At 38.3% G+C, this 72,089-nt stretch overlaps 1 protein-coding gene across 1 annotated transcript; it reads left to right on the forward strand.

Moving 5' to 3' along the window:
• The first annotated feature begins 3,758 nt into the window (after window positions 1-3,758).
• On the forward strand, window positions 3,759-43,491 carry LOC147526444 (uncharacterized). Its single transcript, XM_086629958.1, has 12 exons — window positions 3,759-3,816; window positions 4,832-7,312; window positions 11,130-11,312; window positions 14,699-14,866; window positions 16,600-16,701; window positions 20,318-20,428; window positions 22,651-22,829; window positions 33,564-33,721; window positions 35,005-35,047; window positions 40,405-40,591; window positions 42,507-42,642; window positions 43,392-43,491. Exons 1-12 carry the CDS (start codon window positions 3,759-3,761, stop codon window positions 43,489-43,491), a joined length of 3,906 nt encoding a protein of 1,301 aa, XP_086486084.1.
• Window positions 43,492-72,089: the final 28,598 nt, after the last annotated feature.

Consider the following 72,089-nt stretch of genomic DNA (forward strand, 5'->3'; position numbering starts at 1 on the left):
AAGGTGCAGCTCCATGCACTCTAGCTGATCCTTGACATAGAGGGCAACTCCTCCTCCTCTTCTTCCTTGCCTATCCTTCCTAAAGAGCCTCTACCCTTCTATTCTGACACTCCAGTCATAGGACACATCCCACCACGTCTCCGTGGTGCCAATAAGATCATATCCCAACAGGCACGCACACACTTCTAACTCCTCTTGCTTATTCCCCATGCTGGGCGCATTGGCATAAAGGCATTTAAGTTGGGCCCCAGATGAACCTGACTTCCTGGCTGGAGCGGCTGGAATTCCCTTCTTCTGTTCTACAGGTACTTCCAGCATATCTTTATCATTCTTGATATTCCCCCCTTCCCCCTTCAAATCTAGTTTAAAACCCTGTCAATGAGCCCTGCTAGCTTTTGTGCTAAGACCCTGGTTCCCCTCTGAGAAAGGCAAGTCCCATCTGTTGCCATCAGACCTGGTTCAGCGAAAGCCTTCCCATGATCAAAGAAACCAAATTTCCGTCGGTGGCACCAGCCATTGAGCCATCTGTTAATAGAGTCTGTCTTTTTTCTGTTCCTTTCTATATTCTTTCCTGCCACTAAAGGGATTGAAGAAAACACTACCTGGGCTCCTGACCCTTCAACCAATCGCCCCAATGCCCTAAAGTCCCTTTTGATGGCCTTTGGACTTCTCTCTGTTAGCTCATCAGTACCGACCTGCATTACCAGTTATGGATAATAATCAGAGGGCCGTACCAGACCAGGGAGTTTCCTAGTGACGTCCCTGACCCGGGCCCCAGGGAGGCAGCAGACTTCCCTGTGGGTTGGGTCCAGTCGACATATTGGCCCCTCTGTTCCCTTCAGAAGGGAATCGCCTATGAGAATTACCCTCCTTTTTCTTTTAACAGGGGCAGTCATAAATCATGGGGCAGGCTGACTCACTTTAGGCAACCCTCTGCGTGGGCCCTCGTCTATATTTTCCTCTTGGAGACACCTCCAAGCAGAGACAACCATCACCCTGCCTGTCATCCAGTTCCCCTTGCAGAGCACTGTACCTGTTACATAAGGACACCTGGAGGGGCGAGGGAATTGCCAGGCAATTGCGCTTGCCACGCCGAGCAGGGCAACACAGCCATACAATTAGCCATCAAATGCAAAGAGAGAGTAGAGTAAAACAGGCAGCTGTTCTTCATCCGCAAACAATTTTTAACATCATTTTAGCAATGAAGCTCAGCAATTGCATTTCCTATATTGAAATTAACCACTTCATTTTTGACCATAGGATAGGGAAAAAAAAAAAAAAGCACATAAGTGGAATTCCTGGGGAAAGGCAAAAAACAGTATATCAAAAAAAAGTACCTTGGAAAGACAACCATGAAGGTCAAGATGGGAAAGGGGAAGGGGAATGAATGTGTGGCATCTTCCTTAGGTTGAATTGAGATAATTCCTAGAAGTAAAAATAATTTCTTAATTACAAGTTAATGAAATACAACATCAAGTATCACAATCAGAATATGGAGCTCTGTTACACTGTTGTTCTTACTGTCGTAAATATATGCACCAATCTGCAGATCTTACAAAAGACACCTCCAGATATGAGTTTGACGCTCTTAGTATAATTAGTATACTCTTTAAGGCAATATTGATTATTATCTGGAACTTATAGGCACTGCCTCATATTCAAATCTACAGATAAATAATGGTCTCAAGTCTTGTCTCTGTGTCCTCTAAAGCCTTGTGTTTTGCTTTAAGATCATTCTTCCCACTGAGAACAGATCTGAGCTGGCAGGTTTAGCTGTCAAACTTTGGCCAAAGACACATGGAAAAAACAGACAGGTATAGTTTCATCCTGAAAAATGACAATGTAAACATTCCAAAGTGTCTGCTGTGAAATAACTACAAAACTTTCTCAGTCTCCCCATAGTGTTTTCCAGAAAGACAGGGAAGAAGGCGTGCATTTTTGCAGCCAACTAATGGGTGTGTTAGTGCACTGGTATATTCAGTCATTTAGCCTCACACAAAATTAAAAAGTTTGCAGAAACAGAAGTCAGTGTCTGTGCTTTGAAAGAAGAATCTCTTCCTAGTTTTTTTGATAGCTATTTATCACTGCATACAGTGACATACAAAATGAGTCTTATAATGTCAGTGCAATGATATAAAAAACTTTATCCTAATCCTCATTTTTGTAACAAAATCCGTACATCCCATTACACCAGGTAAGTTTGCAACCTGAAGCATTCACTCACGCTCTTTCCACAATGACATATTTAATGTAATGATGAACAATCATCTAAAGATTATTATGACTTACAACACTTGCAGTCAGTTGATTTTTCCCAATATAACTCTACTGATTTTCAAGACTATCCCAATAAAGTATTAGTAGTTCGAACACTTCTAATTTTAAACAATATGAATCATCTATATAAAGATCATTTAAAATACAATAGAAAATCTTTGAATTAAATAAACAGAAGCAACTCCTAACACATTGACTTATTTTGGAAAGTTAACTATTTTCATTATATTTCACTGCTGAAACAAAAATTTTAAAAAAAATCCCTAACCGTTGAAAGTTTTAATAAATCTTCTAAGGAAACATCAATTCCAGAAAATGCTACCAATTCTGGTTTTTTTGAATACATACACGGTAACTCTGCTGCATGGAAAACAGACCTCTTCTATCCCTACCATGCCTTCAGTCAGCACTCAGCTCCCCTGCACGAGAGGAGTGATCCATGCCTTCTGGATTTTAGCTATTCTGCTCAGTTCAATATCAATTTAAGATCTCACTTCAGTGATCAGCTGCAAAAAAATGACTGACTATCATGGATGTAAAGCTCAGCTCCTAGTTGAGAGTTTAGGGATTCTTCATTTGTCTCAAATTATTAAAGGACACAGATAGTAACATCCATAACGTTTCCCTTGGGCTGAGGCTTTTTTGAAACCATGTTTCATAAGACCTGTTAAATTCGGTTGGTGAAATTTCCCACAGGCCTGTGGAGAAACACAAATAAACTATATTATTTTCTTGATTTTGTAAAAAGAAAGAAATTTAAAACTTAATTATTAGAAGTTTTCTACTCCATTTAATTTTAAATCGAGTATGTCTTCAATACTAAGCCAGCATTAACAGTTAATTGTACATTTAACAAGTTCATCTATGAAATAAAAAAACTTGAGTCTAAGACAATTTTCTTCTTCCTACAAACAAACATAAGGGACAAACCAAACTGTGAGATATACATTGGTCTTGGTCTGCTCTGCATGCAGTTCAATTATGCACTTGGTCCCAGCTTAAGCCTTTTATTCTTTTATATTAAGTCTAAATTTTTCTTGAGAGAAAAAACAACAATTGTTAAGTATTTCATTAGACATATAAATAGGATTGAATTTAAATTGAATGTTTAAAACAAAATATTAATCTCTAAAAATCTGAATCAGATAAAATCATAGGCTGGAAAAAGTCAGCCACAGCCCGAATCTCCCACAGACTTGTATTGGTTCAGCTCTCATAGGTAAAAGATCATCAGACCTTGATTTTAAGCTATTATTTAGAAACCTTTGAAAAGTTGGTTCTGAATAGAAAATAAGTTAATTAGTACCTGCTTTAGCAATTTTCTGGTTTTTATTGTAACCAGTCAATTCTTCACAGGAGAAAAGCCAAGTTAGAGAGCCTGAGAGTTAGAGAGCAAAACTATTCCAGAGAAACTTTCTTATTATTCAATTTTTTCCCTCCCACACAGAAGAGTGGAACTCAGATGCCCTCAGTTCTTAGAAATGAGTAGAAAAAGAAGAAAAAGCTGCAAGGGCAGAAAGAGCTCTGATTCCAGAGAATGTAAGTTTACAGAAATGTTTAATTTGAAGTAAAAATATCAGAATCATAGGTGGTTATTCACCATTTACTCATCGAGACAGAAATCCATCTTTGTGCCCAAAGCTCTTTGTCAAATTGGAAATACTTACACTCAAGGGTGGGTACATATGGGTAATGTCTTGATGAGACTAATTGTTTTATTTTAGTTGAGCTGCTGTCCTATTTCTGGCAAAGTCTTTCCAAAGATGGTGATGCTTAATTGCCTCAAATTTTCAGCATTCTTGCTATATATATCTCAATGTTGTCTAATTTTAAGAGCTTGTTCTAATTTTGCTTAGATAGATGTCACTGTAAACTGCTATTCTCTAATGCACATAAACTATTCTAAAAAAAACCCAAGCAAGGCAGAATTTTATGTAATTGTGTGAATGCCATGAAATCTTGCCTAGTACGGCTCCTGCCTGGAAACAGTATTTTCTTCTGCTTCAAACAGGGAGCTGTGGCTCACACCTCCTGGCAATGTACCACTGATCTGCTGTGTGATTGTGACAATATTCATTAATCCCTTTGTTTGCTCATCTGTAAAAGGATTAGAAAAGTCAAGTTCCATGTAATTTACCCCAAACTGCAAACATGCAATGGGATATTGATTGTCCCAGTATGTTCACAGGAATGAAGTAAATGCTGAGAGGAGTAATGGAAGTAAAAAGGGTAGATCTTTCTAAATGCAAATAGACTACCTTATTACCTAGCAACTGTAAAACTTTCTGAGAAAAAAAAGAAGTGTTAATATATGAATTTTCTCCAATCAGAGTGAGTTAACATGGCCCACCCTATTTATCTGACTTCACATTACTTATCAGATAACTAAGACAGAAGAATGTAATATCGAAATGAAAAAAACAATATGGTGGAAAATACACTACACTTTAAAACAACATTTTCTATGAAAAGTGTCTCAAAGTTAGTCCTACGTTTGTGATACTGCTTACCAAATCATGGGAAAAATGTTTTTTCTTTTTTCGCCTTAAATTAGATGAACAGTTGTCACCCCTTTGTAAATGCCAGCAAAATGTAGGAAGCCTTGAAAATAAAGCAGATGAGGAACTGGCTCACTTCACTGAGCCACTGGATGTACAGGGTACTGAAGAAAATGGAAAAAATCATGAAAACAAGAAACAGAGTAGCTCAGATGCGTCTGAAGATAGAGACCTTGATAATGTATCAGGCAGCGAGAAAGAAGGAAAGAAAGAAAAGAAGTACCCTCCTCAAATGTTCTCTCCTCAGCAAGATGAAATTCTAGCTGCAGTAACTTTTGGTGAATCAGAGGGCTCCTCCACAGGAAAAATTACACTGTGGGGCAAGCCAGACTCTGCAGAGTCCGTTAGCTTGGCTACTGGAAAAATTACTGCCGAAGTAAAATATGGTTCTTTTAATGTAAAAGTAGAAATTAAGAATGTTTCTTTGTTTGATTCTGGAACAAACATTGTAGCTGAAAAAAGGAAAAGTTCAAAGAATGCTAAACGTTGTCATAAAAGACAATACCAGAAAAGCCAGTGTTCAAAATGTTCAGAGTACCAGTGTCCTTCAACTGACCTTTCAGCAGAACACAATGGGAAATATAGGGGATACTCTAAACATAAAATTCAAACTGCCATCAACAGAAATGCCTCCCTGAAAATCAACATTGAAGCAAAGGAAATTAAAGTTGAATATACTAGCAGAAAGGAAAATCTAAAGGTTAACATTAAACCTGGTGAACAGGCGCAGAGCAAAACCTGCAACAAGGAACATGAGGATATGTATTGGAGTGAAACAGATTATTCTGTAACAGAAGCACCTTGCAATACAGATTGTAAGTCTTCTTTTAGCTTTCATGAAAAAGTAGACTACACATTCCCAGATGGATGTACACTTCTTCCTCCACCTAAAGAATTTGCTGACTGTGACAAAATGCATCTGGATACAATTGCAGAGGGGGCATCTTTGCATCCTGTTAAAGACAGAAAGGAATCTGACAGCCTCTCTACAGCCTTGAGAATTTGGGAGGAAGAAAATTATTTCTGTAAACATAATAAAAAGGACTACGAAGAACACAGAAATGAAAAGGAAGATTTTTCAAAATATAAAATACTTTTCTCAAAAATAAATAATACAAATTGTCTTGTAGCTAGTAATACTCTGAATAACCCAAACACTGGGAAGGAGTATATCAGTAAGAACAATGTATTAGGTCAAGAAAGAAATAACTGTGAAAAATGCAGAGACACAGGGCAAAAACCAGCAAGAAGAAAGTCTTTCCCAGATATCACCCTTGTTGTACCATCACCAGTTCACCCTAGAAGGGATTCTGGCTTTTATTCATTGCCATCCTTGAAAGTATTGCCTAAGGAGATGAAAGTGGGAGATGTCTATAACAGGAACTCACATGTTCATACCAGCTATACAGAACTTCGTAAGTGTCCTGATTTAACTTCCTCACTGACAAGTTTGAGAAGTCTTAAGTCTTCGTATCAGTATGCTTTCACATCATTTGATCATAATATTATCATTTATCCATCCGAGCCTGAAGAAAGTCTGGATGACATTTGTTTACTGAATGACTATACAGGCTATGTGGGGCAAGATGAAGAAACAGAAGAAACATTAATGGAGAGCCTTCATTCCAGTAGTACTATAAATGAGAAAAAAGAAAACAGGCATGCAGAGCCGCTGAGAAACCTAGCCATATGTGAGGATGACTCTGAACCTACTGAAGATGCTTTAGATGAAGAGACACCAAAGTACAACCATCTAGAAAAGCACATTGAATTGCAGAGTAAAGATCAGTTGGTACAGCTCTCTCCACATTGTAGAAGCTCTTCAAGTGAACTTATTAATGACAAGGAAAGTACTAATTATGGATCTACAGAAAGTGCCCCAAACCAGCTTTCAGCTTTAGAGCAAAATGTTCACCCATCCTCTGCAGAGCATGACATAACAAAGAAAAGGAGAGGGTCGGTAATGACTGTGATAACTAGAGAACGACAAAGACTCATCCCAGGTGACATTAAATTGATACCTGATTCTTTCCGCTCTGCAGTAAGAAAAGAGCCTAAAATTCCTGATAGTATACAAGAAAAACCCTTGCTGTCACCCTTGCTATTATATCCTGAGGAGCATGACATAAATAATGAATCAGAAAGCTTTTCTGAGCTACAAGACATACCTGGGAATATCCTTGTTGAATCTGATTGCCACAATGATTCAGCACAGACTGTCATCTTATCTACCTCTTCAGCATATAAAGAAAAGAAAGAAAATTTTACAGGACATTCAAATGTCAAGAAAAGACTGGAGAACTTTTGCAGTAAACAGTCAACGGATGATAGCTTAAGGAGAGAGCCTGAAGCACATCAACCACCTCAGTTAGCCAAATCCAATTCTCATGAAGTTGGGAAAAAGATTGAAATGAAAGAAGATTTTCATCAAAATGTGGATATCCCTCCATCATCAGTAAGAGAGATTAGTCAGAAAGGTACGTGTTATAAGACTTTTGGAGTTAATATCACTTACACACCTTTGGCATAGGTGGTTTTTAGTACATTGGTGACATCTTTTTTGGGAAAATGAAAATGTATTATAACTGTAAAAAGAAATGATACCGGTATGCTTGGCCATTTGGTTATAATATGCAGCTATTGTGTTTAGGATTCTAGAAGCCATCTTGTAAAGCCAAGTAAAGTAAACTTAAAAAAAAAAAAATTGAAAAGGCAAATTGTAAGGCAACTTTCCTCCAGAAGTGAGTTTTCTACATTAAACAGTCAACCCATCCTATACATCTAGTGAGACAAGAAAACACCAAAACAGGAAGGTCTAACATAGAATCATAGAATGGCATAGGCTGGAAGGGACCTCAGAGATCATCTAATCCAACCTCCCTGTTATGGGCAGGGACGCCTCTCGACTAGATCAGGTTACTCAAGGCTCTGTCCAACTTGGCCTTGAACACCTCCAGAGAGGGATCATCCACAACTTCTCTGGGCAATCTATTCCAAAGTCTCAACTCCCTCATACTGAAGAATTTCTTCCTAAGATCTAATCTAAATCTGTTCTCCTTCAACGTAAACCCATTTTCCCTTGTCCTATCAGTGGACACTCTTGTAAAAAGCCCCTCCCCAGCCTTCCTGTAAGTTCCCTTCAGGTATTGGAAGGCAGCTATTAGGCCCCCGTGAAGTCTTCTCTTTTCAAGGCTGAACAATCCCAGCTCCCGCAACCTGTCCTCGTAGCAGAGGTGCTCCAGCCCCTGGATCATCTCTGTGGCCCTCCTCTGAACACGCTCCAACAAATCTATGTCTCTCTTATGGTGGGGACACCACAACTGGACGCAGTATTCAAGGTGGGGTCTCACAAGAGCAGAGTAAAGGGAGAGAATTACCTCTCTTGACCTGCTGACCACGCTTCTCTTGATACATCCCAGGATGTGGTTGGCCTTCTGGGCCGCATGAGTGCACTGCCAGCTCATGTTGAGCTTCTCATCTATAAACACCCCCAAATCCTTCTCTTCAGGGCTACTCTCAACCCACTTTGTGCCCAGTTTGTATTTGTGCCTAGGATTAGCCCAATCCAGGTGAAGGACCTTGCATTTTGACTTGTTGAAGCTCATGCAGTTGGCACTGGCCCGTTTCTCAAGCCTATCAAGGTCCCTCTGGATGGCAGAGGGACCTTTTTCTGCAGTTGCTATGTGGCTTGAACTCAGATCTCTAGTCAGTGTTTAAAACCACATAAATCTGTTTCTGGAATCCATGTGATCTAAGCAAATACTGAATTCCAAGTACATTCTAATATAGCCTAATTCTGGCTAAGCCTTTATGTGTCATGGAACGAACATAGTGGATCATTTAACTTTATTTTCTCCTCTCTTTACGTAATTAAGAAAACTGCATATGAAAAAGAATTATTTTTAATAGCTAATATTTTGCAAACTTTCTTATCTCCCCTTCTGTAATCCATCTACCCGTATCCATAACCAGTTTTTTGAAAGGAGTGTTTTGAATCACAAAAATTAATCATAAAATCATACTGGGTAAAATTACTGAGTAAAATCATACTGGTACACTGCACACTGCAATTAGATGTAAGCTTTTTAGATTGTGAAAATGTACACACACATATGTGTGTGTGTATTTAAAATATCACTCCAAACACTTTAATTTTAATTTTAAATTTTAAATAAGTGAATTATATGCATATGTAACTGAGATTGTTCTTTCCAGAAGAGAATATTTCCAGCAAGTTTGGACGTTAGGAGTTTTATACTGTTGTAAAATACATACTTTCTTATCATGGGAAAATGTCTAAGTAAAAAGCATCAGAAAGTTTTTAATAGTCTTTCTAGTTCATAATATCTACAGAAAACAATGGTATGTCTGTCTTAGGGCTGGGTGTCTTATAAGGAGCAGCTAAGGACTTTGGACTTGTTTAGTTAGGAGAAAAGCAGGCTGAGGGGCAACCTCATTGGTCTTCACAGCTTCCTGAAGAGGGAAGGGAGAGGGAGGTGCTGATCTCTTTTCCCTGGGATCCGGTGACAAGATGCCTAGGAATGGTTCAAAGCTGTACCAGGGGGAGTTTAGACTGGACATTAGGAACCATTTCTTTACTGAGAGAGTGGGCAAACACTGGAACAGGCTTCCTAGAGAGGTGGTCAATGCCTCAAGCCTGTCAGTGTGTAAGAGGCGTTCAGACAATGCCCTTCATAATACGCTTGAACTTTTGGCCCTGAAGCAGTCAGGCAGTTGGACTAGATGATCATTGTAGATCCCTTCCAACTAAACTTGTCTATTCAAGGTTGTCGAAGGTTATCTTGTTTGGCACTGGTAATGGAAATTTCAAAAATACCTGAAGTTGATATAAGCTGTATAGATATACTATATAGGTAGATATTGCTATATAGATCAATATCTAAAATACTAAAAGAAAGCAAGAATTAACTGCATGGAAATCTCTTTAGAACAAGGTATAGAAACACACTGAAGGAAGCCTACATGCTTGACTTCTCATACGTTAGACCACAGTGGTTAAACACACTGCACCGAAGTGCAGTTTTTCTGGCATTTTTATTTTATTCTCTGCTCTTCTGTTTTGCCCCTTACTAAGAATTATCTATGTATGTTCTTTCTCTTACCTCAGCTGGTCTGTAACTTTAGCCCTGTTTTGGTCTATGGTCATATTCTGATTTTCCATCTGTGTTTTTCTTAGCAATGCTGCGGAGGTCCTACTTTAAATGAGTAAATATGTACCTCCAGAAAGAAGTAAAGCATTTAAAGTTTTAAAACTCATTAATATGAATCAAAGTCCAGTTGTAATGTGGAAATACCAACCTACCAACCTATTTATTCAAGACATTGAGCACAAGGGGCAATGTGGGACTTCCTGTGCTCAGTAATTCAACGACACTTGAAAGGAAACGTGGCATTTTTCAACAAAGAATGAGAGCATCTAGAATACAGGAGAAAAACAGATGCAAATGTTGTAAACAGGATGGAGGAGAGTAGTCCAGGTGATCTAGAAGTCTGCTGGTGTTGTGGGAACTGATAAATCATTATCAGAGGGGCAAGGACTGATGCAAAGGGCACTACAAAGGCACTTCAAGAAATCGAGTTCCTGACTCATGGCAGTAGCCAGCTGCCCTGGAAAGGGGGTTCAGTGAGGCAGGTCTGTGACGGAGATTTGACTGAAGCCAGAAAGAGGCTATTGAGCCAAAAGAGCACTTATACAACCCTCTAGGGAGCCTGCTGAGGCTGAACTCACTTTCTCCCTATCTCCCTTTGCCAGTGGGTACAGTTGCATTTTTAGAACAGAATCTAACACAAAGTTTGTTTTCCAATTTTTGTTTTATCTGAAATAGTAATGCAACAAATTAATTTATACTGCCCTACCCAGAAGGAAACCTAAAGCAGAAAGGTATATTCTTCTTTTATCTGCAGGTGTGTCTTACAAGATTTTTCATGTTTAGATAGCACTTTATATATCTATATACTGACCACTTCAAAAATGTATGAGCACTAGTAAATAAAATCCATGAACAATTTACATGTTTCTGCATAAAAATAGTGCAATACAAATGGTTATATAGGTATTTAACTACAGATACAACTACCACATGGACTTTTCTCTGCATGAAGACCTCAATCAGTCTAAATATATACTTTATGAATATTTTCAGTATTATTTGGTATTTTCATTTCTCTATTTTGATAGGTTATTCTTGTATGTGGAATGTGGAAATTTTAAACAGTATAATTGATTAAGTTGTCTTACGCATTTCTCACAAACAATGTCCGGTTATAATTTAGACTTGACATCAGAAATGATTAAGACCAGAAAACTACCTTTAATGAAAGACACCAGAGCAAGCGATAGTTCCCAGGAAGAAGCAATAGACCAGTGGGCCAGGAGAAGGAAACAGTTCAAAGACAGTAAAAAATGCAGTTCAACTGGAGGAAGCTCCATAAACAGCACAATCACCGAAGGATCAAGTGAGTACATTAGTTTTACGATTCTATTCTTTCTCCTTTGTGTGACTGACACTCTGGCAGCTAAGATTTTCAGCTAAGGAAATTGATCTTCAGTTCATAACCTGTGTCTGTCTTAGTCATTATAAAGAGCAAGCATATTATATTCAATTGAACTATTCCTCACTCTGGGAATTAATATCCTCTCTCCTTCATATAACCAAGCAAACAATCTGACTGAAAAAAAGTTGACTGTGCCATCCTTGTCCATGTGCAATTAACACTAAGACAAGCCTTAGGCACAAACAGGTAATCACTATGGCAGCAGCACTGAGGTTGTAAGAAAAATCTTAATCCTGATGGCTACTAGTCCTTCTCACTCAGATAACCACTTGCTTCACCTTTTATCTTCAGGCTTGTTGCCTAGCTTGTCCTTCACTGTCCCTCCAGATACTGGAACAGTTAGTCCTGTAACTGTCTCATTAAGAAATCTGTCACTTAGCCATATTCTTGAACCTGTATCAAACTCATCAGCTTAAATCACATAGGAAGGAATTTTAAAGATGAACTAAAGATGAATTTACATTTCACGCAGATGGAGTCCCCATGCAAAGATTGCACAGTCTAGGAGAGAATATATGTGCTAGTCCTTACTTCACACTGGCTTTGACTCCTGTTTTGCTTTTTTAGTAATATAAAAAGTACTTTGTACAGATGAAGAAATACATGGAATTTCCCTGTGGAAATATTTTGTGATATAATGTTTACTTTTGGTGAGGGAAGTTTTATTTGTAGATGTATAACCTCCATTTTGAAGAGAGTTAAATGCAAACCTATTGGAGACTGACAGCTGTAAGACTTGAGTGCAGGTCTAATATGAAGTAAACTAGAAATATGTTCTATCCCCGTACTGAAGAGGTAAGTCCTACATCAGTTGAGCTTCAGTTCACTACCGAAACGTGTCGGTTGCCAGCTGAGATGTCAATAGGGTTCTGAGATATGACACCTACAGGGAACTCATGCCTTTTTGAAGCAGTAAACAGACAGCAAGCGAGATCCCTAAGTCATCTAAAATGGTAATAACCACCTATGTTCAAATAACTGAGTCCATTCCTAGGTTTTTAATGCCTGTTAACAAAACAGCAGGGATGACTTACTTATTTCACATGTAAATGAAAAATCCGTTTATTGATAGCAGTTTCCATTCTTTGCTCCTAAAACAGATGCAAGTCCTCAGCAAGGAGATTAGTTTAGAAAGAATATCAAACAACCAGAGCTCAAAAAAACCATCAGAAGATACATACACCAAGATAAACTGTTCATTGGTTTCAACAGTAATGTCTCTTGAATATAAAGCTGGACCATAAATTTTACAAAATCAGGCATACGCTGGTTTCATAGAGAAAATATATTAAAAAGAAAAAAACAAACCCACCAAAAAAAACCAAAAAAGACCAAGTTGCAGGAACTAGCATTGCTTTCTTTGAGACAAAGCTTTTGGTAGCACACAGCATGAACCTGAAGTGGCCTTCAGAGGAGGTGAGTGAGCAGATAATTCTGTCACAAATCCTAGTATCTAATAATTCTGGATAGTATGCTACAGGCCTGAGACTTCTGTCCCTTTTGCTTTGGTAGCTAGGCCGTTTCCTGGTGTTTGCAGAGTTGAGACAACTCTAATCAATATTTGGAAGCAGCAGCTCCTTGCATGCTTACTTCCAGCAGCTGAGAAGAACCTAAGTGCAGTTTGTTCCTGATATTCATAAACTGCCCAGTTTGACTTCTGTGCCGAAAGCTCAAGGGGGAAAGAAGTGAAAAGATATTCAAGAAATGTCTTGTCATAACTCCATAATGCCAACATGGCAGCAGTCATTTCTGTGGTTTTACCTATTTGTCACATTTTAAGCTCTACTACAATCAAAAAAATTCAGTATTAAATTGGCAAAATACTGTGCTGTACTGAATTGTCTGGTGTTAGTCTAGGTTTTCTTAATTTATAAATTTATGGTAATGAGCTAAGATGTGTTTTAAACGTATCAGCCTAGTAGTATTTATTTAATTTTGTGTATTTACTAGTAGCTTTTCATACAATTAATCATGCTATCATTTTATACAGTTAATCATGCCCTCTCATACTTTCTGCATAATAAGGGAGAAGGCAGTGGATGTGGAATATTGATCTACCTGGATACAGTTAAACTATCAAAGTGAAAAAAGACTGCCAGTTAGATGTATTCAGAAAGTAAATTGCAGAGCAAAATCAAATAAAGGTTCATTTTTACCTTTCTGTGATGAAACTTGAAATCATTCTACATAATTGCCACATCAAACACAGGCTAGACAAAGCAAACAAATCCTTCCTCCAGCTGCATTAAATCTAGACATATTATACTAGGCATTTTGTACTGAAAGGAGCATGATTTTTCTTTCCTCTCAGACAATTTATACTGAAGAACTTTTTCAGTCTATCTGTTAGCACAGTCTCTGATGGTTTATACTTTTAAATACCTTCCACCATCCAGTTTTAGCTTTGAAATTCCAGCTCCTGCTCTGCTTAGGAAGTTGTCATACTATTGTATAGCCTTTTTCTTGACAGTCAAACTGCTGTTTATAACCTGCCTGCCACACAGCCAGCTGCCTGCTGTCCTATGTCCTTGTGAGGCTGAACATTACTGTTTTTTTCCTGTAGCAGAGAATTAGAGCTCTTCTCCATCTCCATGTTAATCTGGGTGACATGGTTTGAATTGGTGGACTCACTGCAAGTCATTGTGAATGTGAATTTATATAAACTATGAATGTGAAAATCCTCATGATAACATGTGTAACATCACACAAATATTCAACAGCTTAGGACAAGACAGAAGTCCTATATTAAACAAAACAAAACAAAACAAAACAGAGCAAAACTATTAATACCTTACCTCCTTTTGAATAGAACTAAATATACACATCTGGAAGAGCAAAGATTAAACAAACAACAAATACGGTCATCATCATCTGAGTCATACCAGTTACTTTTCAGTTTCTCATTTGTCTTCCCATATGCACTGAACTCATACTAAATTTCTAGAAAACTTGTTTGGTTTCTGAATCAAAAGGGCTGCATAAGAAGGCTTAACAATTGGCTAAAGCCAGACTTTTCTTAAAGAGATGCAGCTTCTTTTTTGACTATTTGCATTAAGACTTCACTTGGCATTCAAGTTCAATGTGCACGCAATATTATGATCTTATATTTGGACATCTTTGTAGACTACTGCTTTAACAGCAGCAAAATTGCAGAACTAAGTACAGACATTACAAACAGTTCATTAAGAAGCGTGTGAGACTAATTCCATGATGACTGGCTGAGATCTGTTATTTTTCATGCATTTTCTCTACTGACATTACTTTTACTTGTTTTATTCTCATGACAGTAAATTCAGAGGATGCTCCGTCAGTGGATCTGGGACTACATTCTGAAAATGAAGACAGAGGTTTTTATACAGAAAACTTTCATTCTGCTTCCTGGGTTTTCAGAGGAGACGATGTGTCTCCGGATAATAGTCCTAGGTGTCTCAGCAAAAGGCCTAGACCAGTGGCAAGTAAGTTGTCTAAAGCTACAGGTAATAAATGTCATAAAATTGTATTTATTTTGGACACTCTGAGGATTCCACGGGATCAATGTTTTGGAGAAGATGCTGGACACTTATGCTGAAGATAGAAAAAAAAACAACCCAAGAAGAAAAAATGTTATTAAAACAATGCAAATAAGTAGTTCTTATTTAGCTACTATCTTTCAAAATATCATAATTACTTGACAAAATTGATACTAGGAAGAGGTCATAATTGAACCTTATCTCTTGCTACATGATAGGGATAAGAGCAATGTCATTTCATAGCTTCTTCAGGCATGGTAAGGAAAGCTCTTTGTGGACATAAAGTGTTATAGTGATCATAAAATCTCTTCTCCATCAAACTTTCAAACGTAGTAGATCCAGAAAGAAAAAAATCAAATTTGTTATAAGTAAAAAGGGTTGTTCTCTTTGTATTTTAAACTATGTCATGAAAACAGATATAGTAAATAGCTTTTGCAGGGGAATGCAAGATTTTCCTTCACTTTTCAAATCTTAAGTTACTGAAAAGTAACACAGCTCAAAGAATGAAGACAAACAAAAATGCCCCTGTAGCTTTCCAGGAGATAGTTCTTTGCTGGAGCTCACAAATCATTCATAATATGAGAGAAAACAAATGTCCTCTATAAATCTCTTGATATGAAAAATCTCACTTAAAATATGTGAGAATATTCTGGAGAGTCATTTTGATTCCCTCTTCTCTCAGGGGAGAGCTCTGAAGTTCAGCAAGAAGTAGGTACTAAAGTATCTGTGCTCTTTTAGACAGGTAACATCAACTGTCCTGCTAGTAAAGAAACCTTTACAGCAATTCCTCTTTCAAGTAGTATACAATTTGAAGACAAAAGAGCTGTCATAAATTATTATTAAATTGGCCTCCATTAAACAAACACAGTAAAACAATAAAATGATCAAAAGCAGACAGTCTGAGAATTCGAATTTGCACTGATGTCCTTCATGAGCATAAGATTTACTAAGGAGCCAGATCATTTGAGACACAATAATAATACTAGACCCTGAGAAAAAAATTGGAAGTAACCAATTAGACTCTGATCTTCCTTTTAACTGAGAGTGATCCCTTTACATTTTAAATTCTGCTGTCTTGAAAGACATTTCACATGAGTACAGCCACTTGTGGCAGGAGATGCCAGTGCGGGGGCTGGGGTGGGGACTAGAGGACTGGAAGGCAGTGGGAGAAGGGAGTGGATGGGAAAACGTAGATAAAAGGAAAAGAAACAATTGATATCCAAAAGATAGAGACCTTCTAAAACATAAAAAGAATGAAACTACAAGAAAGGTTTAAACTCATTTGAGAATTTACAGTGTATTTTGTATTTGCAGCTTAGAGGTCGTCTGACAGCAAGAGTGGGAGCACTTTTCTCTCCCAAAACACCATCAGAGTGGAATACCTGAATGCTTCTTCATCACTTCATTACAAAGTCCAGGCACTTAACTTAAACTGCTGAAAACACAGTCTGTCTTTGCACTAACATGAATGACATTCCATCAGTCTTGGCGTGAGGGGGGTACCACTGGCAGAGAAGCAGTAACAAACAACTAACGAGTGATACTGAAAGCATCCCAGCCATTTGCAGAATCAGTAACTGTTAATGCCTATAGATAAAAAGTTTTAAAACTAGGCTGCTTCTTGATAAATTGAACTTGACTTGCAGAGAAAAAAGAATGTCTTTTTTCCTCTTTTGCAGTTCGTGAAAGAACAGTGAAGATCGCTAAAGGAACTGGCAATTACCCCTGGGGTTTCAGGATCCAGTTCTCAAAGCCTATCCTTGTGACAGAAGTTGACACAAGTAAGTTGTGTTTGTACTAGTTAACTTCTCATATGAAAATATGTGAAAATAAACATATAATATTTAGTAATATACTGTACTATAATATGTAGTTATAATATAATGTAACATGATTAATACAATATAATATAATAAATGGCATCCTTTTCATAGTAATATAATATAGCTGTACATAAATAATATCCATAATTAGTGGTTTAAGGTGTTTAATAACATGTTCTTGAACTGCTCATGACAGACTATCTGAGGGCCCCAGTATGCCTATAGATAAACTGGACTCCACTGTTCCATGTCCTTCCATGTCAGTTGATAACTCATGCAATTATCTACTTCCAGCCTCTCTCCAGATGTAAAGTCTAGAAGTTTTGGGTACTGACATTGTTAATGCCAACAGGCCTTTAAGAATTAAATGGAGGACACAGTAACCCTCATAACATTACCAAAAGTCTTATTTGCTGGGGACATTCTGTTTGGATAGTTTTCCATCAAGCCACCTTTAAATCTTAACAGCTGTGCTGTTAACTTCTTCAGGAGAGTCTGATGATTGTGAGGAACTCTAGAAGAAACTCACGAAACTGAGTGAGCAAAAAAGCAGTAGACGAGTTTCAACAAAGATGAAGTGTAAGATAATACCTTTAGAGAGGAATGATCTATACCGTGTGTACTTGATGGAGAACATGCCATTGGCAGTTACTCTCAAGAATGAGATCTTGGGAGTCAACGCTGAAAGGTGTCTGAAATCATTGGTTCTGTGTGCAAGGACAGCTTAAAAATTTGGCTAAAGGCTGACTCCATCAACAACAGCAGTAAGAATGAGACACAGGGAGTCAGACTCACTTTTCTGCTACCTAAAACCTTGGTTCACCCAAATCTAGGGTATTGCTTGTTGTACTGCTCTCTGCATCTCAGGATGGACACAGTAGAATTAAAAAAGGAGCAGAAAATACAGGAGACTTTGATAAATTTTTACTACCAAGGTCAGATATAACAAAAAATATCCTAAACCAAGAATGCTAGTGAGTGCCCTCTAGCAAGGCATCCAAGAATAGTTCTGTCACTTTGCCAGCCTTATGTATTATGTTGTCCAGCTTCCTGACACCACTGGGAAAGCCTGTGAATTCAGAGGCCTGTGAATCCGTTAGCTGAACATCGTTCTAAAAACTGCCTGCTGAGCTACTAGATAGGGTTGTCATTAAACTCCACTAAGGAAGATCAGAACAGTCAGAAATTTGAGGAAAGGAGCAACATAAAGAAGAAAAAAAAATACATATCTGAAAAGGTCCACAATTTACAACTCTAAGACTTACATCAGATACTTATGTATCCTCTTAAAATGTGAACATAGTTAGATTTATACCTCAGTTATGCTCTTTGCATGACGCTGCTCTAAAAGTCACTGTAACTTGTTGCCTCAGAGGAAATGTCCTACTTATTAAATACTAAAAATAAAGCCTTCTCTTCAGAAGAGGAACTCAGGCAAAGGACAGACCTATTCAAAAGAAATAAGGGAAAATATTGGAAGTGGTTGTCTTACTTTCTATACGGCTACACCTATTGTTTATTAAAAGATGTCCTAGTCTTTTACTGTAAACTACATTAAAATAAACATGATTTTGACACTCGGTCCTAGAGATCATGCTGTATTTATACACATCTGAATACAATCAGAGATTTCCATTGAAGCTTTGACAAGAATACAAATTTTAAAAACCTTTGCCTACAGAATACTATATAAAGGACTTAGTAAGATTAAACTATGGCTAAAGTGGCTGTGTAATGTTCTTTATCCTGAAACAGCTACATAATTTTAGCCCAGAATATTTTTTTATAGTCCTTGAGACTAGATAATCTTCACGGTATAACTTCTGTGAAAAGTGATTTACTGTGAATCTGAGAAAGTAATTTTTGAATTAAAAAAACTGTTCTGATCATCCTATTAGAATGTTACTTTTGACTACAGTTAAAGATCAGTATCTTTCATTGCTGATTGTTTTAAGAAAACAAAATTACTGGGCTCAGCCGTCATTTGTCTAAACAGTACAACTGTGGGTATGCATGTGTCCTTGGACAACTAGCTTTTATGATCAGATTGCTGGGAATTTCAGTACCTATTGATACAAAGTTGCAAAGAAATGTTTCTTCTCTCTGGCATTAAAAATTTTAAATGATTTCCCACATGTAAACATCCAAATTCCCTTAGCATTCTTAAATCAAAGAGTACAACCTCAGAAGCAGGCTTCAAATTAGAATGTGGGAAAGCTTTTTACCTGAATATAAATAAATCATAGATAATGCATGCAACATTAGCCCAAATACCTACCAATTTAACCCTGTAACCTAATTAAAATTAAGTATAACAAAACAGATACTCACATTGTACACTCCTCTTAAGTTTATTTGCATGTTTTGTTTTCAAATGCAGTTGCTTTAAAGCAGCAACAATGACAGAAGTGTGTTCTTTCTTACAGACAAACTTCTAGTAGAATTCTGTTTTTTCAAAATATGACTCATTAAAACAGACATAAATATTTGTTTCCCTTTTTGCTGACACACTGACACATTATTTCAATAATATTTTAAAAATCACTTGTGATCATGGAGTCTTGTATGAGATCCTCAAGGCCAGAAAATTTTGCAAGTTTTCAAATGATTTGTAATACATATGAAGGTGAACCATGACTTTTTAATGTCTGTTTATTATTAAACTTTTACTTATTAAACTTTTACTTATTACATTTTTACTTTTACAACTTCTAAACATCCTCCAAAATACCCAGAATGATAGCATTTACTGCATGGTGGGGTACAAATCTAGAAAAATATGCAACAAATAGTATGGACATGGAAAAATATTTTCCAAGAACAATTTTTTTCACAGTACATTAGGAATGCTTAATTATAAATGAGAAGGAAAGAGCTGTTTCCAAGAAATTTGTAACTGGGATTTGAGTACCTGTGTAATGATGCCTGTGAATGAAGTGTATTTAACATTTCCCTAACACCTGGCTTGCATGTGTCTGAGCCCTGTTTTATTAGGATTGCATATGCTTTGCAATAGTTAACAAATAAACAAAACGTTGACACATTAACAAATCCAGTTAAGTCCCTCCCTCACTGACCGTTTCTTAACTTGTTATTTCTTCCTAAAGACAAAACCCACAAAATACTATAGCCGAACACTTTTAATGAGCAAGAGAAACATCAGCACAGAAAGTAGTCTTTTCATCTCAAATCCAAACCTCACCATAATAATAGATGTTTCTTCTTCTGACTTTACTGTGCCAGATCTTTGTTTGCAATTTAGGCCAAAACCATCAGGTACTAAAATGAGTATTTGCATCTTAAAACATTTAAGTCCTAATGGCATTTTAAAATAAATTTCTCCACTGCCAGTGATTATCTAATGTTGAACGAGTACCTAAATCTTCAAGTTTCATCTCCAGATGACTAACGGGTTTCTCAGGAAAATTTGTTCCACCTTCAAGTTGATGTCACTAAGGCCCCAAAGCTTAATCTTGGACTGGTTGGACAGGTATCTGTTCCGCTAGAAAAGCTTGATCACATAGACATGCTTGATGTCTTAACTCTAAATAAAAATGGATTTTTTTTATTCCAGACAGTGCAGCTGAAGAAGCAGGGCTTCAAGTGGGGGATACTCTGATAGCAGTCAATGGAACCGATGTCACAAGCATGCCACATTCAGAAGCTGCCAATCTGGCAAGGAAAGGTAAGTTTGAGATCACAATAAATTACATGGATGGGTCAGGATTGCTGTACAATGCTCCAAATACATCCAGACAAGTTGGGACATGGATGCAACAAAAATCTTAATTAACAGCTTAATGCGTTAGTATTTAATACAGTAGTATTGCCTAAGTCACTTTTTTATCTAGACCTTGCTAGGAACACAGAAGAAAATGGACGTACAAAATATTCCCTAAAGAGCACATGTGACAGTAATACTTTTGTCTCTTCTGCCTCAAAGAAAGTGACTGAGAAAGTCCCAAAAGTGACTGCAGAGACACCAATGCCTTATTTATGCTTTATGCTTCCTAGGGAATAGACTTCACAGCTTGGTTCAGTGCACCCAGTGTCTTTTTCTGTGTCACCAAGATCTGAAGTCTAGTCAGGAGGGCAGAGAGGTTATTTCATGAGGCATGCTTTTGCAGCATTACAGAAACAAGTCAGTGATATTAATCATACATATTCTTCCTACAATTGTGATGATTAAAACCCAAAGATACCAATGTTTGTGTGCTGAAAGTTAATCTACTGCAGTCCTTTTATTTATCTCAAATATGGTTTTGACAAGGGCTCACAGGAAATTTAATAAATTAAAATGCTTTTACAAGACAGTGACAAATTTAACCTGACACATACCAAGTTCTCTATTTGTAGAGGTGCCATTCACACTGTTATATTTAAGAGTATGTCAAGTCTTTTAGTAGATAAATCTCTGAATACTGGATATTTTTAACTCCTCACAGAACACCCCTTTGGCCTAAATCTTGGCACACAGACAGTATTTTCAAAGCCAAATGTCCCCAGAAGAGAAATCCAGCAAAGGTTTCACAAATGAAAATATGTCATAGTCACATTTCTCAAACTTCTTTAAGATGTTGCCATCTACTCTGAAGTAGTATCTAATATAATCAGAATTTCAGGCCTTTAGGATCAAAGCCTTAGATATATTGATATCATGAGCAAATATTATGAAATTGTGCCTCATTGTTGATAACAATAACACATTTTCAGAGAATCTTGCAACCTAACATCTCATTTGACCACTTACCTTTTGCAAATGATACGTAGATACTTTTGCACAAGTTAGTCTGCAACAGCAAACCCCTCTCAGTGAGGGGCACAGATAACAAAAAAGGTTAGTAGACTCCAAGACATGGAAAAGAAAGAATTCTTAAGATTATATGTAAGATAACAGAGACTGAAGGCGCCCCCCAAGAGCATTTTCAGCAATTTTTGTATAAACCCCAATTTATGTACACCCATTTGAGCAGTGAAATCCACCTACTTCTCTAAACTGGTGAAATATGTGAGCACCTAAGCTGCCACTTGCAAAGACAAGTCACAAAAAACGTTGTAAGAGGTGTCTTTAGATAGCTAGCTCCGTTATTAGTTCTCAACACAAAATTAGTCTCATTTCTGCTAAAAGAAAGTCAAATATGGCTTGATTTAATTCACTGTTTCCTAGGCTTTGCTCCTTGATGCTTCTAGAAGCTACATTGGGAGGAGAAGGGCTCGGGATAGAATACTGCCTTCCTGCTCCATACCCTACAAGGATATTCAAATATATTGACAGACTTGTTACCGAAAATCCGGACAAAAACTCTCTAACACAGTTTGCAGTGTTAGAAAGCAGGCATTACTATATTGCGGTGCTGGGTGCATGGGGGGGGGAGGATTTCTCCTCCTAGCATGCACACCTGGGCCCTGGACAGAAACTTAGTTAAATCATGCATATTCATAAAATGTTTACATATTCATCATTATTCTCTTAAACAATTGGTTAATTTTCTCTCGCTTTACATGTAAATTACTTTGCATGTTCAGTTCTCTTCCTCCACCCCTTTTTTTTGGGTCTGGGGTATGTTTAGGGGAGGTGGTCCACGAGTCAATGGTCGCAATCTCCCCCTACCAAAATTACCTTTTCCCGAAGTCACTGCTGCGCATGTTCATAATTCAGAAAAACATGAGAACAAAGTTTATACATTTTCTGGGATGTTACTTTCGAGGGCAGACAGTTCTTGGTAAAGAGTCTCCCTTATAATCACGTCTAGCAGTTTCAAGGATGGTCATCTTGTTATGTTCCTTAGATATGTGTAAACTGTCTACTAAACCCTTGATGAAATTCTTACACAAAAATTTTTGCCCCTTCATTGTTGGATAACAGATTGGATTATAGTTTTGACCATTCTTCATGTAATATTTTAGGTCCTGATATCCTGACTATGGTGGTGGGATCAGATATCAGCCGTTACCCAAACACGCCCAGACCTACCTGCCGAGGATATTTGCACAAACGAACGCAGTCAGCAATTTTGAAGGGCTGGAGAAAGAGGTGGTTTGTGCTGAAACATAATGGCTACCTACACTATTACAAACACAAGAAGGTAAGGAGAGAGGCTGGTGAGGAAGCAAGCTGTGTCTTGAACTATGAACTCTAGCAGTATTGTACTCAAATTTGCAGATAACTATCTTGTAGTATTTACAGAATAAGACCAGCACTAAAAATTGTTTTGTGTGTGGTATACAGAGGAGCATTGTTGAGTAGTTCTGCCTTCCTATATCATAGTCATAAACATAGACACTGCCGGGCTCTAATGGATTCACATTTAACCTCTTATTTCTGATCATCAAGAAGTCTATGAATTGAACAGGCTCTGGAAGGCCTTGGATGAGATGAAGTACTTTCAGATGTGTAGGAGCTCTGTATTCCATATACCACTATACACATTTTCTTAAACAGGCATGACCATGAGGTTTCTTTGTGTATGTGAATAAGCTATAGACCTGCACAGAGCCATATTGGGAAGACTCAGTTTCTTCAGAGTAGCATTGCCCAGCACTTCAATCTCTGTCATGTGAGTAGGGACCTGCATAGTACTTAGTACTCCTAAGTAGTATTCAAGACTTTAACTTCATGTAACAGTAGATAGCAAAAAAAAAAAACAAGAAAGAGTAAAACAGGTGCTTCATAAAGAGAAATATTTTATTTGGCTTTATCCTGAGGCTCTACTTCAATATGACATTATTTACAATCCTGTAGTTGTATAGTGAGTTTTAATGGCCCTAAATCAGTAGCTTCACAGTTATCTCAGCTACAAACATTCTACACAGTTATTAACCACTAAATAAATACATACAGACATCAAAATTAAAAAGGAGGAAAAACATAAAAAATAGAACAAAAAGGGAGTGTTCCTTTAGTTAGCTCCAGGGGTGGGAAACGCAGGCAGCAGGCACAGCTCACAGCCCTGGCTGCAGAGGAGGCAGTGAACTCACTTGCTCTACAGTGGTGTTTTACTGTAGTCTGTGAGGCAATTCAGCCGGTGCTGCACGTAGTTACAAATTACTAATCCCTTCTCCTGTTAGCTTTGTGACGAAGTCATCAGTTTAGAAAGTTACGTCTATAAAATTAAACAGATTGATTTCAAAGCCTGTGATTTGTTCAGGGCTTTTTGTGGTAAAACACTTTACAGCTTGTAAAAAAGATTCAAGGTCATCCAGTTGGCATTCATTTTAACCTGATTTCAAGAAAACTTAGTGAAGTTGAGAAAATTTGCCACGGTGAGGGATTTATCTCTAGATGAAGTCTATGTAGCTTGCAGAGAATCTCCTAGCTAACCTAGGAAGGGCATCAATGGAAATATCAGCTGGTAAGAAACAGGTAGAAACAAGTTTGTCTCCAACACACAATTTGAACACATATTAGTAAAACACCCATGTCCACTTTCAATCAACAACTATGTGAGAATTTGAGCATGGCACCAAGTCATTGAACTGTAAATAGTTTTTATTTTTGCTAACATGGTCACACACCTTTTGGTCAACGCAGCACATGAAGGATGTGAATGTACATGTACACCCGTACATATGTAGACATACTAGTACAATTTTGCCAAAAATATGAATATAATCTAGACAATAAGATGGTGTTAAGGAAGTTCAACCAACAGAAGATAATAGGGAAGCTAGTATTACAGGCTTCACTCCTGATCATGAATCTACCTTTATATTGTTTTTCTCTACTATATCCTCTCTCTCTATTTCACATACCAATTTCCAATCTATGTATTTAATTTTTTGCTCATATATATTAACTTGTTCAATCATTTTTGCATGAATAGTAGAGCTACTCCAGTAAAATCCTCACTTGAATTTTTTTCTTTTTTAGTAAAAAACAGAATACTTTATTTTTACCTGAAAGATATTGATGCAATGCTTCCCAAGGACTGTACTTTAAGACTGCATGGGTTAATGTTTCTCTATAGTTCCAGATCTCTGATATCTCCCACAATGCATTCTGATCCCTCCCCATGGTGATCCTAAGCATAGTTTTTTTCAGGGAACATACTGTTAATATGAAGGAAAGAATTCACATGAGGCACTGCAGTTTTATATCCAAACTGAAATTGATCAAGTATTCAACCTTTAAGCTTCTTGATAAAAACATTTCTGTGGGAAAAGGTCATTTGGTGAAAAGTAATTAAAAATTATAGAAAGAGCTTCCTTTTCTACAATTCTCTAGTCACCTGACATTTCCAGCAGAAAATCTGGTAGGCTTATTTATCTGTGTATGCTAGCCATTTAATTAGATTGATGCTGCAGAACTAGGGGGTAAAGAACAAAGCAGTCTGGCTTTCCATAGTCAGAATTTCAACATTGCTTAGTCTGGTCTCAAAACAAAACCAAATGAACAAACAAATCACATGCTTAAAAGTGTAGAAACAAACAGGAACACACAGAAACATTTGTTTGGAGAGAAGTTTTTGTTTTGTACTACTCAGGTCCTTCTTCACACTACTGAAATGTAAAAAAAAGCCTTTTAAATACTCTCCACTTTCCAATAAATTAAGTACCTCTGAAGACAAAGAGTGTTAGCTAAATTTGATTGAGGATTAAATGTCGTCCCATAGTCTTACATTCATTAATAATTGATTTGATTTAAATTTCTTTTATTTTTTTTTCAACTAGCAGCTTTCTTTCTAAGCCTATCTTTTCTTCCCTAGCTAGTTTGGTCTTATTTACTGCACTGAAAAAATTATATCAATCACACCAACCTTTTGCTTTGATAGTAGGCTCTTTAGCCAGTGAAAGGACGCATTTGCTTCTGCTTAAAAAAAGTAAACAAATTTAAAGTACTGTATGAACATTTTATAGTAATAACTACTGCTCATTTTCTTGCATTATCCAAGACTAGTGCCATTCAACCACTTCTTAAATTATTCCATATTATTTTTTTGCCAGCTGTACTCTCTGTCTCTGGACTCCGAAGAATACACAGAAATATTGCAGTACTATTTTACAATTGAAAGCACAAGAACCTTCTTCACTCTCTCATGTGCTTCAGAGTACTCTGAAGAGTCACTTAGTAAGAGAGAAAGAAAGTTACTTAAATACAAATACATTTCTTCAGTACTGAGAGATCCAATGCCCAAATGAGGTAAAAGGAACTCAACTGGACTCATTGGCACTTATAATTTCTTTTGATATGATTTCCACCAGGACATAACAAAAACAACGCATGCAGATCCTGCTCATCCCACTTTGTTTTCTACGGGAATTACAAACAATGTTCTTAGTTTAACACAGCATTTATGTAATGTCAGCCACATGATTAAGTTGGAAACATTATGTTCCAGGCCTTGTCTCAGTCAGGAGGAAAAATTCTTCCACTTCATGGATATAAGATGTTATTTGAAACACTTCATTGAAGGCAAGAATCCTTTAGGGAGTCAAAAGTAGTTCAGTCTCCATGTCTTTATCCAACAAACTAACCAAAGTCATCAATTTTCAGATCTTCATTCTGATGTTAAGAAAAACAACTTACACTGGTGAAATTCTAGTGACTCTAGTAAAGTCATGCCTGATTCCCGTGTATGTAAGAAGACAATCAGGCCTTTTTTTATGTCTGAAGGGCTACATATAATTTTTTGTCTTAGAGAAAGGAAAAGGTGTTTCATCTCCTGCCTTAGTCCTGTTCAAGAAACACAGGGAGCTGCATTTCTTCATTATTGCTATTTACAGGCAGAAATTATCCATCCTGAGCTCCTATTTTCTCACCTACATTATAAAAAGAGATCAATGTTTCTAGAGCTTTTTACATATTGACTCATCTATGTAATTGCTGCCGTTTCAGATTCATTTCTATCCAACCACATAATGATGAAATGACAGCTGTTGCAACAGATTCAGTTTACATACAAGGTCATTTTGTTTTCCCTGAAACAGATGTTGCCACTGACCTTGACTCTACAACCCATATAAGTAACTGAAACACGTTTTTCTCTTCAGCGGACATAGCTGTGTTTGCCATCTCGTAGAAGAAATATTGGGCTCATTGGGTTAGAACCTTGTGTAAATTACTGACATCAGTGAAGGTTTAATGATTTAGAATGGATTTGCCTACACTTAGCAGCAGTCGAGTTCCACTATACACTCTACAGTTCTGATACCCCATTTTCCAGATCACTGGATCTTCTCAGACATGCTATTTCCTTTTTGCCAATATGCCCGGTTTTTCTCCTAAAGGGAAGATATCTGGACATTGTAAGGAAATAGACAATAATGTACACTTAGGTCCTACTCTGGGGCAAGTATAAGCAATCAAATTTCTTGTGTGTGAACTTACACATTTTTTCAGGGAAAGCTGAAAGCACATCAGCATAGTCAAGCATTGATCCTTTCTTTGCAGGTAGTAGTGTCTGTTCCTCTAAAATTGGCATTTGCAGCTCAGCCAAATAAAGTGACTGTAAAGTCACCCCAAAATGTCTATGGTGAAGACCGCAATGTAGGACAGAGAAATCTTAATCAGCATTACATGACACCAGTGAGATAACAAAAGCGATCTAGCAACAGCAGGAGAGCATCACCTCAACAGGTTAAATAAGTTTACACGTATCTCTGAGCCGCCATCACCAAGTGACTTTTAGAACCTGTGAGCTAACTTGGAAACTTTAAAATGTGCTACAGCCTCCAGGATTAAAAAAAAAAAAAAAAATTACTTTCTTGCAAACTCATTAAATAGAAGGAATATCATTCCTGGGACTTGGGAACAAATGGGCCAATAAGGGGTTTAAAGGCTGTGGAGTGTGCGTTCCTCTATAATGAGGACATACCTGCTACAGAGCTTGCAGTGTTCTAGGATTAATAGGAAAGCACAAGGATAAAGAAAGCATTATAGCCAAAACATGTTTCCCACAATTCGTCATTACAAATATCTGTTATAGAAGGAGCTCAGCTAATTAATGTTGAGATTTAGAAGTGCACTCGAAATGCCAGAATTTCCTAGTGTTGATTTCATCATTGCTTTCTTGCTATGCAAGATTGGTTAATAAAGTATGTATAAAAAGTGGGTTTTGTGAGTCAAAGAAGAGGAAAAAAAGATAGAGTTGATAAGACTGAAAGAGTTATCAAGAGATCATGTTGTAACAATGCCCTAGCTCCTCTCAGTTTTGTGTCTTGCTATGTGCCTAGGAATTATTTCCTGTCCCTTTGCCATAAATAAACCCTGGGAAAGAGGATAATGAGACAGATAACCAATCTAGTACCTGAAAAGGAAAATATGAGGTAAATATCATTGAGGTTATGGTCTAGGAGAAGCTATAAAGATGACTGGCTTGAAACAGAAAAGTGTTACCAATGTATCATCTTCCTTGCAGACTTCCTTTACAAAAATCAGAGGCACATGTACTTAGTCAAATTAGCTTTGTCTGTCAAGTCCTTATGTTACTTTTGTCATTTATTCCATTTGTCTCTCCAATTCCCTCAGCTAAAAATGATGCAGAACAATAGCAATTAGGAATACATGTCTAAAAAGTGACTTTGCTGCCAGCATTTTTATGGACTTAAAGTAGAAAAGTAAAAAGAAGAAACTGTGATAGAAGGAAAGTAGGAGCAGTTAATTTGGAAGGAGTAGTTAAGCTTGAAATTACCGTCCTGACATTAGAAAAGAGCATGCTTTAGAGATTCAGATCTACAAGAGACTGAACTGTGAATAAAGAGCAAATTCACCATCACGTGTAGCCCAAGCCTCAGAGAAATGGCCTTCGTGATAGTTCATGATTGTAATGCCCTGAAACATGCTGTAAGAGAACTGCAACACATACTCTTGAGAAGTACTCTCACTGAACATAGTGGCAGCAGTGAAGGGGAGGGATGTGCTTTTTGTCAGTCTTCATTGTGGTTATATACAACAATGTCAGTTTAAAAAAGAATTACAATTTGCATTTCTTAGGCTCACAAGTTTAATGCCTCTAGGAAGCCCCCAGGCATAGTGTGAGTCACTAAGGCAAACTTTCTCAAAGCTGAGGCAAGGGCAGTAGGAGCAAAGATGTGCATTTCTTAACATCCAAAAGCAACTAGTCCTCAGCCTATTAAACAGCTATTACATCACTTAAATGATCAGATGTTAGGTCATATTCCTGTTTTCATTATGAAGCCAGCCTATTTCAATAACTCAACAGAATCTTGTCTTCTCTGTTTATTGCAGTTTAATGCAGCCGGCACACTGGCAATTAAGTATTGCTCAGATAATTATACAGTGCTATTTACATTCAAAGGGGTCCATAATCTTCCTTTTTTCTCAACAGCAGAATGCTTTCTTCATTGACTATTCTTTAATTAGTAACGTCTCTGTGAAGGAAATTACTGATCCTTAGTTGTCTCTATTAGGGGATGTTTGCTTTTGAAAATAATTCCATTCTCACCCTCTCCCTTGTTCAGAACACCTGGAAACTGTATTACCATTTGCTATTTGTTTTTATTCCAAATATGATTCAACAGCAACTTTTACACACCTTGTATAATCAGCTGGATACCAGTCTCCCATTTACCCTTTATTTCTATCAAGACACATCACTTTGAACCAAGGCCTCAGAGAACGAGTGAAAGCCCTCCCTAAACATGGGAAGGAAATTTAAATGCAGACTTAAATGTTCCCTTTTCTTTCTGCAATTGTCTTCTCTGTTCATGGGAACAGGACATTTTACAGAAAGTGTGTTTACAAAGATTTTGTAACTCAGACACTGCAGTACATGCTTCTTGTTGCTATATGCACACTTAAGACTGTTCCCAGTAGAGCAGAAGAGAGAGGGAAAAAATGCCTTTAAATTGTCTTAATTTCTGTGGTATAAACAGAGTCCAATTACTATAGCAAGAAAGAAATCCCTGCCTGCCATGTGTGGACCTTTCGCATCATTTCAATCTATAACAAACATTCAGTCTTTTGTTCTCTTGAGCAGGCTTGTGTGTTCATCGCTAAGCCTAAGCACTTTATATAAAAGGCTATAAATAGATTTAGGTCTGAGCCATTGCTCATAAAGATACCACTTCTATTTGTTCTTCATTCTTGCTTGGAGCTTTATCATCATGGTCTGGGAGCTGCCACATTATTTAGAGCTGATATACAATCTGATTTCCTCTTTACATTTTCCAAGACACCCAGGGCTGCAGGATATATTTTTCAATTTACATTTAAGGAGTTGCTGAATCCAAGGTTTCCAATATTGCCACTGTATTATTTCTGTTAATAAATTATAAATAACACTGGCTGATACAATATGCAATTTAATTTTGGATTGCCAACAGATTGCATACCCTGACCCAGAGAAAGAGTCATAATCAGATATATTATTTGACCTGATTCAAGTTGTTTAAAATTTTAACCCAATCAATAGTTCTTCTAATCAGAGGAACTTTCACATCTTTTCCACCTGTTGCCTTGCTCTTCAGTATGCCTCTATTATTTCTAGTTTAGATGTCAATTGTTTAAAGGAAAATGAAATACTGAATAAATTTAGCTCTACCAGTGAAAAATGTCATTTAAACAGAATTCCCCGTCCACTGACATATTCAAGTCCTTTCCTCAAGAGGAAAGGAAAAAGATGTAGGGGAAAAAGATATAAAAGCCTTTGTCTCTCCTCTGCACCAATGTGCCCATTTCTTCAAAGAAGAAATGCAAAGAGGCTCTAGCTACAATTTCCTAAATATCCAAACAATGAGTCTACCACAAAGCACTGTAATTGAAAAAAAAAAAAAGGGAGAGGGAGGGCAAGATTTTAGAGATACTACTAAGCAAGCAGCACCAGATCTCAGGGAGAAGTCCGTCAGAGTAAACCAGAAAACAACAGATGGTGAAAATGCTGCAAGCCTGAGTGCCAGGGAGTCGTGGGCACGTCAGCTGTGATGGAGAAATTTAGGCAAATGAGAAATAAGAAGTAAAAATAAAAGTTCCTTTTCCTGTCTCATTTAAGAGATGTCTAGTGTAAGAACACAGGACCACATCCAGGAAGACATTTTTGAAAGACAGTCAAAAATTTGGTCATGCCACTACTGACCTGAAACCAATCTGAACCAGTGACCTAGGGGCAACTGCTTTACACTTTCCGCTGTCAGGCTCCTGAGATAGCCAATCTTTCATTTCTGCTCATTTTTCACACTGTGTTTTAGAATTTTTCTATTATTTGTTCTAGGATTTGTTTTCAGTACAGTTACTTTTATTCCATTTTCCTAATATTTGCAGTCACTTGTGTAACTTAATTTTCACCTCTTTTCATAGTTATTCCTGTTGTTGATTATAATTTCTTTCACTGCAAATAGCATGAAAGGTTCCTATATCTTTTCGGCTTCTCCTTTCTAATAGACAAAGAAGCCTACTAGAATAGCAAATACAACTCTGCTCAAACAAAACTCTTTGAACAGAGTGAATCATTCAAGAAATGCTGTGATTGTTATTTATTTTCTGGAAGTATTTACGTTAAATTAAATAGGGCTGATTTCTGAACCCTTACACTGCCTTAATGACCATTTCACACAATAAAGGAAGGAGTTATATATTTTTCTATTCTTATTTCTCCCTTATTTCAGTCTCTCATAGTTTCATGTTTTCATCTTTTTGCAGAAACATTTCCCCTAAAATTCAGGGCATCGTAAGAATACTAGCAGCAAGGGAACAGTTACTTCAGATGTCTCTATTGTTCTTAGAATAGCATTTACCAAAGCAGCACACACTTTCTGTTCTCTGCCCAGAGGACTCCATCCATGTTAGATACTGCAGACCACCAAGAATCCATGAAATAGGTGATAGCAACCTTGAGAGAACAAAAAATCTTTTTTACTTAAGTGCAGAATGAAACACTAGTAGCTAAAGTCTGAGTCCATTTAAAACCTGTACAATACATACCATCAACTCAAGCAGCATTGTATAGTTGTATTAGGTTCCATAGTGGCAGCGTGGTCAGTGGGTTACTCTCCAGTCACAGGAATGAGAAATGACTTCTATCATTATTTTGTCAGCAAATATACCTTTGACATTTTTTGTAACAAAGGGATATTTGCCAAAGAAATGCTCTCAAGGTATTACTTATGAAAGTTACATGAGTGAAAAGAAATGCCCCTTACATCTGGCTTATCAGAATTACGAAACATGGCTTTGAATGCCTCAAATTCATCTTATTCCTTTCCTAGATAAATCCATTTGAAATGGAGTAGACATAAATTGTTCTTGATGCCACAGAGTTCTATCTGCATTCATTCTAGACAGCACAGAAAATGTTTAGAAAAGCAGCATACAGAGATGTGCAATAATAGTAGTCAAATAGCCATTTCAGTATCTGCAGTGACTGTTGCCTTCAGGCTAAGACATTCAGCAGAATCCAGACCGTGGACAAGATCCTACTGAATAACACTTCATCAACCTAGCACTCACTATTCTTTACACTAGGAATGAGATCAGGAGCCTAAATACATGTTTTGGTTATGTTGTCTTTGCAATGTAGTTTTGTGTCTGAAGGCATTATAAGTAAAGTAGGTCACACAGCACCAATGGCTCTCAGGATTGCCGTCATCTTCTGTATTGACTTTAGTTCTGCATTTTAAAAAAGATAAAAAAGAAGCAGAAGAATGTAGGAAATGCATTAATGAATGTTTATTTACACTGTTTCTTAGTATTAGGAGTTATTTATTCCTATGGAAAATTCATCTATAACAAAGGGATAATTACATGTGACAATGAGCATACAAGCAAGTATTTAACTATCTAATACTCACAAGTGCATATTTTGTTCATGGAAGCATATATATGTTTATTTGGAGGCTAATAAAAATTATACAGGGCATTTACAATTCATCTTCTACTGAAAATGTTTAATTGACTCCAATAATAAATTGATTTTATTCTGAGACTCCACCATCCATGTATTTTGCAAACAGCACTAACACTTTTCATATATCCCAGCATTAACTCAAGTATTCCATTTTATTGCTGTCAAATTTGATGCAATTTTTAGAGCTCCAGTCATAGCTCTTCAAAGCAAGGGTTGTTTAAAACACTGCTAGAGTCTACTGTCCAGATGTGTGCACCTTTGTTTTAAGACATGTACATGAGGTGAGCTGTGGTGCGAAAATGGGAGGAGGAATTGCTTCACCTACCAACCTACATTAAGGAACTTAATGGCTTCTTGTAACTAACCACAAAGACACTGGCAATACTCTTCAGTCTCAAAGAGGTTTAACTCAATCAGGAACAACACAGTACAAAAAGTTTTTACACACTTTCCATTGAAAGTTGTCTGAAATGAATGGGAAGGGTTATGAACATATTGATGTTCAGAGCAACTTTGCAAAGGAACTGAAATCCAGCCTTTTAAACTATGCTATCTTCTGAATGTAAGCTTTTCTTCCCTCTATTTGCACACTGAGGTTTTCAGCATAAACCCAGAGTGCAAGCACCATTGCTTAGTAAAAAGGCTCATGCTCCTGAACTTTTTGGTCTGCTTTGAAAATCCCACTCCCACTCAGCCACATCCTCAAAATTTGGAATATTCACAAATACCTAGCGAGGTTTCTGCATGCAGATATGACTTCTAGGGAACAAAAAACAATTAGAAGAGCAGAAATGGAGATGCAAATTTAGAGGATGTTTGTCTAGTTTATCTTTCTTGACTGCACTGCATTTTCTGAGGCTGCTGATCATTAAACCATATGACGACTGAAAAGAGTTTCAAAAGCATAAGAGCTTATGACCAATTTCTACACCTTTAAATTTTCCCTGAATTTATCCCCATTTCACAGGGATCACTTTCATATTAGTTCTGAACTTTGGCACTCTTTCTCTCTGCTTTCAGGATGAAGGGAAGTGCAGACCCCTGGAAGTAACAAAGCTGGAAGGAGCAGAAATTGGTGTTGACACCAGTCTGGGTAAACCATTTGTTTTTAAATGCATACCTCAAAGTGGAAACAGGATTTTCTACTTCTGTGCAACTTCTAACCAAGAAATGAAGAGGTAAGTGATCTTTCATTTTACAGGGTCAGTTTTGTTATTCTGGTTTGGGAAGAGGGAGTCCGAATTTTTTGAAAATGTTCATAATACCTGCCTTGATCAGAAAAAAAAAAAAAAAGCACACAAAAAAAACCCCACGAACTGTCAGCTACTGTAGAAAAATTGTTTCTAATGCTCATTTGCAGAAGTTTCAAAAATTATTTTTCAGTTTCATAGGTTTTTTAATGTTTCTTTTTCACAAAGTGTTTAATATTCATGCTTTGCTCAAGATCCCCCTGAATTCTTGATATATCTCCAGAAAAAAATCTTCACCTATGTTCTCATGCCTTCTCCGCCACTACTATATTCAAATAGAAGGATAAATCTTCCTGTGGATGTAAACTTCTTTATCAGTCATTTCACATAAATGATCTCTCTTCTGCCCTACAAGGACAGTGCTAGTAATAAATACATCCTGTCTTCCATTTCCTCTTCTGTCATTATGTCATATTATCATTTCAGTATTTTAAAACAGTAAGCATGCCACCAAAGCATATTGGTTCTGATAAGAGGCAATAAGTTTGGGTTTGACTCAGAGTTAGACTTAAAAAATACTATTTTTGCATTTCCCAGAGACTATAGCCAACAAAACAGAGACTAAAATCATTCAAAACACAAGTTACAATATTTTCTGCTTTAATTTCAAAATGTACTAAAATCTTATTTTTCTCTTTGCTTTATAGTGAATTTTCAAAAATATAAAACTATGAAGTAGGATGACATTTGGTATTCATCCACCCGTCTTTTTATTATATCTTATTACTTAACGTAGCACCCATGATTGTAACATCAGAACATTTTCTACTTCCAAATTCTATACCATCCATAGTCCAAAAAGAATAATTTTGCCAACAAATAGCTTGCTTTATTCTATAGTTCCCAATTTCAGGATTCTTTGTGTTTCCCACAAATTCCTTATCAACATTATAAGAAAGACACAGGAAGAGTGATTGTTTAGCCTGACATGTTGAACTATATTCAAAATACATAGATTCCCTTTCCTGCAATGTTGCCTTCATCTATTACAACGTGTTACACAGCAAGCTTTGAGACTTATTTTTCTGCGAGTTAGCAGAGTTTGTTTAGGTTTAATCCACCATCTTGAATTTTCCATCCTGAAGCCTTGAATGTGTCCTGAAAATTGCGCATCCCTTCACATGCTGTCTGTGTCAGCAAGAGTTAAAAGAGGCATTGAAGCATATTTATTCTCTTCTACCAAAATAAGCTGTTCCCATTTTTTCTCATAGGTGGCTGGAGGCTATGGATAAAGCAGTGCACCCTGTCCATCAGGTAATGCTTCATTGATATGAGAAGCATGTGTATAGCAGATTGTGTGGAAGACTGAGCGACAGTAGATGTATTTGTACAAGGTCAGATGTATTTGTACAAGCCAGCAACATGGAATCCGCATACTTTTAGGCACTTCCAACCTCCAAACCAAGACAATAAGGCCAATGAAGCAATATTCGAGTCACTTCAGCAAGCTTTGGGTCAACAGAACCTGGTTCTTATGAATGACTTCAACTACCCAGATATTTGTCGGAAGAACAACACAGGAGCTCAGATATCATCCATCAAGTTCTGGGAATACATAGAAAACTTCTTCCTCATACTAGTGTTAGATGTGCCAACCAAGAATGAGACACTGCTGGACTTGCTGCTCACAAACCAAGAAAACCTTCTTTGTAATATTTCAGTTAGTGATAGCCTTGGCTGCAGCGATCATAATATTGTGGAATTTGAGATTCTTCTGATCATGCTGAAGGTTACTAGACAAAGGTCTGAGATTTCAGAAGAGCCAACTTCAGCTTGCTCAGAGCTCAGCTGGGAGGAATTCCACAGGAACCTTCCATGGAGGATAAAGAAGTTAGTAAGTGCTGGGAGTTTTTCAAGAACGCTCTTCTGGAAGCAGAAAAACGGTTCATCCCCTTTAAAGGTAACAGAAGTAGGCGGAGCAAGAGACCCTTTTGGCTTAACTGTGAGCTTCTGAGTCTGCCCAAAACCAAAAAAGTGTACCAGAGATGGAAAAGTGGATGAATACCCATTAAGAACTACAAGGGCATTGTCAGGGTGAGCAGAGATATGGTTAGAAAGACAAAAGCTCTGCTCAAATTGAAATTGGCCAGAGATGTCAAAACTACAAGAAAGAGTTCTTCAGGCATGTAAACAACAAGCAGAAACAGAAGGACAATATTGGCCCACTGTTAAACAGGAGAGGTGAATTAGTCACCGACACTAAAAAGGAAGAGGTTCTCAACATTTTCTTTACTTCCGTCTTTACCAGCACTGTTGGGCCCCAGAACTTGGGAACAAGACTTAGGTTGATGCAAACACAGACCCACCATCAGTGAAAGAAGAGTTGGTATGTGAACTGTTACAGGAGCTTGACCCCTACAAATCAATGACCCCTGACGATATCCACCCAAAGGCGTTAAGAGAGCTGACTGACATCGTTGTGAGGTCTCTCTCCACAATCTCTGAGAAGCTGTGGAGATCAAGAGATGTCCCAGAAAACTGGAATAAGGCTAATGTCACCCCCATCTACAAGAAGGACTTAAAGGAAGACCCAGAAAATTATAGGCCCATCAGTATTACTTTAGTCCCTGGAAAAGTGATGGAATGATTCCTCCTGGGGACTACCACAAGTCAAATGAAGCAAGTGATTGGGAAAAGCCAGCATGAATTCACCAAGGGCAAATCATGCTTGACAAACCTGATCACCTTGTATGACAAAGTAACCTACTTGGTTGATGTGGGGAGAGTGGTGGACATTGCCTCTAAGGCTTTTGGTATGGTTTCCTACAGCCTCCTCCTGATGCATTACAGTCTAGAAAACTGGTCTGTGTAGTAGCTGGGGAACTGGCTGACAGGCTGCACCCAGAGGGTTGTGGTAAATATCTCCTTTTCAAAATGGCAACCTGTCGCAAGTGGGGTTCCCCAAGGATTGATATTTGGCCTCATGCTGTTTAGTATCTTCATAGGTGATCTGGATGATGGGATCAATTGTACCCTCATGAAGTTTGCTGACGATACCAAATTGAGCGGGGAAGTTGACACTTCAAAAGGGAGAGCCACCCTGCAAGAAGACCTGGATAGACTGGAAGAGTGGGATAACAAGAACATTACGTATTTCAGCAAGGACAAGTGTTAAGGTCTTGCACCTGGGAAAACAAAAGCCAGGAGTGCAGCACAGGCTGGGAGGCAGCTATGTGGAAAGGGACCTGAGGGTCCTGGTGGACAATAAGCTCAATAGGAGTGAACTGTGGCAAAGAGAGCTGACAGGATGCTACGTTGCATCAACAAGGACATCAACACCAGAGATAAAGAAGTCATTATCCCACTCTACTCAGCACTTGTCAGGTCACACCTGGAATACTGCATATAGTTTTGTACCCACTACACAAAAAAAGATGTGGATAGGCTGGAGAGGATCCAGAGAAGGGTCACAAAGACAACCAAAGAACTGGGAAGCCTGCCATATGAGGAAAGGCTTAGAGAACTGAGTTTGTTCAGTCTTGAGGAAAGAAGGCTTAGGGGAGACCTCATCACTATGTTGCAGCATTTAAAAGACGGCTACGAAGAAGATGGAGATTTCCTTTTTACAAGAATTCACATGGAAAAGGCAAGAGGTAATGGGAACAAGTTACTTCTGGGCAGATTCTGATTGGATGCAATACAATTTTTCACAATGAGAACAATCAGCCATTGGAATAATCTCCCTAGGGAAGTGGTGGATTCCCCAACATTGGACACTTTTAAGATTCAGCTGGACAGAGTGCTGGGCCGTTTTGTCTAACCATGCTTTTGCCAAGAAAAGTTGGACCAGATGATTCTTGAGGTCCCTTCCAATCTGGTATTCTATGATTCTATGACTCTATGATAGTTTTGTTCTGGGCTACTGGGACATGAATCGGCTCCAAACCAAAAGCCATATACAGACATCACTGTGACTCAGCAAATACGCTTTGCTGCCATATGGTGGAATGAACCAAAACGCTCTCTTTCTAGATATCAGCAACTTTAAGCTGGTTCAGAAACTATCTAAAATGAGAGTAGTAAGAAGGGAGGAAGCAGAGTGATGACTCTCACAATCGCATGTTCTGCACTAGGTAATATTATTCAGAGTAAAGGGAGAGAAGGGCTATACGTTCTTAAGTATTCCCTGAAAGTCTGCCTTGGTTGCAAGCTATCTGCTTTTTCTGACAGAATATTAGGGAAGGTGGGGGGATGTGCTGAATTCTTCTGTTCTGTATTTTCGGACTTGAAGAAAAATAAGTTAGCTGATAAACTTTGACTTATTTCTCTATCTCTTTATACAGCCATACTCTCTGCTGGCTGGAAGAAACATAGCCATAATTGATCTTGAGCTGCTACAGAAAGACCTTGCTCAGCTCAAAATAATTTAGTATGAATAGTCCCTGACTCATCCCTGAAATGGGAATTGCAAAGCTAATTTTAGTACTTCCAGGTTTCAAAGCAGAGGGGTCAAGGCCACTTTAGCCTGCCATTTCCTGGCCCCTTGACTCTTATTCTTTCCTCCTATAGGCAGATGGCCTTTATGAAAATATGCTGTTGATCTGTAAAATCTTTTTTTTAAAATAGTTTAGGTATTGAACCAAATTGTTTTTTAGCAGAAAGAATATAAGGCTTAAACACTTTTGAGTAAGTCTCAAAGTCTACCCTTTTTGCAGATGTAATAAAATCATCAATAAAAAAAAAAGAAAATTGCAAATTACAAATGCTAACCTGCATTAATACAGTGGGGAAAAACATTTTAAAAAGAAAAAAAATTACTTTCCTCCTTCTCTAAACCCAGGGCACATGAGTGACTCCTCTAGCAGTGTGCTCTAGTAATGGGTTTCCAAAAAGTAAAAGGAGGTGTTTATTGTTACTTTAATTCCTTTTCCACTGAAGTAAAATTGATCAAACATATATTTCCTTTGGCTTCAGCTTTCAGATGAGATTGTAAGTGCAAAACCAAATTTGTTTCCAAGTATATTCTACCTGGAAGTGTTTCTTAAAAGAATACAAAAGAATCCACATACCTGAAAAAAGCAAAAATAAATCAAAAAATTTAAAATGTGCATCCTAGCAGAAAAAAAAAATAGCCTGAGCCAAAAATGAAGGTAAAGGCATACATACACAAAAGAAAACACATCAAAAGAGTCATTCCTTAGTCTAACATGCAAAAATAACTTGTTGGATAAAAAGTTCCAATATATAAACAGAAAGATCTCTCATGCATTCACTCACTAAGAACACAGTAAGTTGGCTTCTTTCCACGCTATTGCATCTTATTTTGACTGCTTTATCTTTTTCAGTTTTGTCTTTGAGCAAACAATATCCTTTTCTGAAATAAATGTTTGATTTAATATATCGCTTTTATTGCCTAACCTCTGTTATTAATGAACACTACATCTCTTCTTTCCTTCCAACTGGACCTTCCATTCAGTTGAATAGAAAAAGTTTACATTTTCATTCTTTTTTGCTTGCTTTACTGTTTGTTACAGACTTTTAGCAATGATGTGTTACAATAGGGCTCACAACACAATGATTTAACAGACCAATATACTGACACAGTGTTGTCTTAATGCATCTATAAGGTTAACTATTTTATGAATACACCTAGTATCGCTGAAGTCCTCTTCTGCACTTTGCTTCAATAAGTCTTAGCAGGTTTCCAAATCATGACAAAGAACATAGCTATATTGTGCCAGGTCATTTTTTCCCACATTACTTTGTCAAGGATACTAAAGAAATGTCATAAGCAAGAGAAAAAGAAAACCCCTATGGAAACAATCAGGATGCTATTGATATTGCACACATTCTCCCCATGGATTTGAAATTACAGTGATGCTGGTTGATGTAGAGTTTGAAATATATTGCAGATAAGCAAAATACACTAGGAGAGGCCGAGTTCCTAACACCTCTCAGATTTATATGAAAAGAAGAAATGTTTTAATCTCACATTAGAGTACTTGGTCTTATTAAACAACTGTTTATTTTTTCCTGATTTTCTTTTCGGATTCTTTTATCATACAAATAGCTTATACAATGGCAATGTGTCATGGGTTGAGTTTTTCTTCACCTGTAAACAACAATAGGATAATTTTAGTAATGAAAAAGACTTTGCTTTCCAGAAAGGGATGGGAAGGCATCCTTAAACATTTTGTGTGTGGTAAGCGCTTTCATCTGAGTCTGAGTGCGGTATTCTGGCCTTAGACACCACCACAATTTCTCTGGAACCCACAAGGTAGATAGTGAACCTTGCTTTGCCAGATTACACACAGTAAAGACTCCTGAAGTCAGGCAATCAGCAAGACTTTTTTTAAAAATAAAAAAGCTTCTTTACACAGTTCTGAAATAATCCTGTTCTTATAGCAAAACTTGTACCGAAAAACAAAACAGACGCAGAAAAGACAAGTTACTATTGTAAGAAGAAAGTTGGTCACTATTTGCCATCAAATATAGGTTTTTCTGTTTGCATTTTCAGCATTGACTTTTCAAATTTTTTTCACAACAAAAGCTAATTTCCTAGCAGGGCACTAGACCTTATGTCTTTTCATACTAGCAAGTCTTCTTTAATTTCTTACCAGAACTTTTCTTACTTTACATTACATTACATTACTTACATGTTTACTTTACAGAACCATGTGTGGGTAGATGTCACACTGCATAACACTACGCTTCCACCGTTGGCTATCAAAAACCCAGAGTGCCTGGGACTCCTCCACCAGCTGGACAGAAGCAAAGACATCTGGATTCAACACTACTGTGTTCTGAAAGATGGCTGTTTGTACTTTTATGCCACTCTCCGTTCTACACCTGCCCAAGGTAGGGACAGCTGCTGGATTTTAATCGATTGTTAAAGCAGAAAGTTTTCACAGCCATTTCCAAGTAGAATTTTTACCATTAACAAGAGATTCTTATCCACAAACTCACTGTGTTCTGTGAAGGTGAGTGAAGGAAGACCAGACTCAATCTCTTTTCATAAAATAGCCACCTTATTCCACTCCTTTTCCTCCCATGGTCTGAATTTTTTTTTTCTGGAATGGGGCTAGTCAAGACCTGTGCACATTACTTCAGGAGAAAATATCAGCAACAAGATCCGCCCTTCCAAAGCACTTCACAGTGACTTGAGCCAGTCCCACTGATGGCAGTCTGCTGAAAGCTGTCGACTCCTGTTTGTTAGGTAGCATCCTTGGAGGGGGGCACATCATAAACTCAGACTGGTTTCTCTGCCTCTACCACGTTTTCACATGGCCTTGCCAAAGCTATTTTACCCATTGACAGGCAGAACTTCCCCACTCCAGCAGATATTGGTGCTCCAGAGCGTGGCCACGGTCATTTGCAGCTGAAGCTGCCATCTAGCAGTTCTCCCCATATCAGAAGAGGGTGTCTGGCCACTCCGAAGGCAGCAACATGAGGCTGCCAGAGTCAATTGCAAGTAGAGAAGCTGTGTTTCAGACACTGAGGAGAACCTAAAAAAAAAAAAAACCCACAACTTTCTTAAAAGCTGCCCAAGGGAGAGGGGCACCTCTCGACATTTACAGGTTGAGGACCTGTAAATGCACCCTCTCTGTGCTAAGAAAGCTGACAGACAGAAAAATCAGAAAGAAAAATGTGGTTGTACTTTTGCTTATTGATGAGCTTTCAGTTCAGAAGAGAAAACTTTTCTTAGAGCTTATGCTGTTTTCCACATGATCGGGCAAGAGGAATTCCACTTTACAGTCTATATCATTTACATAGCACTTTTAATCTGCCAAACACCATACATAAGAAACGACCAGTGATTTCCTCTCTACATGAAACCAAAGCTAAGGCTTGCCCAGACCTCTGCAAGGAATTAGTAGAAAAGCAAAAATTAAGTGTTATATGTTTATGACATCCAAACCTATGCTCCTACTGCTAAATATGTCACTTTGTTTTATAAATATTCTACTACATACAAATTCTTGTATATGGTAGTGTTTGCTCTCTTGTTATCACTATTGTTTTTTCCAATTTCACTACTTGTTCATATCATTTTTCAATGTTACAGCATTAATTGGATGCTCTTGTCACTAAATGTGAGAGCCAAAACCAATACAGACCCTGAAGACAATACAGGAACATCCAGCTGCAGTTTATCAATCAGCTCCACAGGTCTTTTTGGCTGTTCAACATGTATCTATAAAGTGAACATATACATTGTTGTAGTGATGTAACTTCTGGGGAAAAAAAAAAAAAACCACTAGCTAAAATCAAAATGTCACGAAGACCAAATTCTTTCTACTGCCTTTCCTTCACAGCTGGCTGGTGTGGCCTACAATGATCCAGTTACTAATGGCAGCAAGGGGAACCAATGCTGAATCTAGGATTTTTTTTAATGTTGAGATTTGTATCTCTTTATTTTTTAAAGGAAAGAAAAAGAACATCAAAAGTTAGAAAAAATATTTTACGAGTTCTTATTTAATGACAAGCTCAATAAAACTATACCGCTAGTTATTTGCTGGACAGGAAGCATTTTTACACTGTTTTCAAATCAATTTGCAGGAAAAACAAACAAACAAACAAACAAACAAACAAACCCTGAACTTTCACATTTTAAAAGATTTTATTTGTATGTTCTGTACAACTCTGTTGAAAAACCCAACACAAAGCATCTGAACATCCAGTTTGCAAGAATTGTTGGTATGCTTGTAATTAGCAATAATTTCATAAATGGTATCTGCAATATATGTGATGCATAATATTTTATTACATCCAGGTGGCCTTTACCTACAGGGATATATTGTGAGTGAACAGTCTCTGGGCTCCAAAAGATCTGTAATTGAACTCAAACCTCCATCTGAAGAATTTAAAACTTTCTACTTATGTGCAGAGAATGTGAATGAAAACAAAAGGTAAACCAAGCTGTTGTTTGGGGTTTTTTTCAGTTCTATTTGCCAGTCTTCAGGAAAGTGGGAACACGGTAGCTTGGGAAGATGTAGTGACAACTTTTCTTTCTGTTTTCACTTGTTCCCCAAAATTTACCTTTAATTGTAGCTTTAGTCAAACTGTGGTAAAATGTGATGGCACATGTGAGCCATAAGTTCTGCTCTTGTCAATGCTGGAACTACAGCAAGGCTGGCTTGCAGAAGTCCAGAGAGAAAACTGGACAAGGTGCCCTTCACAATAATATGTGGGTGATGACACTAAACAGAAAAGCTATGGTACTTCTCATTAGAAATAATGGAAAGTATATCCTCCTCATTCCTAAGAATGATTTACTTCCAATAATGACCGTTAGAATTAAAAAATAAAATTAGCCTATGAAATCACATTCTGAAGGTGAATTCCCTTATCATAATCCAGCCAAATTCCATGTCTGTCAGTGGAACTTCTTCTTGCCTAAAGCCTACTAATTACAGGATTTGGGTTTTAATTTAATGAACAAAGGAGAAAGCTTTTCAGTATGTTAGAAATCAGTGTTAAGATATGGTGCTGTTATAGTCAGCTCCTCCACCTCCTGCCTCTCTCCAATCCACTTACTATCAGCACACATAGTAACACAGCTCTACAAACACCATTTATAAAAGGCGTGTTTCAAAGAATATAAAATGCATGCATAGGACTTGATCAGAGAACGTTGTTGGTCTTTGATTTCTTCTAGGTGGATTACAGCTTTGAAAGCTTCTATTAATAAATGGCTACCCCTACACCAGGCAATCCAAGATTTCATGAACAGACCACTGGAGGAGACACGGATGTGAGAAGAAATCTCTTTTTTTTCCCTCCTCAATCTCTGTTTTCCATTAAAAATTCTGTGCTATGTCTCATGGTTAATCTCAAAAGACCCTCTAGCAGCAGGTAATCTTTAGCATTGCTATACACAGGCAACTTTTGTAAGCATTAGTAAATAAACATAAAGCAATGTTGCCTTCTTTGTAGTTGTCTTTAATTTATATTTTTGCTTCAACTCAGATCATGCATAGAGTCTGTTTTACAGCAGTGAACTGACATCAACATTTGTCTGATGCAGAAAAAAGAGAAAGCACTGTATTTCAATATATATTTTGTACTTCCTGATGTTTTATACATGCATCCCTTTTTTTTTGCAAATGTACCCTTTGCAAAGACTTCTGCTTTTCCATAGAGAAGTTTCGTATATGGTTTTGCCTTTAAGTTTCTAGATGATGCAGGGGTTAAGTTTGGGACAGGCTAGACTGACTGAAAGGCTAGCAGCTACATACCATTACATAATGCCTGGGGGAATGGAATAAATTTGTATGATTTGGATTAATACCTTTGTTCTTGTATGTTCTATATTAACATAAATTTTAATTTTAACGTGGTTTGGATTTGGCTGTCTGCCATCATAACACTCCATATTTGTGGAGAGAAATCAATTCAAGAATCAAAGACACTGTTTTCTCCAAAGTTAGCAGTAAGAACGAGCCCCATAAATCTTCATCAGGTATATTGGGGTTAGACATCTTTGGTTCTTACAGCTGATCATGTACATAGTGTTTGACATTATTGTCTAACATTAAAATAATTCCTCCCATGAATAAATCTTACTATTCCGTTTCCAAGCTTCCCAAAATACTAGTTCAAGTAAAATAACAAAGGTTAGTTCCATTTATTTACTAAAGTCATGTGCTGAGTAAATATCTCATCCTAAGAAATTCACAATTTAATGCATCAGCAAAGTACAAAAAGGAAAAGAATATGCACCCAATAGAGACAAAAAAATATGACAGTTTGTAAGATTTCATTACAAGCCTTTGATACTTGGTCTTCTTATCATGGTCATTAGAACTTGAGATCATTTGAACACACTAGAACCTCAACTACTTGCTTGCTCTTATTATTATCCTGGGAAATATTGATTGCAATGCCATAAAAAGCTAAAAAGCAAGTGGTACTCCCTTAGCTACCACAAATCTATATTTTCATGAGACCAATTCATTAGCTTTAGATGCTTGAAGCAATACTACGTCAAAGAAAGCTGTCAATAGTCCAAACGGTTTGCTACAGTGTTTTGAGTGATTTAATTCAAAAATAACAATGGTTAGTTAAACAGTTTAAGCAATTTCCGAAAGCAGGAACCCAACCCCAAATATGTTTAACATATCACATATCATATATCATTTACACACTTACTTTGTGTAAATCTGTGCTCTGAGGTAGAATGTATAACCATATTTGAAAACAAGCAGTCATCATAGTAATATTCTACGTTTACTGTTACTATTTTGAAATTTTCATGTTCAGAAATTAAATTCACATTTCTGCTATAACTCTGAGGAAAGTAATGACTTAGATATAAACTAGTTATTTTTCTTAGTCTTTTCCACATGGGGGAAAATAACACATATGAGTCAAGTATAAATGTTGAGATTAATAACTGTTAACATTTCCTAAAGAACAACTATCCAACTCAGATGGACAGTTCAGAGATAGGAAGCAAAAAAACAAGTAATAGGTAAAAGAAATGCCAACAAAATGAAACAGAATGAATGTGCTTCCCATTAAAAACAAACAAACAAACAACGAACCACACAACAAACCAAAACCAACAAAAATAACAACTCAACAAATATTTAAATGAACAGAGTGGGGTCCATAAGAGGATTGATCACCTTGTGGTAATCTCCTTATGCTCTGAACAGACATCTCTCTGAGACCCATTTGTTCCTTCAGTTGGAAGGAACTTTTTTCCCTTTATCAAGTGCACTTGCAGCCATCCTCAGAATCACACAATCACCAAATGTCTTGGTTTTATAAATCTTTGAAGACACGTGATAATATATGTGGAACTGACAGCGATGAAGGATTCAGTAACCCCAATAGCAAGGTGGAAAAAGAAATTAGCTGTTCAATGTGAGTAAAAGTTACGGGACAGGGTCTTTTCTTTTATTGTCTCACTAAATTTTTGTCTTCCTATGTCTTTATAAATTAGAATTATTTTCCACCATAATTGCAGTAATTTCCAAAATATGTTAATGTTACCATAGAAATTTGGTAACAATTGCTTTATTCAGTGTTGTAAGAAAAAAAAAAGAATACTTTAAAATGTATGCTCTTTCTCCTATTTTGGTGAAAGTCAAAAATGCCTCAAGTGTATATCTGTACAGATCAAATCTTACTTGTGTTGTAAAACTATGTATTTACACAGCAGACTTCTTGGGGCTGTGCTTAACTGGGTAGTATATCAGCAGAGTTTATTGAAATATTTTTCTTTGATGGACTTGATTTGTCTTTCTTTTTTACGATTTTATACTTCCAAATCAAATAAAATACTGAGGTGTAGTAAACATCATTTCTAAAATGACCATAAACTTTGAAAAATTTTGAAAATTTTAAATTATTAAAAAAAACCCCAAACCTATCAGGCTTTGGAATTACCTAGTTTTTAACTCAAGAAAATTGAGGCTATGGGCTGTTCTAATTTTCCTTTGAAGTAACTGTGGTCCCCAAGGAGGTAGGCTGCCATTCTGTCATTTTCGTAACACACTTCATCTCATCCTGTTTTTACCAGGACAAAAAGTACTTTGAAAAATATACTGAGATTATTCCTCCATATGTATCGATAGCACAAAAGTTGACAGCAGAGGAATTAGCAAGATCTCAGTCCTAGTTACCATAGGTGATTTTATCATTATTCTTAACGGCTATTCACATCAATTCTTGTACAATACTTCTAGTACAAGATATAGTTTACTTAGCTTGGAATACATACGACTATAGAACAAATGTTAGTCATGGTCATAATGTCAGCCATTCCTTTTTAGAAAAAAAAAAAATCAAAGTGGGATTGTTAACTCTACATCCTTTCCACAACACAGCCAGATGGTATATTTTGTAATGAAGCACTAATACGTCTCTTCCGGCCACTTCTTTAGTCATGCAATAATGTCTCCTGAAGGTAGGAGAGAAAGTAACAAAAGGGTACCCAGATTGCTCACTTTACCCTCCACTATCCTGAGCTAATCTAAATGCCTTTTATAATTACCGTACACCAAGTGCAGAGACAAGTGATGAAGATGTTTTGGGTAAGGCCTTTGTGGAAGAACCTAGAAAAACCTGGATCTCTTGGGCAGGTAAAGGGTAAGGCACTGGATAAAGTGATCTGATAGAGAAATTGCAGTTTTTCAACAGCAAAAAAAAACTTTCATTTATCTGCGGGCTCAAATGTGAAGTCTGCAGAATACTCCAATCCCACTAGTCAAATAGATGGTCTCATTCTTCTCTCTCTTAAAGTTAAACATATGAATGTTTAATTAGGATCATACCTATGGTGCTTAGCACTTTACAGAATTGTATCTGCAACATCAGTTTGCATTCTGCTGATTACATTTGTGACTTTCAGAGTTACAAGGCAAAGTCACAAGTCACAAAGGCAAGAGCATGCCTTTCAAGCTAGACTAGAGCACACATAATTAGAGGTTGAAACAAAAAGTTGTGGGTTTAAAACGGGTTAGAATTGAGTCTTGATGCAAACTAATGAAACTATTTTCTCAGTATCATTTTGTCTGTAGTTTATAAAAGATAGTTTAAGAAAACCTCATGTTTAGTAATTTTTCAGTGTAAGACTTCTCAGATTTCTTGGATTTATGACAGTTAACCTGTAACATAACCTAGAAATCATTTCTATAACACAAAAAGCATAAATAGAAGTGCTTGGTTGTTTGAAAAAAAAAAAGAAAATCAACTGAAACACTTCTGGTGATACCCAGAGTATCAACAGACAACACAAGAACTTGTTAATCAATATTAAGTTTGTTAAGCAAAAACGTCCAAGGACACACTGGCCTTGCACTGCAATGTTATATTCGCTGTTAATGCATCCTATCTCCAGTTGACACAACAAACTGCAAAAACTGTCACAGATTAACTCTTTTTACTCCTATGTGCTTTTTGCCATCCTCACTTGAGGAACAGACACATGTTAAAATGCCACATTTTATGAGACAGAAGAATTGTGTAATAATTTCTCATTTTTTCTAATGTAAAATAAGTTGATATCATTTAAATGACTGCTGACAGCTTTACCTTTATCTTCAAATGAAAATATGTTGAGAGAACAGTGAGAAAAAAATGATCATATGGAAAACTCTACTTCTGCCCTGAGAAATCAAAGTCCTTCTTGGCCTTTCCATGGGACTAACAAAGAAATACATTCTTTGCTTGAAAGAACATGGAGTACTACATTTTCCAATCTTCAAGTTATTTCAGTAATGTCAACAGAATGCAATTATGTTTATATTTACAACACTCCAAATGGGAACTCAATAACTTAGGTTGGATATATTCCTGAAGAACCACGAAATAACAGCCCCCAGAAATTAGACACACCTTAGATGATACAATTTAAATTAAGGGGAGGAAAACAAATAAACAAACAAACAAAACCACCACCGAACCGAACAGATGTAGATATTTTGCTACAAAACAGAACAGAATTTTGAGTTAACCAGAGTAGTCAGAGTATTTTGAGTACCAGAGTAGTCAGCCATGACATCTCCAAATCAAGATTTGTCCAAAGGTGTTTAGATATAAAACTTCAAATAAAGTTTCCCTTTGGAATCTAAGTTTTGGTCTCATTTTAACTTTAGTTGTAATTCCTTCAAAAGAACACATGGAAGGTGAAACTGGGGCTTGATGCTTCATTGCTGCCTCATGTCAGCAAGGGATCAGCACAGCTATGCAATCACTGTATTGCCAGTATTTCACCATGGCTCATTTGTTTGCATTGAAGTCATCATTGCTAGATGGACCTGCATTCAAGGTTTTCTTTTCACTGCCAGGAAAAAGCTAACTATATTGAAACCAGAACACTTCCATTAGCAGAGTATAATATTCTGCTGAGAAGAAATTGGGTCATGTACTTGAAGCATGATTTATTCAGATGGTTTGCTGCACTTCAAATTGAGCTTATTTTCTCCCCTGTTCAGCAGAAAATATGTACAAGAATCTGCAGAGGGAAAGCCACAGAAGGTCACCAAGGTATTTTCCACAAAGGTTGAGCTATTTTGCAGGAAGCACTTTGAGGCTGCAAAACCATTGTTGCGAAGTGCGTAATTCCTTTTGTAGTATGTTTCTGAAGGATAAAAGTGTTGGGGTTAGTTTTTCCCTTTCTTTCCCTGACAACCTGGCATCTCATTACCAGAAGCTGAAAGTCATTTTAGTGGAAAATGTTTTTGAATTTTCCAGAGTTAATCCACCTTTCAACTACAGCAATGATGAGATTCACATTAGCCAAAGTTGAAAACATTGCAGCACTCCAGGACAGAACTCTCACTGTCTAACAGCCAGACTGCTGACATATGAACACTTATGCTCATTCCCTTCGTTGGCATTATGCCCATTCACAAAATAACACGCTAATTTTATGAGTGGAGGGGAAAGATTTCAGCAGCATGTACAATTTGACATCACTTATTCAAGATGATCTTCTCAAGGGCAATTTATGCCAGCCAAGCTAGATATTTTGTAAGAAAAAAATTCTCATGCTGACAGAGCCAGGAAAACTTTTCCTTTTTTTTTCAGGAAAAAAAAAAGAGTTGCTTTCATCTGAAGGTTTCATTACTTAGGACAAGGTCTCCTGTTAATGAAAGTACACAGGAAAAAAGACCTGAAGTGATTTCTTAATACTCTGAGACAGCTATATTTGGTATTTTTTCAGTATTATATATTATATTATATTATATTATATTATATTATATTATATTATATTATATTATATTATATTATATTATATTATATTATATTATATTATATTATATTATATTATATTATATTATATTATATTAGGTTAGGTTATGCTATGCTATGTTATGTTACGCTATGTTATGTTATGTTATGTTATATTAATTATATTATATTATGTTATGTCAGTTGTAGCAACATATAACATCATACCTATTTTTATAATTTTTAACTTAGTATTTTCTTAATTTTACATTGCTGAAAACAGCTGTTCTCTAGCACCAGCTGAAATGTCTTATTTTCATTACAACAAACTGCAGATACTGTGATTTATAAAAAATGTTTGAAAACCCAATTTAGAAGATATATTTCAGTAAAAAATAAAAGGTAAACCTTTTCACACTTCAAAAATATTTGAATATTTAAAGTATAAATTAATTTCTACATTTCTAAATGAAAATTATCTGAGACAAGCATTTGGAGGAAGGATATTCTGCAAGAAATTTTGAACGTACTTGCCTTTGTCCCATCTAGGAATGAAAAACAAAATTTGAACTGTGATTAATGAGAAGTAAATTTATTAATTTTGAGTAAATACTAAGGGATAAACAATCAATTACTGCTTTTGTTTTTTAAATCTTCTGTTGCATTTAGGCTGGGATTTTTCTCTAAATACTGTCATTGCTCCAAATTCTGAAATAGGAAGACAGATAACATTTTTAGCAAAATTATGAAGTCTTTAGCTAAATATTCTTTCTTTTAAAGCTAACCTCAAAAGATAAAATGCAAAGCATGATAAACTGCTATAATTCCACAGGTACAGAATAGCTGCTGAACTTGTAGCTGCCCTCAGAACTTCAGCAGAGGTACTATGCAGTTTCAGCAAATTCAGTCCACTACTTCAATCTTCATTTTCGCAAACAAAAAGTAAATTTCCTGATACAGGATGAGAACAACTGTTCACTGCTCTCCAGTTGCCACAGCAATGGGTATTTTAAAATAATATGATGACAGATGATTGTACTCAGACCCAATATTAGCTGGTGTCGTGGGTTAGGTCGAATCCCACACACAGCCGGTCACTCCCCCTCCCCCACCCCCAGGAATGAGGGAGAGAATTAAAGGAGAAACGGGAAACCCGTGGCTTGAGATAAGAACAATTTAATACAGATGATTTAATACACAGTGTGGATGCTCACCACCCCCTCGTATGCGAAGCCCGTCTCGTCTCGAAGCTGCAATCCCGGACGAACGCGAGGCCCCGAAATAGAGAGGGGCAGAGAGAGAGAGAGAGAGAGTACTCCGAGAGTGGGAGTACTGGGAGAGAGAGGAAAAAGAAAGAAAAACAATAGAGCAAAGCGCAGCAAGCGCAAAAGAGCAAAAGCGGCGAAAGAGCCAAAGCGCAAAAGCCCTTCTTCCTGCCTGAGCCTCACTTTTATACTGGGCATGACGCTGCATGATATGGAATACTAATTGGCCAGTTTGGCCCTCAGTCGTAAGTTCCACCACAAATCACAAGGGGAATCGTGTCCCCCTTGTCCCAACTATGCTCCCCCTTTATCCCGCCGTGCTTCTGCACTCCGGCACACTGAAAAGTCCTTGGAGTTTCACGTCCAACCACAAACATCAACTTGCTATCAACATTCTTCTCAGAGTGAGCCTCTGAGTAAACAAAACACGGAGCTCTTCTAGCTACTAAAAAGAGCTACTAGCTCTTCCAGCTAACCTGGTCCCAGCTAAAACTGGGACATCCAGTTATTTTGCTACTTCTTAGCTGCCGTGGGACTGTTCTGACAATTAAGATGTTTTTCTTCACAAGGGCAGAAATAAGAAAATTATCTGTTCGGAAGAAGGACAGTTTCCCAGGGCAGCAATTAAAAACTCCACAGGCAACTACTTCTCCCAGGTTGCTCCTGCCTGTCAATGAAGTCTGATTTGCTTTTCTGCACATCTGGAGCCCTTTTGCAGAAAAAACAGTGGATGCTCTGCTCTGGCACCCTCTTCCTCAGACTTCTCACCAGACCAGAAGGCCAGAGGAGTCAGTACACCATACAGGGAAAACTGTGCTCAGCTTGTTCTGAACTCTTCACTTACGTGAAACAAAATAATTCTTTTCAGTGGGAACAAATTATAACTACTGAGGCTCTGGGCATTTTGGTCTAGGACCCATACCAAGCCAGAGGCCAGGTCTTTGATGTTCCTATACAACTGCATTTTACATTGAAAATGTTATTATTTGCCACTGATCAGCAAGCACAACTAATGACTTTCCTATAAGGAAACTTGGCATCATGCATGTGTTTGTCAAATTACAGAGGAAAAAGACCACTTGCTGGTGGCCCAGTGAACTGGGCACTGAAAAAATGCTCACAAAAAAAGTAAACCTTAATTAAGTAAATGTTCTGAAATTGCTTCTCCAAATAAACAATTGCTGTTACTGCTGTGAAGATGGTTTTGAAACACAAATAGAGCAACTAATTGGAGATGAGATTGTATGTTCATGAAGGGAAAAGTATGGATCTGGAAGCGTATATCTCTAAGTGTGTATCTGTAGCACACAAGGGAGTAGTCATTAGAGCTAGTAATAACTACTGGAAGCAGCAGTGCAGCCAATGCAAGGCTGTATTGATACGGGGATAGGTATAGGAGTAGGCATAAGACTACATAAGACTATATTAGCTATTATTTCTATGAATAGGCATAAGACGGCATAAGACTCTGTGAAATACATAGCTCTGTGAAATAGCTCTGTGAAATCTTCGAAGTTATCAAATTCTAATCCCTGCTTTGAAACACTAACTACCCGAAAAGAAGGCCCATAAGAGAGACAAAATAAATGATGGCAAGATTGTAACTCGTGACCCGTAGGGAGAAAAACAGACAAAGAGGAGAGATAAGGACTAACGAGAACTAACGTTTGTCTTCAAGCAATAACAAGTAGGAGACAACCAGGTGTCCACTCAAGGCCAGGGAAACGGTTTGGCTCTACAGGCCCAGCCAAAACAAGAGTTTTAGAGTTTTAGGGAAGAAGTGAAAACACACAGCGAGGAAGACCTACAGCCTTCATCCCAAAGACCCCTGTCCACGACCACCAGGAGGCGTGTCAAGGAGGAGCCTGAGGCGGATCCTGAGGCGGGGGCTATGGAAATGATCTCCAGGGAGAGACTGCCCTTTTGGGGGAGGGGGTGATGAGTATGTCTGTATAAATACAAGAAAAACTGCTGCGGCGGGTGTGCACGTTTGTGGTGGAGCGATCCCCCGTGCACCCGGCGCTGCAATAAACATACCTACTTTACAACTTTCCAAGTTGTGGAGTCTGTTTCTGCACATCAGTATGACTGCTGGAAGCAAGGTCCAGTGTGCCTCTGCACAGTACCACGTGAAAGAGCCAGCATACTAGCTAGTACTTTGTGTTTCTACGTAGGATAGAGATACCACAAGTTGTGGTTCACAATCAAGTTTGAAAACAGTCTATATTTTGCCAACAGAAGAAATCTCACTTTAGGGAAATAGCAAAGCAACCTCATGAGGGAAAGGATTGAAGCAGTAAGAGCTACCAGAAGAAAAGTTTCAAAGCTCAGTCTGCAGGAACCCAAGAAGCAGTCCCGGTTGAAACTACATTCATTATAATCCATTGTCAAAGAGACAGTACGAAAGCTGAAAGGAAAAATATCCTGCCTAAAAACTACAGTGCAAAAGTAGAAGAAAAAAAAATTCTATTAGGTAGTCACTACTAACTAAATAAAGAGCAGCAGTACACACACTGACCGTGGATACACAAACATCCAATGAGAAGGAAGGATTCTTACAGTGTCGTTACAGCAGGGGTCGGAAAATCTGCCCTTGTTTGACTTTAGATATTACCAGACACAAGACAAACTGGCCTCTACCTCTACACAGGTTGGAAATCTAAACAAATACCCATAATCCCTGCAAAACTGAATTCCAGACTGCTACACCATTGCAATTGTAAACACCTGTGCTAGTAAAACAAAAGTTTACATACTTATGCAACAGTCACTCTTTCCCGTGCATTGAGAGTACATACACTGCTGCAAAGACTGCTTATTTGCAGTTACTCTGTTAGACTGTTAGGTCATCGCCAGTTTTATCTGGATTGCAAGCATAATCCCAACAGCATCAATAAGCAGTAATAACAGAGTGGAGAAATATGGCCAGATGCTTTTAAAAATCATGTTAGCGGCCATCCGTGGGAAGAAATGTAGGCTGTAAATAAGACAAGAAAGTGAAAGTAAGCACTGTTGCTTTAAGCTGATGGCAATGGGTGGATGTGCAGGAGTTCCACCCACAACAGGGCACTGCAAGCAAGGTAATCCCACAGAATACATTCAGTACGAAAGAACAGTGAGAACAGTCACCTCTCTCTGTCAAGCACAAAAATAGTTCAGATCAAGGATCTTGATTTGAATCAAGGATTCTCACCAAATGGACAAAGTGTAGTCAGTAACTGAGACTCTTTTTTTCCTCCTCACAGAAGCACAAACAAATATGCAGGAATGCCAGAAGAGTCACTGCACAAAGCACCCTTACAGAGAGCTTGACAATGACAGGGCATTACAGACTCTGGCTGAGGTGGATGAGCAGCCTGCTCATGGTGAGAATCTGATGAAACACAGCTGCATGCTGACCCAGCATCCTGGAGCAGAGGAGCCATTATCCACTGCAATCGACTGAAGATACACACCTGTTTTATCTGACAGCAAGTGACTCATTGTTTCTGCTGTTAAGAAAGATTCAGTTATATCAAGCTAGATAAACTGGTAATGATAAGGCTGCCGGGAACCATAAGTGGTGCTCAAGCCTTAGCTCAGACCCTGAAATCTCTCTGATGCAAACCTTGGTTGGGAAAAGTGCTACACTGTAAAAAGTTCAAAGCAGGCAACAAACATCAGACCATAAAACTGAACTTTGAAAACTCCTGAGCAAACTATGCAAAGCTGAGGAGAGCTGACTTCCTTATATTTGATACACATTGGCTCCTACAGGACCCCAGTGAGATCTTGAAAGCTGTTAAGCAAATAGTCAAACCCTCGGTTATGAAAGCAGCTCAACAATTTACAGGGATAGTCAAGTATCTTTCCAGGCTCTGTGCATTCCTGCGGAAAACCTTGATGGAGTTCATCTTCTAAAGATACAGAAAGGGCTTCAGCAAGTGCTTCAAAAAATGAAGAAAGTTGATGCTATCCTAATGTTTTTACAAACCTAAACAGCAGTTAGACATGCTGTTAGAGGCACAGTTCTGGTATATCCAAGAAGCAAGACACGGCTAGCAGCACACGACCTTTGGCAGGGAAAGGCTCAGGCCAACAGGAAGCTCCTGGCTGAGTTCCTGGGACTGAAGGACATCATTAGCTCACCTTTGAACAAGAAGTGCACAAGAAGGCATTAAAAAGCATCTTGAAAAAGCCACAGAATATTATGTATCAGCATGCACAACACTAGGGAGAAAATTCACTAATGGCAGCAAGTGCATGAATCTCATATATTCTCCACTGTGCAAAATGAGATTAAGACTTTCACACCTGTAGATTAGAAAAATTTCTCATTCCTATGCAAGCTTCCAGGCAACCCAACAAATTACCCTACAAACCAGGGTGCCAAGGCAGCAAATAATCCACAGTTGACCACATGACAATGAAAAAAAAAATACTTAAAAGTTATTGCGTAGTACCAAAAGATGAAGAACTTTAGTAAAGGCAATATTTTGTGTGACAGGGAACAAGACATTCTCTTGGTACACTAAGAGCAGATATCTCAAGGTTTGTGTGTTTCTCATCACGGTATTGAATCCTGCTCACAACAAGCAAGGGAGTATATCTACCAACCGCATCTGAAAGACCAGCTGAGTACTTATTTGTAGAGTGTAAGGAATGTATGGAGATAGGTATTAGAAAGACTGCAGAGCATTTCCTTTAATCCAAATCAAATTTCAGGGACAGCCAGTTGTAAAGGTGTTCTCACTTTTCCATCTTTCAAGTAGAGATAATACTGCCTTTTGTCTGTCTAATCCATTTATATTTTATGCTCTTTGGAGCATAGAATCTACTTATTATTTACATGCAGAGAATCTAGTATGAAAAATACATTTTTGTAGTAACACCATAAGAAAACAGTAAGAAAAAGAGAGAAAATAAAAATTACTATGTGTGTATGTCACAGATAGTATCTCCTTACATTGCCTGGAAAAAATTTTCTAACATTAAACCAAAATTAACCTACAAGTTAACTAAAATACCTTCCTACCAAAGCTGTTCAAGGATCAAGAAGGCCTTATTGCCAATGACCTGGCAAATTATTAGTAATAAATGTTAGTTGCTCCTGAAGATAATTATGGGAAAAAAAAGATTTCCCACATTTGACAATCTAAATGTTCTGCAATTTAAGAAAAAATAAAACAAGAAAAGCTCCAAGTGCTGATTTGCTGAGATGACGATTGGTTGCGAGAAATAATGAGAATAAAGGTCTACGCTTGAAGACATTTGAAAACATATTCTGACATTCAGATAACAGCTGAATAGCAGCTGTATATCCTTTGATACAGGATGCTGTGCAAATTTCATAGAAAACTGACTTTGGCATCAAGTTTGGACATGAAATTTCAGCACTTATTATTAGCTACTGAGATCTGTCAGGAGCACAGCTTCAGAGACTTCAGGTCAGAGGTAAACAATAAAAAGTAGAATTTAAAAAGTCATGTTTTGTGGCGGCTGAATGCACGGACTCCGTAGATGTGATAGCAGAGTGACCTTTATTATTGTTATACAGGCAGCTTTTATGGATTATTACTCTAGCCACGATGTGTCCACGCACCCCTCACCCAGCTGTGATTGGTTACAAACAATAGTGCACGCACCTATTTTAACTTTACTATTGGCTATGCCTAAAAAGAAGCTATTTTCCACCTGCTAAACTAAACATCATTTTCTCACACACTCTGTATCATCTTCCCATACTCCCCATGTCAGCTTCTCACACTCCCTGCGCTGGCTTCTCACACTCCCCATGCCAGCTGCTCACACTCCCTTTTCTTTTCTATCCTCTTTATCAGTGTTTTCCAACTTCAGAAAGAGCACAGGCTTAAATCATCAAGGTCAAACACCAACTGTAACTGTGTGTATGATTCCACAATTCCCCTTTTTTGTTTTTCTATGACCATTACCTGATGAACCGTACTTTGTACCATCCATTGGAAGCATGACAATAGGCAGGGGATGATTATTACTATGCGTAAAAGAACTACTAGTAATACAATGCCTGCTTTTACTAAAGACTTTAACCAACCTTTAATTCCCCAACTCTTGAACAAGCTACCCAACCAATCCTGATGAACCTGAAATTCATTCACCCAATCTTTCAATTTCTGTATTGTCTCATGAATTGATTCTGAGTGATCAGACAAGTTCATACAACACATTCCTTCTAGTATCTCACAACCATGCCCATGCATTAGCAATAAAAAATCTATGGTAGCTCAATTTTGCAGCGTAGCATGTCTAAAGTGGAAGCTATAGCATCAGTTTGTTTTGAAAGCCAACAACTCAACTTATTCAGTGTAGTTAATGCCTGTGCCACTCCAACTCCTGGTGCAAATATAGAAGCTGCAATGATTTTATCTGGTTCCCAAAATTCTGCTCTGGAATCACACTAGCTATCATAAGCATGCGTGCTTCGCCTATTCCAGGTGTGTCTATGACTTAGGATCATGGTGGTGTTAGGTAAATACATTCCTAAGGTCTCTATAGTACATATATCTCCCCTTATATGCGAAGGAATACCCTGCTAAGCTCTATTATAGCCCTGCAGAAGCAGTTACTAACATTTTGTTTTGGTACAGCCTTGCAGAAGCAGTAACTAGCATATTGTTCCCCTTTCTGGGAGTCTTACCATCTCGACTACGCCCAAGATTCCGCCGAGCAGGAGGGTGCCAATCAGCAGGGTCATCATGGAGAAGGGAGGCAGGCACAGCACCTTCAGGGCGTCCCCTGTTTATCCACACAGTGTGCTCTGCAGCCTCCTTCTGCTCCGCTCTGAGCCATCCCTTTTACACCCTCAACAGAGTCCATGACAAAGGTACTGACACGGCGTTGCCGCACGCGTGGCCAGTGCGTGCAACAAGGCTGCCCAGTATGTGCTCTGCTGGCCAACAGTGGCTTTTGCGAATCGCAACATGTTGTTCAACAACAATCCTCCCAGCTTCCTTTTTCAAAGTTATGTGCTCACAACTAAGTCCAGTTTGTAATTCTTTGTCATTAATTTGATACCAGTCAATTCTTTTCCTTCCAGTAGCTACGGGTGGAATCCATACACCTTCCGATCGGAAAAAACACACAAAGCATATATACAAGCAACTTTCACACACGTAATATACCAAACAATGAGAAACATAAAACCAGTTTATATATTAACATGAAATCTTCTATTACGAGTCTGTCCATTTGAACCATTCTCCTCATTTGGCATTTTTATGATCTCTGCTTGCTCTGCTAATTCTTGAATCTCTCCTTCTCTGTCTGTAGTTTCAAAAGTCCTGGTTGGCGTTATGTTTCTTGCGGGTAACCAGGATGGACCTGTGGGAAAGAGAACACAAGCACACCCTCTTCCCCGTGTAAGCAGAGGCACAGGGCCATCCCATGAGTTGAGCCCAGTTTCTTATAATATACCGTTGGTTTTTCTACAAAAATGGCACTGGGTTTAAAATTATGATCCACAGCCGTAGTATGTTGCCTAGAAGCAGACAAGTTAAGAAAATTTAAAACATATGTAGCTTTGTCTAAGGATTCTTGTGGGGAAATATACGGAAGGTTCCCCCTTTTTTGTTTATCAAGCATTTGTTTTAACGTTAAATGAGTTCATTCAATAACAGCTTGTTCCGTAGGCAAATGAGGGATATCAGTAGTGTGAGTCACTCCCTGATCCTGTAAAAACGTACTATACTGGACCATTGTCTGTCCCAATTTTCTTTGGTACTCCCATGGTTTTCTCCAGTGTGAGCAGTAGCAACAACAAAGGCAGAAAACATATCAACAGTTACATGCACATATTTAGATCGATTAAACGATTGAATATAAGTAATATCAGTTTGCCATAATTCATTGACACATAAACCTTTTGGATTTACTCCTGCTGGAGTATTTGAAGGCACAATACATTGACGGTCAGGGCAGGCACGTACAATCTGCTGAGCTTGATCTGCTGTCTGACCTGACGGAGAGCATCATCTACCACCAATTGACAAACTGTAGGACTATTCATCATTCCTTGAGGCAGTACAATCCAATGATATTGTTGCATGGGTTGTTCATTGTTAAGCACTGGAACTGAAAAGGCAAATCTAGGACAATCGTTAGGGTGTTAATAAATAAAAGTAAAAAAGTAAAAAAGTAAAAAAACCCAATCTTTTAAATCAATCACCATCAAATGCCAACATTCTGGAATCATAGTAGGATTTGGTACACCCAGTTGTAATGCACCTATTGGTGAAATGATTGCATTAATAGCTCTTAAATCTTTTAACATAAATCTCCATTTTCCTGATTTCTTTGGGATAACAAATATTGGAGTATTCCACAGGGTAGTGGAGGGAACTATATGTCCTAATTTGAGCTGTTCATTGACTAATTTTTGAGCCCACTCCAGCCACTCACCTTTTAATGGCCACTGATTGACCCAGACCAGCTTGCCAGTCAACCAGTCCAGCTTGAGTCGGGGCTTAACATCAGTGACCTGGGCTAAAAATTTGTGGTTAGCCTCATATTCCACTGATTCAACAAATCCCAACCTCATAATGTACATGGGACATCAAGAACATATGGTTTCAAAATAGCTTCTTTGTTATCTGGGCCTACTACTAACAAAAACTGTGCACTCTGCTGTGGGATCTGTGTTCCACCTACTCCAATCATAGCTGCCAGGGCTTGTATCAGAGGCCAAGAGGGCAGCCAGTCAGAATTTATAGATACATCAGCCTCTGTGTCAACTAGGCCAGAAAAAGCCTTCCCATTAACGATTACTGTTAAAAGAGGTTGTGCAGCTGTGACTTTCTGTGTCCAAATGTTTTGTTTTTTTTTTCTCAGAATCAATTACCCTTGGGAGTACAAACAATCCTAATTCTGTGGTAGATGATCGTCCCAGCAATAGTGCACATAATCCTTGTGATATAAACCCAAAGACACCAGTAGGAATTAAATGCACCAACGTGTCAGTGATTACTGTTGATCAAAACATTTAGCTGCCAATATCTCTGCTTTATAGTGTTCCGAGCCCACATTCTGACATGCCTTTATTAAATCTGCAATCGTTTTTGCCCGATTTCTAACAGGATCAATTGCTCACTGGCAGTCTGCATTAGCATCTTCAATCGCTAACTGGAATAGCAAGACATCTGCAGTAGCCGGATTTTCTACTTGTCTCTGAACTGCTGTTTGCAGCTGATCAAGGAAATGTTCATAAGGTTCCTGTGCTCCCTGCTGAATGGAAGCAAAGGAAGCCTCCCCTGTCCCAAAAATCAGGGACACGTCTTAATGCCCTCTTAGCCAATTCAGTCAGTTGTTGGAAAGCCACTTGCTGTAACCCTGCCTGTGCCTGATTTTGACATGTGTGACATTTTATCCATCCCAAAATGTTTAGCTGTTGGAGCTAGATCATCTTTTCATCAATTTAAGAAATTTAACACCTGTAACGCTTTAGCTATTATCTCGGGAGATTTATCTATCATTCCTTCTTCTTATTTTAAAAGCATATTTTCCAAAGTACCATGTGCATGTTTCTATGATCAGTTGCCCAGTAGGATTTTAAGGAATACCAGTAACATGCTCAATACCTCATGATGACAAAAATACATATGTCTGATAAGAGGAGTATGCCAAAGTTCTTGTGAGCGTAAACCACGAGGATTGGTGGCATGATCATATTTTGACAGCTAGTACACAATTGTACGATTGAGCGGGCTTGCTCTCTTGTTATACCAAATTGTCACCTAATGGCATTAGCATTCTGATGGTAGAATTCATGCGAGACTTTTGCCTGCATGAACGAGTTTGGTGCAAGAGCTGCACTCGTGAGAGGGTCAGCTCGCCCATTCCCTTCTGCTATAGGCCCTGGAAGCGTGGTGTGCGCTCGCAGGTGTGCAATGAAATATGCGTGTTTACGGTTTTGCAACACTGATATCAGCTGTTGAAATTGCTGGAACAGAAGAGGATTAGTTATTTCCCGCAATACCGATCGAGATGATCCAAGTTAAGATGTGCTGTCTCTTGGGGGGGGGGGGGCGGGGACGGGACGGGCAGCGGCGGCGGGGGGTCAGCTCTCCCTCGCCTCAGCCGGGCGGGGGGGGCGGAGGGGCGGGGGGAGGGGGGACGGACGACCCAGCCGCCCTGTGCCGGCCGCCCCCCTTGTTGTTGCTGTTGTTGCTGTTCTTGTTGTTGTTGCCGCCGCGGCTCCGGCCGCTCGCACTTCCTAACCGCCGACGCCCCCTCCCACCGAGGAGGACCATCAGCTGGAATAGAACCGGCACGGCGGGGACTGCAGCGCGACTCCGTCCCCTCCAGCCGCGGCTGACTCCGCACACGAGCGGCAGCGCCGCGGCAGACGCCGAGGCTGCGGCCCCGGCCGGCGGCGGCAGCAGCGGCGTTCCCGGGGCGCCGCCGAGCGCGGTGGGCCGGGGGTGGCGTGCCGGTGTACCGACTTCGTTGGAAGAGGGGGACAGCAGTCAGTCTTTCGTTTGGGGCCCTGGATCAAAAGGATTCGATGATGGCTTTTCCAGGCTGTCGTGGGTTAGGCTGAATCCCCCCCGTCCACAGCCGGTCACTCCCCCTCCCCCACCCCCAGGAATGAGGGAGAGAATTAAAGGATAAACGGGAAACCCGTGGCTTGAGATAAGAACAATTTAATACAGATGATTTAATACACAGTGTAGATGCTCACCACCCCCTCGTATGTGAAGCCTGTCTCATCCCGAAGCTGCAATCCTGGACAATCGCGAGGCCCTGAAATAGAGAGGGGCAGAGAGAGAGAGAGAGAGAGAGTATGCCGAGAGTGGGAGTACTGGGAGAGAGAGAAAAAGGAAGAAAAACAATAGGGCAAAGCGCAGCAAGCGCAAAAGAGCAAAAGCGGCGAAAGAGCCAAAGCGCAAAAGCCCTTCTTCCTGCCTGAGCCTCACTTTTATACTGGGCATGACACTGCATGATATGGAATACTAATTGGCCAGTTTGGCCCTCAGTCGTAAGTTCCACCACAAATCACAAGGGGAATCGTGTCCCCCTTGTCCCAGCTATGCTCCCCCTTTATCCCACCGTGCTTCTGCACTCCGGCACACTGAAAAGTCCTTGGAGTCTCACACCCAACCACAAACATCAGCTTGCTATCAGCATTCTTCTCAGAGCGAGCCTCTGAGTAAAACCAAAACACGGAGCTCTTCTAGCTGTTAAAAAGAAGAGCTAACTGTCCCAGCTAAAACTAGGACACAGGCCGGCAGCTCCACACAGTTCCTCTGCCGGTGGGGCCGCGGGGGAGGCGGGGATGGGGCTGCTGGCTCTGCCGGTGCCAGCGGGGCTGTCAGGGCTACCGGGGGAGGCGGATGCTGATGTCCCCTCGCCCTCGCTCTCTCCCGCCACGCCCTTCAACGCCTGGAACACAGCACACCAGGCTGTCAGCTGTCGCTGCACGGCAGCATCCCCACAGGTGGCTACACACCAAAGTTGAACGTCTATAGTGTCCCAAGTCCTTGTCATGTATATATTTGAAGAGTTTGCCTCCGGTACATGGGCTGATACCCAAACCAGGAGTACCAGGAGTTTTATCAAGTCAGTACTGTTAATAGTGCCGTTCTGTTTCTCTAGCACTTTTGTCAACACCTTAAGTACAAACTTATGTTCTGTTAAAGCCGTGCTTCCCATCGTTCCCAGTCGCTTACCTCCTCCTGTTGAGGCAGTTGTTGCTTATTTTTTCTGTCTTTAGGTTCTTATTTCTTCTTTCTTTTGGTTCCTAATTCTTCGTGTCTCTCGATATAGAAGACACCGTCGTCCCTGGCTGCTCACCTGTATCCTTCAGGTGTCACTGGTCCAGACTCCAGCTCTTGTACCCCGCTGTTAATTTCGGTCCGGACCGTTTGGCTCTCCCCGCCGCCTCCTCCGCCGATTCATCCAGCCAGGTGCCGCCGCCGATCGCTCTCACACCGCGATTTCAAAGCCTGTCAGTCGACTTGAATATCAGGTCCCTGTTCGGGCACCATTTGCGATGGCTGAATACATGGACTCCGTAGATGTGATAGCAGAGTGACCTTTATTATTGTTATACAGGCAGCTTTTATAGATTATTTCTCTAGCCACGATGTGTCCACGCACCCCTCACCCAGCTGTGATTGGTTACAAACAATAGTGCACGCACCTATTTTAACTTCACTATTGGCTATGCCTAAAAAGAAGCTATTTTCCACCTGCTAAACTAAACATCATTTTCTCACACACTCTATATCATCTTCCCATACTCCCCATGTCAGCTTCTCACACTCCCTGCGCTGGCTTCTCACACTCCCCATGCCAGCTGCTCACACTCCCTTTTCTTTTCTATCCTCTTTATCAGTGTTTTCCAACTTCAGAAAGAGCACAGGCTTAAATCATCAAGGTCAAACACCAACTGTAACTGTGTGTATGATTCCACAATGTTTCCTTTTATTTTTACCTTTGTCTCTTTTCATTTCTTGTTTTTCAGTTGGTAGAATGAAGCAAATATTGTGTTGTAGAATGACTTTTATACAAAACATTATTTTCAGGCTTGCATAGCAATGACATAACATATTTTTCTATTTTTATATGCCAGAGTCTTGAGCGGTAAAGGTTTCTTAGCTCAAGTCGTATAATCCATCTGAACATGCAAAAGGGCCTGTGGATCTAGACAGCACAGCATGCTGCCGTGCTGACCCCCAAGGCTGCTCCAGACAAGCTAGTTTAGATACCGAGAGCAGCGTAGCTGGTTTAGTGCAGTGGTGTGGTTGGGCTACTAGGTGACAAGCTCACTTGGGTGTTATCTCCATAGCAGCATATTGCACATGCAGGCTTTGTATCAAGTCTGCTGGTGGAAGGCTGAGCTGAGGCTTAATGGTCTGGGATATCCAAGCCCTTTTTGATATAAAAAAAATGTTTGCAAAACTTATTTTCCCTGTACAGTGGATTATAGCCCACTATAAACAGACACAAAACATGTTTGCTCTTAATGGAAAGAAAGGCTATCTCCTTTAAAACAGGTTTGAGGTGCTGCATCTAGAAATTAAAAAAATTAGATTATTTCATAAGAAAAATTGGACACAGTACAGTTAGTAAGCCTGTTATAGACCAGTACAGTGACTACTGACAGACAATATAAAGAAAACTTGTTAGTAAGAACAAGGGAAAGTTGCTTGAGCTGTAGATGTTAATGCCGTATAGGCAAAACTCTCACATTATTTGGCTCACAGGAGGAAGGAGAGTTGAAGAACAACAGCAAGTGTAAGTATATGTAGAATTTAATCCAGGATATATAAAGCTATCTCATCACATTCCTCATGACAGCATTATGGAGCATCTACATACAAAGAGAGAACAGGTAAAAGGAGTAAATGGTACAAAATCTTAGAAAAAACGGTAAGGACATACCCTGACACATTTGTAACCAAATTTACTTCTTTGTGCGGATAAAAGTATACTGCTATCAAAAATATCCTTCATTTACAGTGTCTTGTAAGTTCTTTTGCTTCAGGTTTGAACAAGGCTTTTTAAAATATTCCTAGTCAACACTGTACATGTACAGACACTCTGGAATGATTGTTCTTCTGTCACTACCTTTAGTTTGAACCTTAGTCAGGTCACCCTAGACCCTGTGGGGCTGCTCTGTTGTTTACTGTCTAGCAGCTCAGACATGATTTTCTCTGGAGATAGCTGCCAGAAAGAGCCTTTCAACAGAATGGAAACTCCCTATCAAGAAACTCCCAAGGGAAGAGTTTGAAGATCTCTTTACTAGCTGTTCAGAGGATAAAAATGTCTAATAATAGAACACTAGACCTATCCTAACTGAACCTGTGAATTTGTTTAGTTTCAGTTTATTTACTGATTTGTTTGCTTAGAGTGCCAAACTGGCATTCTTACAAAAGCAGTGAACCCAAAAATTTCTGTACAGAGATGGGTAGCTTGATAGAGGGAATCGCACAGGGAGAGCTTTTCTTCTCCTGCCCCTTTGCAGCTTTAGTCTAATTGCTATATCGATAAAAGAACAAAGGCTCAGCAGAAATATCCACATATATCCATACTGTGCAGCTGCTTTCCTTTAACATCTTGTAAGCAGTACTGCACGAAAAATAAAGCGCTCACGTTGTAGGAGGTAGGATTGCCATGTAAAATAAGGAAGGTATTGGAGTTAGTCACTGAAAGAATATTCAGCAGTGACAAGTGATGTAGTGCAATTAGAGAAGATCAGAAGAAAATAAATTTTAAAGCATTTGACATCAGGAAAGATCTATTGGAGATGTGGTAACTTTTTATACATGCTAGTGGTGACCTCACCAAATCATAAAAGGTTCTCAAGGGGCTTTCAGACTGCACTTACAGGTTAATGGGAGGAATAATTTCTTTCCTAAACTGATTTATTCTTGCTATTCATGATCAATAGAATTTATAATAATTTAAGCATTTATTTAAGATTTGAAAGCTTTAAAAAATCTTTCACGCTAAACAATTTCAGAGTGGTAACACACAGTATGATTTTACTTATCAGCTTACTAAAATTTACTTACAATCTTACTAAAAGCCCATGCCTCCAGGGGTCTTTTTTTCAGGGTTATTATTCACAATAGTGGCCATACAGTATCTGATTCCATTATATTCACCAAAGTCACACTTTTTGTCTGCACAAGCATCTGGGATTGTTTCTTGTTTTAACTGTGCAAAGAGATGCATTACTTTTGCTGATTCTTTCCCCTCCATATGACTTTTCTTCCTATTACTTACTCTTTCTCCTGCAAGGGAAAATTAGAAAGCATTAAGCAATAAATCACGCCTTAAAATCATTTATTAATATACAAATAAAAGCACTCATGAGCATCTCCAAAGAATTTTTTTTCCAGACATTCTAACCAGCAACAATTTAATATTTTCCTCTAAGCGTGTAGGAAGAGGATGCCCCTCAGAGGTGAAAAAGCTTTCAATCCAAACGTGGGGCATATATAATGAATACCAGAGAGCAAGCAACTAATGAAAATGCTTATGTGTTAGTTACATAAATGCATTCAGACTGCAGGACAGGAACAAATAGCTCCATATAGCAAAAGCAGCTAAACTCAGCTACATGCTAAAAAACATAAAGCATGATGGATTCTGCAAATTGAATAGTTCAAGGGTGACAGTCTCAAAGGGATTATATATTTATGCGAACACATATTGTGTACATAGAACCTCATACACAACTTTGAGAGTGAAATCTAAATGTAGGATTTATCACTGCTAAGGCAAACAAAAGTATGTCAGCTTCAAAGAGTACAAAGCATTTGCTAGAAGGTAGGCAAAGAAGCAAAGGTATCTTACAGATGCAGTAAGAGGTCTTTCAACAAGCCAGCTTCAAATTTTCAGTCTTCTGACCCCAGCAGCACCTCCACCACCTCTGCCCTTGGTGTTCCAGAACAGGAATGACATACTCCTCTGGTCCCATGTGCTGAAAAAGCAAGCAAGAAAGTGTGAGGAGGCAGTTTATGTAACAACTTCATCAGAACCAGGCTTAGACCAATATATTCCTCCCTGATCTCTTTTTAATCAAATAGCCACTGGTGACAACAAAAGGAGTGCTGTAAATATGTGTGTGGCAGCTGCTGCATTGGCCAACTGACTGAACTGTCAGAATTAAAAGCATGAAATATTGACTGGAGCTATAATAGCTTTGTATCCTTGGTGGATCAAGGGCAGAAAAGGGACCATGACACTGGCACAGTCTTCAGTAACATGCATATGATTCACAAACCCAGATTAGTGTGTTTTCTGTGCCACACGCTGCCTCAGCATACAACAAAGATCAAATAGAAAAGAGAGAGGACAGACACCCAAAAAAAACAAGCAAGTGAGACTACAAGTGAGACAGATAGACCAGAATAGCTCATTGGAGGAAATTAATTTTAAGGGTTTCAGTGATGATTAGGACGTAGCAGAAACAGGGACCTATCCAAGGCAAAGGGACTGCATAAAAGAAAGTACCAGCCAGATACTATAAGGAGACACAGATGGGCAGAAAACTGGAAGAAGCATCACGAACAGAAGCAGACCAGTGAAAAGAAGCAAAACAAAAGAAAATGGAGAATTTGTGGAGTGCAGGGAAACACGGTACAAACAGAGTATAATGCCAAGAAGGTGGTGGCATAGGCTAAGCTGCAGAACGTAAGTCCTTTAAGCAAAGCTACTGCTTTGTGTGGGCTGGGGAAGCAAGACTGACAGGAATGTAAAGTGAGCAAATAACCTATTACAATTATTGCATGCTCAGCAAAGACATCTTTAAATGTTCCAGGCAGCGATGGAGGAGGGCAACATTCTGTTTTGACAGATTCTCCTTGTGAGATACCACTAAAACCTGATGAAACTGGTAACCTAGAAAGTCTCTTCAAACCTTCCTTTGTACAGCAACCCTGGAAAGACAGACATTAAAACCGTGACCTATTTAACTTAGATGAGCTCACTTAAATAGAATATCACAGAAGAAATGTTTGAATTCTTACTCCATCTTCTAGCTAACCTTGGAGTGTCAGTGTGAATATATGAAGATGATAGCAGGCTACATCCTGCAGAATGAACCATTTGTTGCAGTAAGCCGTTGTCAACAAGTCTGGTAAAAACATATGATGGGATCTACAGAGCAGCATTATTCCCAGTCATTCACATCGTTAAATCCTATCTGTGTATACTCAGACGTCTTTTTTTTTTTTTTTGCATTGCCAGTAGCAATCATTAGGAAATGCTTAACTGTGATACCTCAGATCTACAGATTATCTCTGGTGCTACATCATTCCCCTGAGTTGTCTTTCAAAATAAAGAGTTTGAGTTGTGCGTTTGTGTTGTGTCTCTCTTTCCTTGAGGGTGAAACACAAAATTAATCCCTTTTAAATAAGTAAACAGGAAGAGATGTGAAATGTTAAAAGATTTCTACATCTGTCATGCCAACAGGAAGCTTTTCTTACCCCCTGTAGAATTTTGTACTAAATGCATTTCAGCAAAGAGCCAATACAGTTGCTGTACCTATTCCTATACCTATATACCTGCATAGGTATCTACCTATTCTTAAAGGTGGCAGAAAACAGCAGATCTGAGCTCCACCTTGAAGCCAAAACCAAGCTAGTGAAATTCAACAAGAAAGCAATGCTATACACTCTAGTGATAGGCAACATTTCACTTTCCATCTTGTAACCAGAAAAACTAGACTAGAATCAGGGAACACGCCTTAGTCAACCTTCTTCAAAGGAAATCAGCACTAAAATCCCAAAAGTTAAAGCACAGAGACTTTGATGGTGTCCTGCAGGGGTAACATCAGAGGCAGGAGAAGGCAAAAGTAGAACTAGGCCAAAACCATCTGTGATCTGTGTACAATTCAAAATGCAGACAACGTTCCCTAGCTACTGAAAAAGTTTCTGGAGCTTCATAATGCATGCAACTGATCTCACACTGCAGGGCTACGCTGTCCCTGTCCACTTTCCAGTGGAAAGCTTGAGTGAAGATTTCACTTAACAGTCTGGCAGCACAGAAGTGAATGATGGGAAACACTGAAAAAAATTTCTCTAATTACAGCCCAAACATGCAGTGCAATGAGCCTGTTCCACACTGTGTTGAAATCATCCCTGCTTTCCATGCCCTTTTCAAAGATTACTCTCCTTCCCTGAAAATTCAGTGAGTTATAACTAGCTCAGCTGAAGTGTCTCACCATAGATTTGGATTTATAGCCATTAGTAGAGATATCAGAGACTAGAGGTTTTCCCCTGTTGATAGTTTTCTAATAGGAAATCAAAAATTTCGTTTCCACTGAAGCAAGGGATAACATAAGCTAGTTCAAGGCACAGTACCTTGTATACATGACCCAGAAATATGTGATAGATTTTGATGGTCTTCAAATCAGACACAATATATACTTACATTGATATAATTTTAGTATATTCTGTTTAAAAGTTTCAGACAGTATTTCCTTTCCAACTTTTACTTCCTTCCAATGAATACATCATTTAAATAAGTTTATCTTAATTATTTTCTGTTATTTTTTGTTTAAATGGGTGAGGCAAGCAGCACAGAAGGAAGCAAAATTGAGACTAGGAGAAACTAAACACCTCTTGTTTCAAAAAAGATCTTCAATTTACATAGCTCCTTATCATACCAAAATATTTGTGCAACAGCAATCATCAGTAATAACAGAAGAGGTCTGGAAAGAGTAGCATTTGTTCATTAACAGTTCCTGCAGAATCGTAAGAGAACAACACATAACAGGTTGCTTTTTTTCTAGGATCTACTGAGCTGATGGCCGATACTTTCCTCATGTTCATGTTTTTGCCAAGCAAGCAACGGCTATTTGAAAGATATCTGTGGAAGATATTTAGAGCCAGGCTTCCAGGAGTGATGCATATTCACCTCAGCAGGAATCAACAAGACCTGCAGGCAGTGTGCCTCTCTAAAAAGCAGAGCTATAAATTTCAGTAGATTTTCTCAATGTGCTGTTATAGTAAGATAAAGTAGGTCAAAATTTCTACCTTCAGTTATCTTTTATTATTATGTATTATTTTCAATCTGGTCATAATATATTTCTTTTCCAAAAAGCTGCATTTGCTGCAGTTAACATAAAGAACATATACGCATATGGCATATTTATTTATCTACTGATTATATATGCAATATAGACACAAAACCTTGAAAAAGAACGTTAAATGTTAGTAACCCTTACTGAAGTACAAATATGCCTCACAAAAAGCTTAATTGTCATATACTTAAAGCTTTATTTATTCTCAGAGAATACAGGAAATGGATAATGAACTAAACATAGATCCTGACCAAAGCTGAACTGCCTGTTCTCAAAACACAGCGTTGTCCTTGTAGGTACAAATTCTGAATAGTGACTTAGATACCCTATTGTTAGTATAGCCTGTTCGTCAGAGCACTTGCAACTGTGAAATGTTGTTCTGTACAGAGAAACATCAGTAAAAATGTCATAAACAAATTCATTTAAATGCTGCCTCACTCATGAGTGAGGGATTGGAGATATTAAAATGCAATGCCAGTTCTTCATAAACACTGCCAATAAGCAGCAGAGTAGAAGTCAAGACTCTGAGGATGGAACAAGATGTTAAATTAAATGGCAAATCTTCCTTCCATTTTTGACCAACAGAGAAAAGACTTCAGTTATGAAGACTACAATTCTGCACCTAGCAGAACCTGGTACTTACCTACCTGTCATGTATTTTGATACCAGAGTTACGTATTGTAGTTCAGATAAAGCCTTCCATTCTGCTGTGCAGAACTTCTATTTTGGCCTTCTTTTTCTGTTTATTGTTATGATTAAAGGAGGAAAAATCCTGGTACATGCAAGAGCATATGTTTGTGTGAAATCTGTCTAATTAATTGCTGAATAGCTGTAGGCAGAGTAGATGACGGCTAGCAGATAGATAGGAATTAAATTCGGGGGTGAAGGGATTATCTTCCGGAGAAATCAATGTTTCAAATGCATGTATCTTTAGGTTTTCCAGCTATTATTGGTGGAATGCATTTGAAATAGATCATTTACAATGTGTTCACATTTAATTCTCAAATACTTCACAAAACCATTAAATTCAGGACACTGGGCAGACTGTAAGTGTCCTTTCCATGCAGGTTACTGTTGTGTATTAGACCCAGATAGACTGACCTTTGTCAAATCCTTTGCTATTGCTAGCTCTTCTGAGACCAAAGTGAAGTGAAATAGTTTTTTCACTAATGTTGTTCTTTCCTTTCATGGCTGCTGTCGATGTTGCTTATGGAATGATGCATGAAAAAACAGGCTGAACAATCCTGATCCCAAAGAACTAGCTTCTCCAGAATAAGGTGTTTTGAAATACGACATCACCTTTCCTGAAGATGGATGAAGAAGAGATTATTGTGGCCATGTTGCTGGCCCATCCTAATAACAAACTAAACTAGTTTGTACTCAGCTGTACTGGTCAGCAAGTGAGGAAAGGAGCCCAGAGCCTTCACGTTGCAAAGCACAGACTACAGAGGTCATGGTAGGCCTGGCAATTCACAAAGAGAAATGAAGACAACTCCTCTACCCCTTTACTTTGGCAACATAGCCTACTAGAGCATACTTGCACAAAGACTGTATACCAGTGTGAGGGTTTCACCCAGAGAATGTGAAATTTTTCTGATGAACAGTGTTTTTCTTCTAAGTCAGTCCTTTATCTCACTTGTATGAACATACTCTAATATAGTCAAATTGAGCAAATCTTTTGTGATTTTAATATGCATCTGTTAGAAATACACGTTTCAGAACACAAAATGTTTGCCATGGCCCAAATCTTGCATCTTATATTTGTCTCTGATGATTTATGACCTCTCATTAAAACTGACAACCAAGCATCTCATGCTATGTTCTGAAATAGAGGGAGAATACTACAAGTGTTTTAGTAAACACTCAGAGTTGAATAATACCTTTTTAAGTATCGTGGAGAATATTTTCAAATAAAAATCACAATTGCTGTACTCACTTCTCTAGGAGAGGCCATAACATAAGTTCTCAGCTACAGAAATGAAATAATCTTTACAAATGTCAGTAGTTAACTCCATGTTTGTTACAACTAGATTTAGGATAAAATCTGCAGTGGAGCAATGTATAAAACTGTTAGAGATAAATAGACAATAATTTATTATTTAATGGCAGGTCTCCCCACACTAACAGCAAGATTAACAAGCAAACACAGAACTCTAAAATGTCAAGTAACATAACAGAAAAGGAAAGCACCCAGAGAAAGAGAAGAAATCAGTTCCCAGGAAGAGATACCTCTTCCTCCACTTACATTTTAATTCTAAAGGTTCAATAGAAAAGAGTGCAAGTTTAATCCAGAATCCCTGTTCCTCTTAAGAACAAAAGAACCCAAACAAAACAAACTAACAAAAAAAGAATAAAAAAACCAACAAGAGATGTAATAAAAAGAAAAGAAAATACAACAATGTGGATAGAGATGTAACAAGAAGAAAAGAAAAGAAGACTTGTTTAGGAAAAACTCCCTGGACTGTTGAGAGCTAAACTAAGAGTGCTGCAGGCTAGCTGAATAAATTGAGCAACTAAGAACAATTTTGTTTTCTTAATTTATAACTATATCTCAATTTTGTAAATCAAGAATTCAACCCTTCATAGAATCATAGAATCATAGAATCATAGAATCATAGAATCATAGAATGGTTAGGGTTGGAAGGGACCTTAAAGATCATCTAGTTCCACCCCCCCTGCCATGGACAGGGAAACCCTCCACTACACCAGGTTGCCCAAAGCCTCGTCCAACCTGGCCTTGAACACTGCCAGGGATGGGGCATCCACAACTTCTCTGGGCAACCTGTTTCACTGCCTCACCACTCTCAGAGTGAAAAATTTCTTTCTTATATCTAACCTAAATCTGCCCTCTTTCAGT

The sequence above is a fragment of the Tauraco erythrolophus genome, chromosome Z (assembly GCF_009769465.1).
Source record: "Tauraco erythrolophus isolate bTauEry1 chromosome Z, bTauEry1.pri, whole genome shotgun sequence".
In the NCBI taxonomy this organism is placed as follows: Eukaryota; Metazoa; Chordata; class Aves; order Musophagiformes; family Musophagidae; genus Tauraco; species Tauraco erythrolophus.

What these genes read in the sequence shown, in the direction of transcription:
- LOC147526444 (XM_086629958.1), top strand. Translation starts at nt 3,759, where the DNA reads ATGAGTAGAAAAAGAAGAAAAAGCTGCAAGGGCAGAAAGAGCTCTGAT. An exon ending in TCTAACCAAGAAATGAAGAG is followed by an intron (nt 33,722 to 35,004) that starts GTAAGTGATCTT and finishes TTTTTCTCATAG; the next exon opens with GTGGCTGGAGGCTATGGATA. An exon ending in AATGTGAATGAAAACAAAAG is followed by an intron (nt 42,643 to 43,391) that starts GTAAACCAAGCT and finishes GATTTCTTCTAG; the next exon opens with GTGGATTACAGCTTTGAAAG.